This window comes from Eubalaena glacialis, chromosome 7 (assembly GCF_028564815.1).
Source record: "Eubalaena glacialis isolate mEubGla1 chromosome 7, mEubGla1.1.hap2.+ XY, whole genome shotgun sequence".
Lineage (NCBI taxonomy): Eukaryota > Metazoa > Chordata > Mammalia > Artiodactyla > Balaenidae > Eubalaena > Eubalaena glacialis.
In genome coordinates, this window is record NC_083722.1 from 22,190,926 (window position 1) to 22,263,014 (window position 72,089).

Sequence of the window (72,089 nt, forward strand, 5' to 3'; positions counted from 1 at the left end):
CTGAAAATTATAGAAACATTGAACAAAGGGCAAATGTTATAACAGATCTTGATTGGGGTTTTGCTTGCAGTGTAAGACATCCTAGACACCCTAAAAGGCAGTTAAAAATCTTTTCAGAGAGCAGAAGTCCAGGAAGACTAACTGTATTGCAGCAGTATCTTCTACTGATCAGCCATTTCTGTTTGGGTCTGCGTTTTTGTGGTTTTTTTAATTAATTAATTAATTTTTGGCTGCGTTGGTCTTCGTTGCTGCGCGCGGGCTTTCTCTAGTTGTGGCGAGCGGGGGCTACTCTTCGTTGCCCTTGCGGTGCGCAGGCTTCTCATTGCGGTGGCTTCTCTGGTTGCGGAGCACGGGCTCTAGGCACACGGGCTTCAGTAGTTGTGGCACCTGGGCTCAGTAGTTGTGGCTCACAGGCTCTAGAGCGCAGGCTCAGCAGTTGTGGAGCACGGGCTTAGTTGCTTCGCGGCATGTGGGAGCTAACGGGTCCCCTGCATTGGCAGGCAGATTCTTAACCACTGTGCCACCAGGGAAGTCCCTGGGTCTGCTTTTTAAAGAGTTTTTAAAGAATAGTTTTACTGTCAAAATTGAAAGTCTTTTCACATGTTAATTGGTTGGTAAGTAACATGTTAATTCTGATTTTGAACCGCTGTGTTCACCTTGGCTGAATTATTCTATTAGATTCTCCTTTTACTCTTAAACAGCAGTGCCCTTAAAAATTAAATAAGGGAGCTGTATATCAAAATTTAAATGCACATGCCCTTTGACAAATAAATTTCAGTGTGTGTAGTATTTTTATCTAGAAATATACTCATAAAACCATGTAAAGATATTCAATGGTGTTCTCTACTTAACAAAGAAAAAATATAGTAGGAATAGTTAAGTAAATTAACCCGTACAATGGAATACTAGTTAGCTGTTAAAAGATAAAGTGGTATGGAAAGATCTCCAAGCTTTCTTAACTGAAAAAGATAAGGTGCAAAATTATATTGTGATGCCAGAGGTGGTTTAAAATACATACTTGTTAAACAGATGTTTAATGAGTGCTACTATGTGGCTGTTAGTGTCCTGGGAAGATATACACAAAATATTAACAATGGTTAACTCTGGGGAGTGGGATACTTTTCATTTTGTAGTTTCTATGCAACTTGTGTTTTAATTGTACATATATGATCTGTATATTTAAGCTTTTAAAATTTGTGCTGCTTGCTGTATTGTAATCTTTATTCATCTGTTCCCCCAGCAGCCTGTGAGGACTCTAGAGACAGAAACTCACTTTTGTCTTCATCATCTAGTTGGTTTTTAATTGAAATGATTGCAAAAATGAGGGGCAGGCTGGAAACATCCCCATGGCCTGGTGGGGACTCAGCAACTGAGCAGGGCGGGCGGTGGCTGCGGGGGTCCGCCAGGCGTACCAGTGAGACATGCGGCCGCATTCCTAGAGAGGCATGGAGCCGGCCGGGCTGAGGTTAGGCTGCTGCACGGCGGGAGGGGAAGTCTGACCCCGAGTCCCGACGGCAGGAAGCGGCACACGCCCGGGCCCTGCGGGGACAGGCGGCTGGCTCTTCCCGACTGTGGAGAGCCGGGCCTCCGCCCTCCGGTGGGGCTTTTCACTGGGTCGGCCACGTCTTCGTTGTGCATGTTCCTTGAACTTTTGGTCCGTTAACCAGCAATTAGACACTCACCGAGTGCCCGCTATATGCCAAGCGCTAGGAGCTGGGGGGCAATCGCAGTAAGATGCGTTCTGGGCCCGCCGCAGGTCCCGGCTACCAACATCCCAGTACGTCTACGTGCCTCCGGCAAGACGTCCGCCAGTATTTGTTGAATACCAGGTAAGCCCGGGCTCGCTGAGGTCATGCAAAGATAAACCCCTGTCCTCAAGGGGCAGGGGTGGTGGTGGTGATGCGGGGTGTGATCTGTAATGCGGGTTGGAGAGGGAAACGGGTTGGTGAGGCAGGTTTGGGCTCACTTTTCCATGGGAACACCCTCCACCTGAGTGGCTCAGAGGACAGAAGACTGTACATTAGGTTTGGGGGTGGCATTTGCACGGGGCCTTGGGAATATACCGTTAGAAGACTGGTCATGGCCATAAAGTACAAGGTTGGTGGAACAAATCTGAGTATCAGCTGGCAGTGATACGAGGCATTTGGGAAGACGATGGCTTTCTTGGAGGTAGGGTCTATGTCTTTTATTATGGGGTTAGCGTTATGCTTGGAAAATGACGTGCTCGATAAATGTTTATCGAGTGACAAACACACAAGTCAAACTCAGTTAAGATCAGATCCTGGGGAGTTTGAATTTAGTTCAACTAGGAGCAGTTGAAACCCGCTTTTTGGTGGGACGGGTGTGTCGAATATGTTTTGAATTGTGCTTTAGGAAATATCGATCCAGTGATGGAGTGTGTGGTGCGGCAGGAATACCACACAGAAAATGATTGTAATAGCGAATGGAAATCGTAAAGCAGGAGTAAAAAGGAAGGAATGGCTGCAAGAGGCGTTGTGGAGGAAGAACTGACTGGACTCAGGGTGATTATATATAATATATGTAAGCTGGTTTTGAGCCTGAATGCATGGAAGGTGGTGGTGATGCCAGTAGAGACTGAAAAATACAAAGTGAGTGCAGCTTTGAGGGGACTCTGATTTCAGTTTGGGATGTGTTGAAATTACAGTGCAGGAGAGGCCCAAGATGTGAGTTTGGAATATGAAAGGCAAGTCAGAGCCAGACAGAGATTTAAGTGTTCTTAGAATAGAGACATATTGAATTTTGATTAATTGAGATCACAAAAGGAACAGGTGAGAAGAGAAACAGAAGTTGAAGTATTTCTACTGTTTGTTATCTATTGTTACATAAAAAAATAAAGCCCCAAACTTAGTGGCTTAAAACAACCTCAGCTTATTCTTATGATTCCATGGATTGACTGGGCAGTATTACTGGAGTTACTCATGTGGCTGCTGGTCAGTCAGCTGGGGACTAGGCCCAGCTGGGCTCCAGCTGGGGCTCCGTGGTTCTCTTGCACGTGACCTCTGCATGGCTAGCTTGGGCTTTCTCACAGCATGGAAGTCTCATGGCTGTGTGTCTGGCACTACAAGAGCACTTCCTCTTACATTGTCATTTCTGCCATATTCTATTGGTTAAAACAAGTCACAGGTCAGCACAGACTCAAGGGAAGGAAAAGTAGACTCTACCTCATTATGAGAAAAGTGACAAAATCTCATCATAACAGGTTTTAGGGGATGGAGGCTTTGGAAACAGTCTACCTCACCTACATTTAAGGTGGAGTATTCTGTGAGAAATATGCAGAGATAGATGAACTTTAAGAGTATATTAATCTGTCCATAAAGGCAGCCGTCTGGCTCCTCCATGGGTCAAATTATCCCTTCCCTCTATCTAAAGTATAAGCTGCTCAAGCATTCTTATTGTTAACCCTTCTTCCCTGGTATCCCTACCTTACATCCCTTACCTCTGGGCTCAACTTCCTTAGGATTCAAGGTAGACTTCTGATTAATTTCACTGATATTGGCAAGCAGGCTCAGTTTTTGAGCATCACTTAGAGTAGGGACAAAAATATAAGTATGTTACATAGAGTTTTGAAGCTCTTATAATTTTTATGTTACTGATCAATTCTTATGCTTCAGATGTACATTTGGAAAAACATTTCTGGAGCATAGACCTCAGCTAAGTGAACCTTTTTCTAGCCTTTAAGGTCAACATGGATGAAGCTTCGCCAGGCCCCGCTCCTGAGAATGGAGACAGCCTTGTGAAAGTGAAGGAGGAAGATCCCACATGGGAGCAGATGTGCAGCTCACAGGAGAGCAGCTCCCACACTCTGGAGCTTTGCCGCCTGCGCTTCCGGCAGTTCTGCTACCAGGAGGTAACCGGGCCCCGGGAGGCTCTGGCCCAGCTCCAAGAACTTTGCCATCAATGGCTGCGGCCGGAGACCCACACCAAGGAGCAGATCCTGGAGCTGCTGGTGCTGGAGCAGTTCCTGACCATCCTGCCCGAGGAGCTCCAGGCCTGGGTGCAGGCGTATCCTCTGGAGAGCGGGGAGGATGCAGTGACAGTGCTGGAGAATCTAGAGAAAGACACAGGAGACTCGGGACAGCAGGTGGGAAGAGAATGTGCGTGGTGGCCTGGGAGAAGTAATGGCGAACATTAGTCTGTTAAGTTTTAACTTTTTACTTTGAAGTAATTTACAACTTATAGAAGTTTTGGGAGAGTAGTACAGAGAACTACTGTGTACTCTTCACCCAGATTCACCAGTTGTTAACATTTGTTACAGGATGTGCCCCTCTCGTGTGTGAGCACGTGCTCCCTCTCTCACTCTCTGTATACGTACATATATGTGTGTACACACACACACACACACAGGCTCACACATTTTTTTTCTTGAACCATTTGAGATTGGAGTTAGTTGGGGATACCATACCCCTTTATCTCTAAACACTTCAGTGTGTATTTCTGAAGAAGAAAGATATTCTCTTGTATAACCAGAATACATATTATCAAGTTTTGGGAAATTAAAATTTTTATGATACTATCACCTCAACAGTAGTACTTGTTTAGATACATCCATGATAGCCCAGTAGTATTCTTTATGACAATTTTGCCCCAATCCAGGATACAGTCCAGCATCACACATTACATTTAGTTGCCGTCTCTTCAGTCTTCTTAGATCTGGAAAGGTTGTTCAGTCTTCCTTTGTCATAACAATGACATTTTTGAAGAGTACAGACCAGTTATTTTTTGGAATGCCCCTCAATTTGAGTTTGCCTTGTATTTTCTCATGATAAGACCCAGGTTGTGCATTTTGGCTAGAATACCACGGAAGTGACATTGTGGTCTCCTCAGTGCATCACATCAGGAAGCACATGGTGATGGATTGTCCCACTACTGATGAGGTTAAGGTGGTATCTGTCAGATTTCTCTACTATAAAAGTTACCATTTTCCCCTTTGTAATTAATAAGAAATTTGTGGGAGGCATTTTGAGACAGTGTACATATCCTATTTCTCATTGAACTTCCAGCCACTAGTTAAGCATCCATCTGGGTTTTTGTTTTGTTTTTCTAGGCAGGGATCTTTGCCTGTCTTGTGTCTCTTCTTTGCCACTATATCCCCAGCATGTAGAACAGAGCCTGGCTTTTAGTAGGCACTCAGTCCATATTCGCCAAATGAGTGAATGTCTCTGTCTTGCTACTCTGTCTTACTTGCTGCTGCTTAAGGATTAAATGGGGCTTGTCTGGTGTTCCCTTGAGGATATCCCTAACTGTTGTTCGGTCCAGTTCCCACCAGGATGCCTTTTCTTTTCTTTTCTTTTTTAACATCTTTATTGGAGTATAATTGCTTTTCAATGTTGGGTTAGTTGCTGCTGTATAACAAAGTGAATCAGCTATATGTATACATATATCCCCACATCTCCTCTCTCTTGCATCTCCCTCCCACCCCAGGATGCCTTTTCAAAGTGAACCTTTTGTCCCCAGGTTTCTGTCTACACTCAGGGACAGGACATGCACCTACCGGTGACAGAATATCAAGGAACCTCTTTGGAGTGTCAGAGGCCCCAGCTACTGCCTGGGGTAACCACCTTGAAGTGTGAGCCCCCAGAGCCCCACCAAGAGGTCGCCCAAGAAGTGAGTGGTGAGTGCCGGAGGGTGAGTTTAGTAAGGACACTGGGAGCAGGCCTCTGGCAGGTGCATGGCCTTCTAAGTAAAAGCTTGTTTATCTGTGGGGTTTTTTTTGTTTGTTTGTTTTTTTGTTAGCCCTATACCTAAGCAAACTTTTAAAAACATTTGGAATTGGAAAATGTTAGAAGTCTAAGATCTCATCCAACACCCTTAATAGTTAGGAAAACCAAAACTCAGAGTTTAAGTGACTTGACCAGGGTCAACAGAGGCAGAGTTAAGTCACGTGACCTTCTGACCAAGATTCTCTCTTTACTATATATCTCTATTCCACATTTCTAATTCTACATTTGTGAATATTTTAAATATTTACTTGGTAGCTTTCCATAAATTTGTCTTTTTCCCATGGTAACATTTTCTTCAGTAGCCTCCCTGCCTCTAATCTTTCAGTAATTTACATACAGCTTTAGGTTTAAACAGGTTCTCTCCTTCCTGCACTTGGAGTGTACCCTCCTGTGTGCACGGCTCTCTCACTTTCCGTATCCATCCCAGCTACTGGTTACATTTCAGCTGTGTGCAGTAGGATAGGCCATGCAAAGAAGGCAAAGTCTGCGGCCTGCAGTTTGCAGATGGCTTGAGAACACACAGAAGCATACAGATCGTTCAAAAAGGAGACCTCAGAACTCCGTAGTGCAATGTTTTTTAACCTTTGTGGTGAGGGATGCTATCATTTTCCCCCAGAATTTATTGAAAAGGATTAACTCTCTTCCCTGGAAAAGGCGTACAAAATGACGCACACAACTTCATGATTTACCACATTGGTTTACAGTCACCACATTGGTGATCTGTGAATATTGATATTTTGATATTAAGTACAGAAATAAATGGTTCATATAATAAATGATATGAGAACATTCAAGGGAGATAAAAGAAAATGTATGAGGCTCAGATTACTTGTGATATTTACCCATTGGAGCATAAATAGAACTTGATATTTCCCTACTTACTTGACTGATAGTTCTGTCTTATTTCTTTGCTTATTAAAAACCACCATGACATGAAGCCCAAATGTTCTACGTGAAGAAGTTTAGAGGTGGTAGGGAGCCTTACGGCCCTGGGGTCGGGAGAGCTTTCCTGGAGGCATGAGCCTGCATTGAGCCTTGATAGATGAGAGGATTTGCAGTGGAGCAGGCATAGGGTGAGCATTCCCATCTACCTGTGAGATGATGAACATGCATCTGCTGAAATCAGTTTCATCGCATTTTGACTGTGGAGGGGGAGGGGTAATGAAGAATGGAGGTACTTGTCAGAATGGTGATGGTAATTGACAGAAAGATAACAGCGGTCATAGGATATAAGATTCTTTTGTGTGAGCATGAGCTGGCTCACAGAACTGGACTCCAGCAGCATCTGCTGGGCAGAGGGGGGGCTTCTTCGGTTCTCTAGGTCCCCGTGCGATGCGCCACTGCTGTGGTGTGTGTAATCAGGGTGCTCTGTGGTCCTTTAGGAAGCACACCCTGTCATTCTCAAGGGCTTTTTATACCCTCTTAGGCCCTCCCAAATATTCTGGAGACTCTGGCTAAGGGCCTGCCTGCCTACTAATCATAACCCAAGCACATTTCTCCAGGATACCTGCGACCAAATGAACTGAAGGTCAATTTCCCAGGCTACCTGCATTCCCTCCTCTCCTGCTAGTATTTTCAATGGGGTAATAAGTCAACCAGCATGACAGGAGGGTGGGGTTTGTTTAGGGGAAAGAGTGGGTGGGGGGAATGGGAAGGTCAGTTGGGGCCATTTTTGGGGTGTTTAAATTCAAACCAGGAGGTTTGGACTTTATCATTAAAAAGTTGGGTGCCATTGAAGCCTTTTTTTAAAGTCAAAAATATGATTTATAGTGACTTTGTTATTTGTGTGTATATAGTATTTCATTCTCACCTGTCATGGAACACTAGATTTAAAATGAAAACTATTGAGTACTTTATTTTTGCCAGTCTCTTAATGCTCAAATGTGATTGATTCTTAGGGTCAGACACATTGTTAAATTTTCGATATGTTGATGGAGAAGTAGAAAAGGCCTTGAGATCATTTTATTCATTGCAGCTTAAGCCCATTTTCTCGTGTTCTGTCTTTGGCAGAGACATAGAGCAACAGATCAGTGTGGTATTTGTAGTGAACTTTAATATGTTTGAAAACATTCCTCCGACTTCTTCCCAGGCTTAACCCTAATGCTTTTCCACCTCAGGAGGATTATAAGAGGCAAACACAGAGTCTGATCTGACCTTTGCTCTCTCAAATTTCCCATTGCTGTTGATCTCTTTCCTCACTGCATTATACCTTTGCCCCCTTCCATTCTCTCTTGCCATCTTGCCCCTCCTCAGCTTAGCCCTTTCTCTGACAGCAGACCTGCTTTACACTGTGCTTTTTAAGCTGTTGGTTGTTTGGCATATATGCATTGTGGGGAGGTAAGGTAGTAACAGTGAATCAGGGGCAAGGCTATTTTATTTTCCTAGCAAGGCTTATTTGCTCTAGATATGAAACAACAGCAACAAAAGTATTCCACAGTGATCCACTGTGTCTGGAGCAAGGAAGAGGGGTACTATGTTCTATGTTACATTTTGGGTTAGAATTATCCCCTGTGCTCTTCATTTAGTAATTTTGGGCTCCTTATATTGTTGCCATCTTGAAAAATAATGATACATTACCTTGTGTGGGGTCTTACAATTTACAGAGGGCTTTTACAGAGAGTTTTTATGTTACCTCAATCTTCATTAACCTTGTAAAGTAGACTGTGTTCTCCCCATTGTACAGATAAGGAATTGGAAAGAATCTTTTTAAGTAACAGTGCAGTGCCTGGCACCTTGCAATCATTATGACTGTCTGAATTATTGTTACAGTTTCCAGTGTGGCAGATTCTCAAAAGTTCTCCTAGCTCACGGTTAGCATCTCTTCTATGTATGTATGTATGACTATTTTTGTGTGTGTGTGACTTTTTTTTACTGAGGTACAGTTGATTTACAATGTTGTGTTAGTTTCAGGTGTACATGTATGACTTTATTTTTTTAGAGCAGTTTTATGTTAAGCAAAATTGGAAGAAAGGTACAGAGATTTCTCATCTACCCCCTGCCTCCCCCCATACGTTGCCTCCCCCATTATCAACTCTATTTTTTGTATCTTTATTTTCTCTTTTCATCTTCCTCTTATCTGCTTTCCTGTTTCCCTTTTGCCTTATCTCTCTGTTCTCCACTTCTTTTCTTTCTTTGTTCTCTGGTTAATGTTTCCGTTATCACCAAGTTCTGCCTTCCCTCTCCTTATTTCCATCAATAATTTCTAATTTTTCTTTATGAATGTGAAAGTGCATCACTGTAGAGCACCTCATGAGTTCATATACACCACTTATTTTGTGAGTAGGGACCCTAAAGTTTTAGAATTTTAGAATTCTGACAGAATGAAAGCAGATATGATGTTCTAGCGTAAGATCTGTATCTTAGTTCCTGGATGTTTAACAAACATAAGAAGATTTGGGGTCTGGGTCCCCCACAAAGGGCTCTCTCCTAAAAGCCACTGTGTCTCATTCAGGACTCTTGTCTCCTCCTTCCACAGGGCCCGCTCCCCAGGGACCAGCCCCTCCCCAGGAAGAGAATCCCAGAGACCAGGCAGCAGTACCGGGGTCTAACTCAGCCAGGTCCCAGGTGAGCAGGCTGCCCGGGCTATGCGAACCTCAGTAGCAGCCCTCCTTCCCTCGACCACCTATCCCTTGCCCTTCTCTTGGCTCACACTGCTCACCCTGGGAGCCTTTCAGGTGGCACAGTCCCTCTGCCTTCACCTTGTCACAGAATATCACAGACCATTTGTGCCTCATCCAGGGAGCTCACATAGATTACACGCAGTGGCCTCATTCCATACCATATGCAGGAGGCACATCCAAATCTTAAGGTATGAGAATAAGGGGCAGAGTTAGGCCCTTGGTTTCAGAAAGTGCCTCTACTCATTTGATGCTCAGTGACTGATGTGTTATCTTTTGAGGGCGTCTCTGGTTTCTCTCCCCAGTCTGAGAAGCAGTACTCTTCCTCATATTACTTTATAGTCCCAGTGTTCTGCACATACCCAATTAATATTTGGTGATGATAATGGAAATTCTGTGTATCCAAGGCAAAACTTCACATCTTCTTCATGGAATAGACTCTTGTTTTTTTTTTCCCCCTTATTCTCTTAGTGGTCCAATCATTTTCCTAGTCATTTAGTTAAAAAATATTTACGTCTCCTATTTAAGTCCTCTGCTGCTGAGTCAGTTTCCTCAAGAACAGGGTCTTCATGGAGTCCTTTCCTCACTCTGTGACTTTTAATTCATTCTTAATCCTATCAGACCCAGTGCCTCCTGTTCTTAACAAATACTTCACCTTCCTGAAAAGAAATGTATAACAAGTAAAACTTACCTATATATATATTTAAATCAATATAAGTATCTAAAATGCTATATAATGGAGAAACAAAAAGCAATTTATTAAAAAAAAAAGTATTTCAAAAATGCAAATGTTTGGACATGATCACACCAAGAAATAACAAAGTAGTTAAACGTTTGCACTGACGTGTAATCATTAGGTTTGAATTAAGGAGGAATAAGAAGATCAAAAGGCTAGGAAAATGAAAGGGCAGAGATGTGGGTGGACAGTAGAATGAAACTAGCATTGAGTCAAATAATGAAAGACCAGCCAGAGAAAGAGAAAAATAACATTAATTGAAGTAGAGCTAAGATGAAGTTATGACTTGTATTGTGTCCCGAAAAGATATATTGAAGTCCTAACCCCAGGTACCTATGACTGTGATCTGATTTGGAAATAGATTCTTTGAAGATGTAATCAAGTTAAGATGAGGTCCTACTGGAGGAGGGTGGGCCCAGCATCCAACGGTCGATGTCCTTATAAGAAGGCCATGTGAAGACAGGGAGACACACAGGGAGAAGGCCATGTGACGGCAGAGGCAGAGACTGGAGTGATGCATCTACCAGCCAAGGAACACACAGGATTGCTGACAACCCCCAGAAGCTGGGAGAGAGGCAGGACAGTCGTCCCTTAGACCTTCGGAGAGAGCAGGGCCCTGCTGGTTGGCTTGGTACGACTGGTCTGCAGTGTGGTATTCAACACCCTTCACACCTGGACCCCTTATCCTTACCACAGTGAAGACTGAGAGGCCATTTTTTGCCTTTTTAGACATCAGTGAAGACTGAGGAAGCAGCAGCCCAGGCCCTTGTCCCAGAGGAGTGGCCACATCTGAGTCTGGCCCAGAGGAACCTCTATGGAAACTTGGCTCAGGAGAAGGTTACAAACATCAGTCTGATGGGTAAGGACAGGCCTCTGGCTGGTCCCCAGCTGTGCTCACCTTTCCCATCATTAACCCTGACTCCGCCCTTGTGAACCCACATTTCCTACATGCCCTCACCCTTCCTTCCCCTTCTTCGGGCCTCTGCCTCCACACTTCTCTCAGCCCCTGCCAGTTTGAATCCCTCCCAATCCCCTTGTCTTCTTCTGTTGCTAATCACTACTGATTCTTGCTGTTATCTTCTCTGATCATGATTCCCTCAACATCTCCTCCTCTGCTCCCTTTTTTCTTCCCTTTTCAAGGGTCCCATATAATTTGTCATCTTCAGACATCCCTTAATATCTGAAAGTTCCACAAACACCCTGCCTGATCTCTTCTTTACCTCAGAGGAAGTTCTCTTCACTCTCTGTGAACACTACTGTCTATGTGTAATTTTCTTTAAATATGCTTTGCCCTGTTAGATACTCTCTCCTGCAAATTGACCTTTCTTATTATCTTCCTATACTCTGCCACATTTTTAGGACTATTGTGACTGCACTCCTGGTACACCTGTTGATTTTTTGTTTGTTTTAATTTGGAACATCCTATTCCTTACCCTAGAGATTGTTTTTTCTAGATTCAGGCAACAAATGACATTTAAATCATTAACATATTATTTTAGCTGAAGAAGTTGTAACTAAAGATGGATTGTTTAACACAAAGCAAGAAACTTCTGAAGAAATGGAACGAGGTGCTGAGGTCTCAGGAATACCCAACAGGTGAGTGTCCATGGTCCTAAGTAGAACAAATCCTACAGATGTAAGAAGAAATTGAAATGAAACCAGAGAAACAAGTTGGTAAAAGCCTGCTTCCCTGGAATAATACAGAAAGAGTAACACTCACTTCTGTGATCATAGGGGGTCCCACGCCAAGGAGGTGACCTGCCAGTATATCATAATTATACAAAACTTTCAGTTGGTACACAGTTGCCTCCAAGAATCCTCTGACTCAGTTTACCTTGCCTGATCACTCTTCCCGTGGCTCCCTTATGTTGTGGGGCTACAGATACTGAAGCCAGAAAGAGAAGAAGATAGAGAAGCAGAGGATTTAGACAAGAGAGTGAGGGCTGCAGGTAAGGTTTGTTGCCATGATGGTTAAGAAAGAAATATCATCAGACCTGGAAGAGGACTTAGGGAAGACAGGTAGGGTATCTTTGACCTCCATTAGGAGAATCCTGAGCAAGAATTAAAAGGAGAGTAGCTGATGACGAAGGGACAAATTAAGGATAGTAGTGGGTGTTTAATGAGTGGTGGTCGTGGAATGAATGTCTAGCATAGGTGCTCCTAAAGCAGAAAGAGAGGGACCGGATCATGAGCAAAGGTTGGGTTCTGGTGAGGCCATTAACTCCTTGGAGACGTGAGAAGAGAAGAAAAAGGAAACAGCGTGCGATAATTACACTGAAGAGTAGGGCAGGGGATGAGGATTCTCCTTATTGACATTTGTTCATCTTAGGGAAACAGGGAGCTAAATCTCAGTTAAAAGAGAAATGTCCTGAAGCCTAAGAAGAGAAGTAAGATCTTTCATAAAGCTGGTGAAGTCCGAGCCAAGCTGCACTAAAGTAAGAGAAAGAACACTCTCACTTAGCTCAGAGTTATAACTGGAGAATAGGAACCTGCTGTTGTGTCTGTCAGGTATGTTTACATCAGGTAACTGAAACCATCACTCACAGTGCCTCCGAGAATCAAGATAGCTTACTGTTTCACGTGACAAGAAGTCTGAAGGGGTAGGATGTTCTAGGTTTGGTGCTCCATCATGATGTCAAAGACTGAGTGTACCCGCCCCCACGCCCCCAGCAACCTCCCCACTCATTCAGCAAGCATTTTATCACTCATATTTAGTCATGTATAATACAGAGACCCTACCTTCAATAAGTCACATGAGGGTACAGTAGATGAGAAAACACAGAACACAATGCAGTATGATGACGTGCCCTCTAGCTATGATAGAGCATGCAGGAGAGGACCCAACAGAGATCTGGAAACTGGAGAAGACCTCCCAGAAGAGGTAACATTTGAAACAAGCCCTGATGAGTAAGCAGGAATTTACCAGCTAAAGAGGAGGTGGATCAGAGAGAGGCAGAGAAAGAAAAGGCAAATGCCTAGAGAGGGTAGGAGAAGAACTAGGAGAGAAGAGTCACAGGAGCCACAGAAGATCATTTTATTATTTTATTTATTTATTATTTACTTATTTAGCTGCGCTGGGTCTTAGCCGCGGCATGCAGGATCTTTTAGTTACAGCATGCGGGATCTAGTTCCCTGACCAGGGATCGAACCCGGGCCCCCTGCGCTGGGACCGCCGAGTCTTAACCGCTGGACCACTAGGGACGTCCCAGAGGATCATTTTAAAGAGCAAGTTTCTGCTTGAAAAATTCTGGGTCCTCTTTGGAGCAGGAAAAGAAGTCATGTTTGGAGATAGACTGGTAGATTTGAGAAGAGTGATGAAGAGTGATGAAACACCTGTTGTGGGGAACAGGGAAGAAAGGGACGAGAGGACATGAGAAGGATTTCTGGGCAGTGTTGAGTAACTAGCTGAGTTTTGGAGACCATCATATTTAGCAGTGTCAGTCTACCTAGTTGTTTGATTTCTCTGGCACTATTCACTCCTGGGTTAGGAACAGAGAAGACTAAGGATAGGGTTGATCTGGTGCTGAATTTTGCTGGTCCACCACTACAGAAGGACACTGGGGCAGGGTGATTGGTGATCCTGGCAAGAGAAGGACTAAGGTGATGATGGATCATGAGGTCTAGACAGAATAGGAAGGGAGGTGAACGCAGGAGGAAATGGAGGAGTCAGAGTGAGAAGGAAGAACAGGTATTGTGGGACAAGAGTGTGAGGAGACTAGAGTGAAAAGAAACTGGGGCTACAGAGTGAACTCTTAGAGTTTAGTTTTCACCAGCGGAAAGTTCAGTGTAGTGACAGGATTCAAGGAGGGTCCCTGAAGTTGAAGATGTCAGGGAACTCTAAGATGGATCTACTGAATGGATCATACATGCAGACATTAAAGACACCCAGGATGATAAATGCTCTAAGCAAACAAATAAATATATATGGTGTAAATTATATTACAACATACTCTTTTCACTACTGTTTCCTCCCTTATGTCTTCTTAAATTGGTCTAATTTAATGTACCAACAGGACATTTGTAAATGAAATGCACATTTCTAGAATTAAAGAAGTTTGTGTAAAATAATACTTTCCATCTTAGTAACTTTAGCCTAGTTCCTTGAAAACTGCATAAAAATCAGTCCAAGGGCAGTAAGTTTGAGTTTCTCTTTTGTTTCTCCCCAGAAACAGTGCGTCCACCAGATGAATGCAGAACTAGGGGAGGCTAAATTGTTCCATGTTCAGAAATTCTGTGAGAGGTGAGGGGGCTCAGTAAATAACAACCCATTTCCTTGTCCAAATTCAGAACCAATTGATAGAGACACAGGAGTAAAACAGATGATTCTGGAAACCTCTGCTTTATGACTGACAGAAGCTAGACTGATAAAGCCGCTCAGAGGCAGAGCTAAGTGGCCGCATAGTGACAGCAGACCCTCCCTCCCATAAGCCTTCATGATCCATCTTGGCAGAAAAAGGAACATGAAATGTCTGCAACTTGCTTCTAAAGAGGACAGCCCAGTTCTTTCTCCCAGGTTCAACAATTAGTTAAGTCATGAGGAGTGAGCGGGAAGTGGGAAGAAGCCAGAAATGTTCAGTCTGGCCAAAGCCCTCCCCATGGAAACATGAGGAGTGAGAAGAAAGTATTCCCCACAAAAGAATCCTTAGGCATCATGGATTTATCCTGTACCAGTGAATAAGACTGAGAATTTTTATAGCATACGTTCTTTTTTCTTTCCCAGAGATTGTGTACCCCAGGCCCCTTGTAGTACCCCTGTTCCTGCTGAAAGGACAGTTGCACATTGGAACACTCTGAAGGACCGTCACCCTGCTGACATGTGGACTCGGATGCACATCTCATCCCTGGAATACGCTGCAGGAGACATTACCCGAAAAGGGAGAAAAAAAGACAAAGCTCGAGTGAGTGAACTGCTCCAAGGCCTCACATTTTCTGGTGATTCAGATGTGGAAGAGGATGACGAGCCTGAGACTCAGCCTGCTCCAAAAAGACCAAAGGTCTCAAGCGTCCCAGAGAAGAACTGGACCAAAAGAGACATTAAACCCAACTTTCCAAGCTGGTCAGCACTGGATTCTGGACTTCTGAATCTCAAGAGTGAAAAGTTGAACCCAGTGGAGCTCTTTGAGTTATTTTTTGATGATGAAACATTCAACTTGATTGTCAGTGAAACCAATAATTATGCTTCTCAGAAAAATGTCAACTTGGAAGTCACAGTTCAGGAAATGAGGTGTGTGCTTGGTGTCCTGCTTTTGAGTGGCCTTGTGAGGCGTCCCAGAAGGGGAATGTATTGGGAAATGTCTGATGCCGATCAGAACCTGGTTAGAGATGCAATCAGAAGGGACAGATTTGAATTGATTTTCTCATACCTGCATTTTGCAGATAATAGCCACCTAGATCAAAATGATAAGTTTACAAAATTGAGGCCTCTCATAAAGCAAATGAATAAAAATTTTCTCCTGTATGCTCCCCTCGAAGAATACTATTGTTTTGATAAGACAATGTGTGAGTGCTTTGATAGTGACCAATTCCTGAATGGGAAACCTATTAGAATTGGCTATAAAGTCTGGTGTGGTACAACCACGCAGGGTTATCTGGTTTGGTTTGAGCCCTATCAAGAAGAGTCAACTATGATGGCAGGTAAAGATCTTGATCTTGGTTTAGGTGGAAATCTAGTGATGAATTTTGCTGATGTTCTTTTAGAGAGAGGTCAATATCCCTACCACCTGTGTTTTGATAGCTTCTTTACAAGTGTCAAATTGATGTCAGCCTTGAAGAAGAAAGGGGTGAGGGCAACAGGAACAATTCGTGAGAACAGGACTGAAAAATGTCCCCTGATGAGTGCAGAACATACGAAAAAAATGAAGAAGGGGTATTTCGATTTCCGAGTAGAAGAAAATGATGAGATAATTTTGTGTCGTTGGCATGGTGATGGTATTATCAGTCTGTGCTCCAACACTGTTGGCATAGAGCCAGTCAATGAGATACGTTGTTTTGCCGATGACAAGGAGATCCCTCAGATAAGTCAACCTTCCATAGTGAAACTGTATGATGAATGCAGGGAAGGCGTAGCTAAAATGGAACAGATTATTTCCAAATATAGGGTGAGAATAAGAGGCAAGAAATGGTACTCAGTTTTGGTGAGCTACATGATTGATGTAGCCATGAGCAATGCATGGCACCTGCACAGAGCCTGTAATCCAGGTGCCTCTCTAGAACTCGGGGATTTTCGGAGAGATGTTGCCCATTTCTACTTGGCGCATAATGCAAATATGTCAGATTAAGGCAGGTAAAACAGGTACAATGCAGACATTAGTAAGACACAGAAAAATCACAACTACACATCAGATTGTACCCAAAGCAAACCTGATGTATGTATACAATGAAATTATTAATTAAATGACTAATATTTCTTTTAAAAAATCTATGTAGAGTTTCAAAAACTGTTATAACAATGTTAAAAATGATCTGTAAAAATGTTGAAATCTATTGGTATCTTTTTCTATGTCTAATTTTGATATCAAACGTGGGAAATCCTTTATTAGTTGATTAATTTGTGCATTTAAAGAATGAAATCCTGCCTTCTTTTCTTTTTTTCCTGGTAGTTTTCTCTGGGGAATGCCAATTTTTTTTTCTTTTTTTGGCTGCGTTGGGTCTTCGTTGCTGCGCAGGGGCTTTCTCTAGTTGCGGCGAGTGGGAGCTACTCTTCATTATGGTGCGTGGGCTTCTCATTGTGGTGGCTTCTCGTTGTCGAGCACAGGCTGTAGGCACACGGGCTTCATTAGTTGTGGCACATGGGCTCAGTAGTTGTGGCTTGCGGGCTCTAGAGCACAGGCTCAGTAGTTGTGGCGCATGGGCTTAGTTGCTCCGCAGCATGTAGGATCTTCCCGGACCAGGGCTTGAAACTGTGTCCCCTGCATTGGCAGGTGGATTCTTAACCACTGCACCACCAGGGAAGCCCTGGGAATGCTTTTATAAAATGCAGGCAGAATTTAATGCAATCCCTATCAAATTACCCATTAACATTTTTCACAGAACTAGAATAAATAAACCTAAAATTTATATGGAATCATAAAAGACCCAGAATTGCCAAAGCAATGCTGAGGAATAAAAACAAAGCTGGAGGCATAACCCTCCCAGACTTCAGACAATATTACAAAGCTACAGTAATCAAAACAGTGTCATACTGGCGCAGAAACAGACACATGGATCAATGGAACAGAACAGAGAGCCCAGAAATAAACCTACACCTACAGTCAGTTGATCTTCAACAAAGGAGGCAAGAATATACAATGGAGAAAAGACAGTCTCTCCAGCAAGTGGTGTTGGGAAAGTTGGACAACCGCATGTAAATCCGTGAAGGTAGAACACACCCTCACACCATACACAAAAATAAACTCAAAATGGCTTAAAGACTTAAATATAAGGCATGACACCATAAAACTTCTAGAAGAGGACCTAGGCAGAACATTCTCTGACATAAATCGTAGCCATGTTTTCTTAGGTCAGTTTTCCAAGGCAATAGAAATAAAAGCAAAAATAAACAAATGGGACCTAATCAAACTTACAAGCTTTTGCACAGCAAAGGGAACAATAAGGTGAAAAGACAACTTATGGACAGGGAGAAAATATTTCCAAATGATGTGACTGACAAGGGCTTAATTTCCAAAATAGACAAACAGCTCATACAACTCAATAACAACAACAAAAAACCCAATCAAAAAATGAGAAGACCTAAATAGACATTTCTCCAAAGAAGACATACAGATGGTCAAAAAGCACATGAAAAGATGTTCAACATTGCTAATTATTAGAGAAATGCAAATCAAAACTACAATGAGGTATCACCTCACACCAGTCAGAATGGCCATCATTAAAAAGTCTACAGGGCTTCCCTGGTGGCGCAGTGGTTGAGAATCTGCCTGCCAATGCAGGGGACACGGGTTCAAGCCCTGGTCTGAGAAGATCCCACATGCCGCGAAGCAACTAGGCCCGTGAGCCACAATTACTGAGACTGCGTGTCTGGAGCCTGTGCTCCACAACAAGAGAGGCCGCGATAGTGAGAGGCCCGCGCACCGCAATGAAGAGTGGGCCCCGCTTGCCGCAACTGGAGAAAGCCCTTGCACAGAAACAAAGACCCAACACGGCCATAAATAAATAAACAAATAAATAAAATTTAAAAAAAAAAAAAAGCCGTATAACTGTATTTTTTTTTAAAAAAAAAGTCTACAAATAATAAATGTTGGAGAGGATGTGGGGAAAAGGGAGCCCTCCTGCACTGTTGGTGGGAATGTAAATTGGTGCAGCCACTGTGGAGAACAGTATGGAGATTCCTTAAAAAAACTAAAAATAGAGTTACCATATGATCTAGCAATCCCACTCTTGGGCATATATCTGGAGAAAAAACTAATTTGAAAAGATACATGCACCCAGTATTCATAGCAGCACTATTTATAATAGCCAAGACACAGAAGCAACCTAAATGTCTATTGACAGATGAATGGGTGAAGAAGATGTGGTACATATATACAATGAAATACTACTCAGCCATAAAAAAGAATGAAATAATGTCATTTGCAGCAACATGGATGGACCTAGAGATTATCATACTAAGTGAAGTAAGTCACACAGAAAAAGACAAATATGATATCACTTATAAGTGGAATCTAAAATAGGATACAAATGAACTTATTTACAGAACAGAAACAAACACATAGACATAGAAAACTTATGGTTACCAAAGGGGAGAGGGTGAGGGAGGGGTAAATTAGGAGTTTGGGATTAGCAGATACACACTACTATATATAAAGTAGGTAAACAAGGTCCTACTGTATAGCACAGGGAAGTATATTCAATATCTTGTAATAAGCTATATGGAAAATAAAAATAACCATAGAATGGCACTGAATCCATAGTTGAAAATCAAAACAGAGCCCATGATGTCAGGATGATCTAAACAAAATGTAGGTGTCAGAGGCTGAAGACCTGAGCATTGGTGTAACTGCATCCGATTGTGTGTAGGCAGGAATGCTGAAGGAGAGTTCTGTAAAGGGAAAACCGGGGCTGAAGCAGTCTCTTTGAATATTGAAATGAAAGGTGTGTCCTATTGTGACTGTGGACGTTGGCAGTAGAAGCCAAAAGAGTCGAGAAAACTGAGGCAATATGGAGCAAATCAGGGTAACAATAGAATCATTATGAGAAGAAAGGGAAGGATAGCAGTAAAGTTGACGTAAAGCCCATGTTGAAAACTACTAAGGAGATTAAATGAGTCCAGGATTCAAGTCATAAGGATAGATAACCAAAGGAGAAATACTTGAAAAAAGTGGATGATGTGAACTCTTTCGTGTTGTAGTCTAGTATTGATGAATTAGTCTAGAGGGTAAAGAGAAGATGGACCCCACCTCATTTCTGTGGGTCTTACCTTGCATTCCTTTCACACCTGAACATTTACTGTCCCAATTCTGGCTGAATGGCAGGTAATCAGGCTTGAATTCTTTCAAAAGGCGTGAAATTGTGCACGTGCTGAGGTGCAAGTGTAAGCCATGCATAACAGTAACAGATTCACTTACTTCACACACAGATGCTCAAATACGTTCATTATTTCCTTTAATTTATCTGTTATTCCTTGTGAAATACCAATACATCACTAAGGTGGGTTAGTTTCTGCTTTCAAGCAATGGAATGTCTGGTATCTATAAATACCCACTTACAAGAGTATTAATAGAATGCAGGTTTAAATTAAATGATAAATGAATAGTACAGATACTGATTGCTAATGTGGGCAGGAATTATTTACAGAATAAACTCTTATTTCACTTTCTTTTCTATCTTGATCTTTAGAGCCCTCTGGCCATCCCCTACTTGGCAGTTATCAAAGGCTGCACTTAATATCTCCCCCTTCTAAATGTGTTCTTCTCTTCTCTAGGGTTCCATAATTAAATAAATGACTTCAATACCTGCCCCCCAGGTAACGTAGATGTCATCTGTGATCCCTTCCTTCTACCACCCATCTCTAATCTCTCTTGAATCTGTTGTACGTCTCCACCCCCTGCCATTACTATCATTTAGATCACAGTTCTGTGATGTTGCCTGGCTGCCCACCACAGCCTCCCTCCACGCCCCCCCACCATTCCCTTCTCCAAATCACATCCACAGTGAGAGTTCTAAAGAGCAAGTCAGCACTGGCCATGCAGAAGGCAGAGACAGTATCTTATAAGGCAGCATAAATAATATTTATAAAGCAGCATAAATGTGGGTCTTGGCATCAGAAAGTCTTTGAATTCCAACTGTATGACCTTGGGCAGATTACCTCTCTGAGCCTGGCCTACACTCTCACCATGACCCTCAATGCCACCCCACAGTTGAGAAGAAACAGTGAGCCCAAGGGATATGGTGAGTGACTCTAGTCCTAAGACTAGAGCAGAACTGGCCCAGGCGCTCTATACACACCAGTACCTGCTCAGGAAGTGATGGAGAAATAAGCGAGAAGGAACCTGGTTCCCTAAAGCCTGGAATAGAGCCCTGGAAATTGCCTCCCTCCAAAATTTACATGTGAGGACATAAACATATCTTGGTGAAGTCACTGCTACTGGGGGGAAACATATCTTGGTGAAGTCACTGCTACTGGGGGGAGGGAGGGGTTGGGTCTTTGTTACTTCCAGATCTCCCAGAGATGGCTCAGAGCCAAGGCCCAAGGAAATCCTGGTAGCAGAAGTGCTATCTGCAGATTTCCTGGTGTAAAGAACTCTTTCCTAGCAGGCTAGATTCCTGATTCTATGTGAAGCTGTTATTCTCCACCTTGATTCGTGTAGCCCTTTTTTGTTCTGGAGGGAACTGGCATGGCCACAACTGGGATTTCTCTTGCTTCTCCAGATAGTCCAGATAATTTAGTAGCAGGTTCACTCTGCCTGGAGCCTGGGATTCAGGAGGACTCCAATTTAGCATCTTATCTTCAGAGGTAGTCCTATTTTTTTAATGACACATATGTGTGTGTGTGTGTGTGTGTATACACACATAACTGTGCACACATATTAATATGGATTAATCCATATTAATTAAGGGGTTAATATACAGACTATAAAGAATTTCTGCCAATGAATAAGGAAAAGTTAAAAAGCCCAAAAAGAAGCTGGACAAAGGATATGAATAAGGAATTCACAAAGGAAGAAATGCAAATGGCCAATAAGCATATAAAAAATCATAATTCTATTAGTATTTGGAGATTAAAAATAAAAACAAGACACCATTACACACCTAAGAGATTGGCAACTATTTAAAAGTTTGATTAATATTGGCAAGGATATGGGATATAGGATGTAAACTGGCAAAGCCAATTTGGAGTTACTTTAGTATCTATTAAAATTTTAAATGCATAAATGATGTGATATTTTAATTTTATCATCCCACTGTCCTGGATAACTAGAATTCTTGACATGGGAGAAAAGTGTGGTAGGCAGGCTGTAAGATGTCCTCCAATGATCGCAGTTCCCAGTATTCAAAGCCTTATATAATCCCTCACCCCCTTTAAATAGCTTGCTTCTAACCAATAGAATACAGTAATGTTGAGGGGATGTAACCTCTGTGAATAGGCTAAAAATTTTTTTTTTAAAAACTGTGATTTCTGCTTGATAGCTGATGCTCTCCTCTGGGGATTTAGATGAAGCAAGCAATCATGTTTTAAACAAAACAAAATGACAACTTATGGACTGGGAGAAAAATATTTGCAAATGATGTGACCGATAAGGGCTTAATTTCCAAAATATACAAAGAGCTCATACAACTGAATAACACAACCACAACAAAAACCCAAACACCCCAATCAAAAAATGGGCCGAAGATCTGAATAGACATATCTCCAAAGAAGACAGATAGCCAAAAGGCACATGAAAAAATGCTCATCATCGCTAATTACCAGAGAAATGCAAATCAAAACTACAGTGAGGTACCACCTCACACCAGTCAGAATGGCCATCATTAAAAAGTCTACAAATAACAAATGCTGGAGAGGGTGTGGAGAAAAGGGAACCCTCCTACACTGTTAGTGGGAATGTAAATTGGAGCAGCCACTATGGAAAACAGTAGGGAGGTTCCTCGAAAAACTAGGGTTGCCATATGATCCAGCAATCCCACTCCTGGGCATATATCCAAACAAAACTATAATTCGAAAAGATACATGTACCCCTATGTTCATAGTAGCACTACTTACAAGAGCCAAAACATGGAAACAACTTAAATGTCCATCGACAGATGAATGGAAAAAGAAGATGTGGTGTATATATATACAATGGAATATTACTGAGCCATAAAAATGAAATAATGCCATTTGCAGCAACGTGGACCTAGAAATTATCATACTAAGTGTAGTAAGTCAGAAAGAGAAAAACAAATACCATATGATATCACTTATATATGGAATCTAAAATACAACACAAATAAACGTATCTACAAAACAGAAACAGACTCACAGATATACAGAACAGACTTGTGGTTGCGGGAGGAGGGATGGAGGGAAGGATTGGGAGTTTGGGATTAGCAGATGCAGACTATTATGTATAGGACAGATAAACAACAATGTCCTCAAAACTCTGCAACTCAGTCGTGGGGAAAACCTAATCTTGATTGGGAGACAAGATGGCAGAATAGAAGGACGTGAGCTCACCTCTTCTTACATAAACACCAAAATTACAACTAACTGCTGAACAACCATCAACAAAAAAATGCTGGAACCTACAAAAAAGATACCGTACATCCAAAGATAAAGAAGAAGCCACAACAAGACAGTAGGAGGGGTACAATCATGATAAAATCAAGTCCCATACATGCCAGGTAGGCAACCCACAAACTGGAAACTAATTATACCACAGAAGTTCTCCCATAGGAGTGAAACTTCTGAGCCTCACATCAGGCTCCCCAGCCTGGGGGTCTGGCAGTGGGAGGAGGAGCCGCCAGAGAATCTGGCTTTGAAGGCCAGTGGGGTTTGATCATAGGAATTCCACAGGACTGGGGGAAACAGAAAGTCCACTCTTAGAGGGCACACACAGGGTCTTCTGTGCACCAGGATCCAGGGGAAAAAGTGGTGACCTCATAAAAGACTGGGCCAGACTTAACCTGCTAGTATTGGAGGGTCTCCTGCAGAGGCAGGGGGTAGCTGTGGCTCACTGCAGGGACAGGGACACTGGTGGCAGCAGTTCTAGGGAGTACTCATTGGTATGAGCCCACCTGGAGGGCACCATCTTCTCAACAAGACCTGGCCCCACCCAACAGCCTGTAGGCTCCAGTGATGGGATGCCTCAGGCCAGACAACCAACAGGGCGAGAACACAGCCCCACCCATCAGCAGACGGGCTGCTTAAAGTCTTCCTGAGCAAACAGCTTCCTGATAAACACACTCCCTGTCAGGGCCCTGCCCACCAGAGATACAAGACCCAGCTCCACACACCAGTGGGCAGGAACCAGTCCCTCCCACCAGGAAGCCTGCACAAGCCTCTTAGACAGCCTCATCCACCAGGGAGCAGACAGCAGAAGCAAGAAAAACTACAACCCTGCATCCTGCAGAATGGAAATCACAATCACAGAAAGTTAAGACAAAATGAGATGGCAGAGGAATATGTCCCAGATGAAGGACCAAGATAAAAACCCAAGAAGAAAAGCTAAGTGAATTGGAGATAGGCAATCTACCTGAAAAAGAATTCAGAATAATGATAGTAAAGATGATCCAAGATCTCAAAACAGAATGGAGGCACAGATCAAGAAGATACAAGAAATGTTTAACAAAGACATATAAGAACTAAAGAATGAACAAACAGAGGTGAACAATACAATAACTGAAATGAAAAATACACTAGAAGGAATCAATAGCAGGATAACTGAAGCAGAAGAACAGATAAGTGAGATGGAAGAGAGAATGGTGGAAATCACTTCCGTGGAACAGAATAAAGAAAAAATAATGAAAAGAAATGAGGACAGTATGAGAGAACTCTGGGACAACATTAAATGCACCAACATTCGCATTACAGGGGTCCCAGAGGGAGAAGAGAGAGAGAAAGGATCTGAGAAAGTATTTGAAGAGATAATAGCTGAAAACTTCCTCAACATGGAAAGGGAAACAGTCACCCAAGTCCAGGAAGTGCAGAGAGTCCCAGGCAGGATAAATCCAAGGAGGAACATGCTGAGACACATAGTAATCAAATTGACAAAAATTAAAGACTAAGAAAAAATATTAAAAGCAACGAGGGAAAAGCAACAAATAACACACAAGGGAATTCCCATAAGGTTATCAGCTGATTTCTCAGCAGTAACTCTGCAGGCCAGAAGGGAATGGCACAATATATTTAAAGTGATGAAAGGGAAGAAGAACCTACAACCAAGAATACTGTACCCAGCAAGGCTCTCATTCAGATTTGACAGAGAAATCAAAAGATTTACAGACAAGCAAAAGCTAAGAGAATTCAGCACCAACAGACCAGATTTGCAGCAAATGCTAAAGGAACTTCTCTAGGCAGAAAAGAAAAGGCCACCACTAGAAACAAGAAAATTATGAATAGAAAAGCTCACTGGTAAAGGCAAACATACAGTAAAGGTGGAAATCATCTGCACACAAATATGATATCAAAACCAGCAACTGTGAGAAGAGGAGAGCACAAATGCAGGATGTTGGAAATGCATTTGAAATTAAAAGACCAGCAACTTAAAACAATCTTGTTTATATATAGTCTGCTATACCAAAACCTCATGGTAACCATGAACAAAAATCTACTATAGATACACACAAAAAAGAAAAAGGAATCCAAACACAACACTAAAGTTAGTCATCAAATCACAAGAGAACAAAAGAGGAAGGGGAAAAAAACCACCTATAAAAGCAAATCCAAAATAATTAACAAAACGGCAATACGAACATACATACTGATAATTACCTTAAATGCAAACGGATTAAATGCTCCAACCAAAAGAAACAGACTCACTGAATGGATAAAAAAACAAGACCCATATATATGTTCTCTATAAGAGACCCACTTCAGATCTAGCGACACATACAGACTGAAAGTGAGCAGATGGAAAAAGGAATTCCATACAAATGGAAATCAAAAGAAAGCTGGAGTAACAATACTCATATCAGACAAAACCGACTTTTTATTTTTTTGGCCGCACCATGCAGCATGCGGGACCTTAGTTCCCCAACCAGGGATTAAACCCGTGACCCCTGCAATGGAAGTGTGGAGTCTTAACCATTGGACCTCCAGGGAAGTCCCCAAAATAGACTTTAAAATAAAGACTGTTACAAGAGACAAAGAAGGACACTACATAATGATCAAGGGAGCAATCCAAGAAGAAGATGTAACAACTGTAAATATATATGCACCCAACATAGGAGCACCTCAATATATAAGGCGAATACCAACAGCCATAAAAGGAGAAATAGACAGAAACACAATAACAGTGGGGAGTTTAACACCCCACTTTCATCATGGACAGAACATCCAGACAGAAAATCAATAAGGAAACACAGGCCTTAAATAACACATTAGATCAGATGGACTTAATTGATATTTATAGAGCATTCCATCCAAAAGCAGCAGAATACACATTCTTCTCAAGTGCACCTAAACATTCTCCAGGATTGATCACATGCTGGGCCACAAAGAGAGCCTCAGTAAATTTAAGAAAATTGAAATCGTATCAAGCAACTTTTCTGACTGCAACGCCATGAGACTAGAAATCAACTATCGGAAAATAACTAAAAAACACAAACATGTGGGGGCTAAACAATATGCTACTAACCAACCAGTGGATCACTGAAGAAATCAAAGAGGAAATAAAAAAATACCTAGAGATAAATGAAAATGAAAGCATGATGATCCAAGACCTATGGGATGCAGCAAAAGCAGTTCTAAAAGGGAAATATATAGCAATACAATCTTACCTCAAGAAACAAGAAAAATCTCAAATAAATAACCTAACCTTACACCTAAAGGAACTAGAGAAAGAAGAACAAACAAAACCCAAAGTTAGTAGAAGGAAAGAAACCATAAAGCTCAGAGCAGAAATAAATGAAATAGAGATGAAGAAAACAACACAAAAGATCAATGAAGGAGGATTAACCAAGATGGCGGAGTAGAAGGATGTGCTCTCACTCCCTCTTGCGAGAACACCAGAATCACAACTAGCTGCTGGACAATCATCAACAGGAAGACACTGGACTTCACCAAAAAAGATACCCCATGTCCAAAGACAAAGGAGAAGCCACAATGAGATGGTAGGAGGGGCGCAATCAGAGTAAAATCAAATCCCATAACTGCTGGGTGGGTGACTCATAGACTGGCGAACACTTATACCACAGAAGTCCACCCACTGGAGTGAAGCTTCTGAGCCCCACGTCAGGCTTCCCAAACTGGGGGTCCGGCAACGGGAGGAGGAATTCCTAGAGAATCAGACTTTGAAGCCTAGTGGGAATTGATTGCATGACTTCGACAGGACTGGGGGAAACAGAGACCCCACTTTTGGAGGGCGCACACAAAATAGTGTGCGCATCGGGACCCAGGGGAAGGAGCAGTGACCCTGGGGGAGACTGAACCAGACCTACCTGCTAGTGTTGGAAGATCTCCTGCAGAGGCAGGGGCTGGCTCTGTTTCACCATGGGGACAAGGACACTGGCAGCAGAAGTTCTGGGAAGTACTCCTTGGCGTGAGCCCTCCCAGAGTCTGCCATTAGCCTCACCAAAGAGCCCAGGTAGGCTCCAGTGTTGGGTTGCCTCAGGCCAAACAACCAACAGGGTGGGAACCCAGCCCCACCCATCAACAGTCAAGTGGATTAAAGTTTTACTGAGCTCTGACCACCACAGCAACAGTCAGCTCTACCCACCACCAGAGCCTCCCATCAAGCCTCTTAGATAGCCTCAACCACCAGAGGGCAGATAGCAGAAGCAAGAAAAACTACAATCCTGCAGCCTGTGGAACAAAAACCACATTTACAGAAAGATAGACAAGATAAAAAGGCAGAGGGCTATATACCAGATGAAGGAACATGAAAAAACCCCAGAAAAACAACTAAATGAAGTGGAGATAGGCAACCTTCCAGAAAAAGAATTCAGAATAATGATAGTGAAGATGATCCAGGACCTCGGAATAAGAATGGAGGCAAAGATTGAGAAGATGCAAGAAATGATTAACAAAGACCTAGAAGAATTAAAGAACAAACAAACAGAGATGACCAATACAATAACTGAAATGAAAACTACACTAGAAGGAATCAATAGCAGAATAACTGAGGCAGAAGAACGGATAAGTGACCTGGAAGACAGAATGGTAGAATTCACTGCTATGGAACAGACTAAAGAAAAAAGAATGAAAAGAAATGAAGACAGCCTAAGAGACCTCTGGGACAACATTAAACGCAACAACATTCACATTATAGGGGTCCCAGAAGGAGAAGAGAGAGAGAAAGGACCAGAGAAAATATTTGAAGAGATTACAGTCGAAAGCTTCCCTAACATGGGAAAGGAAATAGCCACCCAAGTCCAGGAAGCACAGAGAGTCCCATACAGGATAAACCCAAGGAGAAACACGTCGAGACACATAGTAATCAAATTGGCAAAAATTAAAGACAAAGAAAAATTATTGAAAGCAGCAAGGGAAAAACAACAAATAACATACAAGGGAACTCCCATAAGGTTAACAGCTGATTTCTCAGCAGAAACTCTACAAGCCAGAAGGGAGTGGCATGATATACTTAAAGTGATGAAAGGGAAGAACCTACAACCAAGATTACTCTACCCAGCAAGGATCTCATTCAGATTTGATGGAGAAATCAAAAGCTTTACAGACAAGCAAAAGCTAAGAGAATTCAGCACCACCAAACCAGCTCTACAACAAATGCTAAAGGAACTTCTCTAAGTGGGAAACACAAGAGAAGAAAAGGACCTACAAAAACAAACCCAAAACAATTAAGAAAATGGTCATAGGAACATACATATCGATAATTACCTTAAACGTGAATGGATTAAATGCTCCAATCAAAAGACACAGGCTTGCTGAATGGATACAAAAACAAGACCCATATATATGCTGTCTACAAGAGACCCACTTTAGACCTAGGGACACATACAGACTGAAAGTGAGGGGATGGAAAAAGATATTCCATGCAAATGGAAATCAAAAGAAAGCTGGAGTAGCTATACTCATATCAGATAAAATAGACTTTCAAATAAAGAATGTTACAAGAGACAAGGAAGGACACTACATAATGATCAAGGGATCAATCCAAGAAGAAGATATAACAATTATAAATATATATGCAATCAACATAGGAGCACCTCAATACATAAGGCAACTGCTAACAGCTATAAAAGAGGAAATCGATGGTAACACAATAATAGTGGGAGACTTTAACACCTCACTTACACCAATGGACAGATCATCCAAAATGAAAATAAATAAGGAAACAGAAGCTTTAAATGACACAATAGACCAGATAGATTTAATTGATATTTATAGGACATTCCATCCAAAAACAGCAGATTACACGTTCTTCTCAAGTGCGCATGGAACATTCTCCAGGATAGATCACATCGTGGGTCACAAATCAAGCCTCAGTAAATTTAAGAAAATTGAAATCATATCAAGCATCTTTTCTGACCACAACGCTATGAGATTAGAAATGCATTACAGGGAAAAAAACATAAAAAAACACAAACACATGGAGGTTAAACAATACGTTACTAAATAACCAAGAGATCACTGAAGAAATCAAAGAGGAAATCAAAAAATACCTAGAGACAAATGACAATGAAAACACGACGACCCAAAGCCTATGGGATGCAGCAAAAGCAGTTCTAAGAGGGAAGTTTATAGCTATACAAGCCTACCTAAAGAAACAAGAAAAATCTCAAGTAAACAATCTAACCTTACACCTAAAGAAACTAGAGAAAGAAGAACAAACAAAACCCAAAGTTAGCAGAAGGAAAGAAATCATAAAGATCAGAGCGGAAATAAATGAAATAGAAACAAAGAAAACAATAGCAAAGATCAATAAAACTAAAAGCTGGTTCTTTGAGAAGATAAACAAAATTGATAAGCCATTAGCCAGACTCATCAAGAAAAAGAGGGAGAGGACTCAAATCAATAAAATCAGAAATGAAAAAGGAGAAGTTACAACAGACACCACAGAAATACAAAGCATCCTAAGAGACTACTACAAGCAACTCTATGCCAATAAAATGCACAACATGGAAGAAATGGACAAATTCTTAGAAAGGTATAAACTTCCAAGACTGAACCAGGAAGAAACAGAAAATATGAACAGAGCAATCAGAAGTAATGAAATTGAAACTGTGATTAAAAATCTTCCAACAAACAAAAGTCCAGGACCAGATGGCTTCACAGGTGAATTCTATCAAACATTTAGAGAAGAGTTAACGCCCATCCTTCTCAAACTCTTCCAAAAAATTGCAGAGGAAGGAACACTCCCAAACTCATTCTATGAGGCCACCATCACCCTGAAACCAAAACCAGACAAAGATACTACAAAAAAAGAAAATTACAGACCAATATCACTGATGAATATAGATGCAAAAATCCTCAACAAAATACTAGCAAACAGAATCCAACAACACATTAAAAGGATCATACACCACGATCAAGTGGGATTTATCCCAGGGATGCAAGGATTCTTCAATATACGCAAATCAATCAATGTGATACACCATATTAACAAATTGAAGAAGAAAAACCATATGATCATCTCAATAGATGCAGAAAAAGCTTTTGACAAAATTCAACACCCATTTATGATAAAAACTCTCCAGAAAGTGGGCATAGAGAGAACCTACCTCAACATAATAAAGGCCATATATGACAAACCCACAGCAAACATCATTCTCAATGGTGAAAAACTGAAAGCATTTCCTCTAAGATCAGGAACAAGACAAGGATGTCCACTCTCACCACTATTATTCAACATAGTTCTGGAAGTCCTAGCCATGGCAATCAGAGAAGAAATAGAAATAAAAGGAATACAAATTGGAAAAGAAGAAGTAAAACTGTCACTGTTTGCAGATGACATGATACTATACATAGAGAATCCTAAAACTGCCACCAGGAAACTGCTAGAGCTAATTAATGAATTTGGTAAAGTTGCAGGATACAAAATTAATGCACAGAAATCTCTTGCATTCCTATACACTAATGATGAAAAATCTGAAAGAGAAATTATGGAAACACTCCCATTTACCATTGCAACAAAAAGAATAAAATACCTAGGAATAAACCTACCTAGGGAGACAAAAGACCTGTATGCAGAAAACTATAAGACACTGATGAAAGAAATTAAAGTTGATACCAACAGATGGAGAGATATACCATGTTCTTGGATTGGAAGAATCAACACTGTGAAAATGGCTATACTACCCAAAGCAATCTACAGATTCAATGCAATCCCTATCAAATTACCAATGGCATTTTTTACAGAACTAGAACAAATCATCTTAAAATTTGTATGGAGACACAAAAGACCCCGAATAGCCAAAGCAGTCTTGAGGGAAAAAAACGGAGCTGGAGGAATCAGACTCCCTGACTTCAGACTATACTACAAAGCTACAGTAATCAAGACAATATGGTACTGGCACAAAAACAGAAACATAGATCAATGGAACAAGATAGAAAGCCCAGAGATAAACCCATGCACCTATGGTCAACTAATCTATGACAAAGGAGGCAAAGATATACAATGGAGAAAAGACAGTCTCTTCAATAAGTGGTGCTGGGAAAACTGGACAGCTACATGTAAAAGAATGAAATTAGAATACTCCCTAACACCATACACAAAAATAAACTCAAAATGGATTAGAGACCTAAATGTAAGACTGGACACTATAAAACTCTTAGAGGAAAACATAGGAAGAACACTCTTTGACATAAATCACAGCAAGATCTTTTTTGATCCACCTCCTAGAGTAATGGAAATAAAAACAAAAATAAACAAATGGGACCTAATGAAACTTCAAAGTTTTTGCACAGCAAAGGAAACCATAAACAAGACGAAAAGACAACCCTCAGAATGGGAGAAAATATTTGCAAACGAATCAACGGACAAAGGATTAATCTCCAAAATATATAAACAGCTCATGCAGCTCAATATTAAAGAAACAAACACCCCAATCCAAAAATGGGCAGAAGACCTAAATAGACATTTCTCCAAAGAAGACATACAGATGGCCACGAAGCACATGAAAAGATGCTCAACATCACTAATTATTAGAGAAATGCAAATCAAAACTACAATGAGGTATCACCTCACACCAGTTAGAATGGGCATCATCAGAAAATCTACAAACAACAAATGCTGGAGAGGGTGTGGAGAAAAGGGAACCCTCTTGCACTTTTGGTGGGAATGTAAATTGATACAGCCACTATGGAGAACAGTATGGAGGTTCCTTAAAAAACTAAAAATAGATTTACCATATGATCTAGCAATCCCACTACTGGGCATATACCCAGAGAAAACCATAACTCAAAAAGACACATGCACCCCAATGTTCATTGCAGCACTATTTACAATAGCCAGGTCATGGAAGCAACCTAAATGCCCATCGACAGACGAATGGTTAAAGAAGTTGTGGTACATATATACAATGGAATATTACTCAGCCATAAAAAGGAACGAAATTGAGTCGTTTGCTGAGACGTGGATAGATCTAGAGACTGTCATACAGAGTGAAGTAAGTCAGAAAGAGAAAAACAAATATCGTATATTAACGCATGTATGTGGAACCTAGAAAAATGGTACAGATGAGCCGGTTTGCAGGGCAGAAGTTGAGACACAGATGTAGAGAACAGACATATGGACACCAAGGGGGGAAAACTGCGGTGGGGTGGGGATGGTGGTGTGCTGAATTGGGCGATTGGGATTGACATGTATACACTGATGTGTATAAAATTGATGACTAATAAGAACCTGCAGTATAAAACAAACAAACAAACAAAACAACTAACACTAAACTTTCATTGGGTTATTTGTATGGAAATATGTTAATATAAATGTTTCAGACGTTAAATGAAATTTCTAAAAATCTTATATGTTCTGGTATAATGTTATAAGTCACAATTCTAGTTATTACCTTAATATGTATATCTCAGAAATAACTACATTTCCTTGTCAATTGCATTATTATGAACTTTCATCAAATCTTTAACCATGGTCATTTTTAAGTCTTTTGGCATTTACAGACAGTTCTGGGTGTACTGTGATGCTTTTGCAAATATGTTCCTATAAAAGGGTTTCATCTTCAAGGAATTCATGGAAAAGACTCTGACAAGTACAGGTTTCTGGTAACTGACTGTACTGCTGAACTGAATGAATAAGCATTTTCAGAACTCCAATGAAAAACTGATGAACTCATAAAAGTGCTAACAAAAGATCAAGATGAAAAAAAAATTAATTACATGGGACTGAGTGAACTGATGAGGATGATTATAATTTTTGTGACTTTCTGTTTGAATTAAAAAAAAAAAATCCCACAAGGACTCAGAGGCAAAGAATATACAAATCAATTTTCACTGCAAAGTAAAGGAGCTGTTACAGTGGAGGATTACTGGACTGAATGTCAATATTATGACATAGCATGAGTGTGTTTCATGTTTGGTAATTGCAATTATTGTTGCTTTTGTTGTGGTCATCCATTTACAATGCTTGGTGTCAGTCTATTTATCTCTTGTAAAAATAAAATACAGTGTGTGTGTGTGGAAAAAAAAAATCAATGAAACTAAAAGCTGGTTCTTCGAAAAGATAAACAAAATTGATAAAGCTTTAGCCAGACTCAACAAGAAAAAGAGAGAGAGGGCTCAAATCAATAAAATTAGAAATGAAAAAGGAGAAGTTACAACAACGGACACCACAGAAATACAAAGGATCACAAGAGACTACTACAAGCAACTGTATGCTGATAAAATGGACAACGTAGAAGAAATGAACAATTTTTTAGAAAGGTACAATCTCCCAAGACTGAACCAGGAAAAAACAGAAAATATGAACAGAAGAAATAGAAAATATGAACAGACCAAACACAAGTACTGAAGTTGAAAATATGATTTAAAAACTCCTAACAGGGGTTTCCCTGGTGGCGCAGTGGTTGGGGTTCCACCTGCCAATGCAGGGGACATGGGTTCGAGCCCTTGTCCAGGAAGATCCCACATGCCATGGAGCAACTAAGCCTGTGCACCACAACTACCGAGCCTGCGCTCTAGAGCCCACGAGCCAGAACTGCTGAGCCCACATACTACAACTACTGAAGCCTGCACACCTAGACCCCATGCTCCACAAGAGAAGCCACCACAACTAGAAGACTGTGCACCGCAAGGAAGAGTAGCCCCCACTCACCACAACTAGAGAAAGCCCGCGCACAGCAAGGAAGACCCAATGCAGCCAAAAATAAATTAAAAAAAAAACACCTCCTTTTGTTTAAAAAACAGAAGTCCAGGACCAGATGTCTTCACAGGTGAATCCTATCAAACATTTAAAGAAGAGTTAACACCTATCCTTCTGAAACTATTCCAAAAAATTGCAGAGGAAGGAACACTCCCAAACTCATTCTATGAGGCCACCATCACCCTGATATCAAAACCAGAAAAGGACACCACAGGAAGGAAGGAAGGAAGGAAGGAAGGAAGGAAGGAAGGAAGGAAGGAAGGAAGGAAGGAAGAAAAGAAAAGTACAGGCTAATATCACTGATGAACATAGATGCAAAAATCCTCAACAAAATACTAGCAAACTGAATCCAACAATACATCAAATGGATCATATGCCATGATCAACTGGGATATATCCCAGGGATGCAAGGATTTTTCAGTATCTGCAAATCAATCAGTGTGATACACCACATCAACAAATTGAAGAATAAAAACTATATGATCATTTCAATAAATGCAGAAAAAGCTTTTGACAAAATTCAACACCCAATTATGATAAAAAACTCTCCAGAAAGTGGGCATACAGTGAACATACCTCAACATAATTAAGGCCATATATGACAAACCTACAGCTACATCATACTCAACAGTGAAAAGCTGAAAGCATTTCCTTTAAGATCAGGAACAAGACAAGGATGTCTACTCTCAACACTATTATGCAACATAGTTTTGGCAGTCCTAGCCATGGCAATCAGAGAAGAAAAATAAATAAAGGGAATTCCAATTTGGAAAAGAATAAGTAAAACTGTCACTATTTGGGACTTCCCTGGTGGTCCCGTGGTTAAGAATCTGCCTTCCAATGCAGGAGACGCAGGTTCAATCCCTGATCAGGGAACTAAGATCTCACATGCTGCGGGGCAACTAAGCCCATGTGCTGTAGAGCCCACGTGCCACAATTAGTGAGTCCGTGCACTGCAACTACTGAGCCCGCACGCTCTGAAGCCCGCATGCCACAACTAGAGAGAAGCCCGCATGCTGCAACTAGAGAGCCCATGCACCACAACTACTGAGCCTGTGCACCACAACCAGAGAGAAGCCTGTGCACCACAACTAGAGAAGCCCATGTGCCACAACAATAGATCCCGCATACCGCAACAAAGATCCCGCATGCTGCAACAAAGATCCCACATGCCACAACTAGACCCGATGCAGCCAAATAATAATAAAATTAAAAAGAAAAAACAAAAACTGTCACTGTTTGCAGATGACATGATACTATACATGGAAAATCCTAAAGATGCTACCAGAAAACTGCTAGAGCTCATCAATGAATTCAGTAAAGTTGCAGGATACAAAATTAATACACAGAAATCTGTTGCATTTCTATACACTAACAATGAAAGTTCAGAAAAAGAAATTAAAGAAACAATCCCACTTGCCATCGCATCAAAAAGAATAAAATACCTAGGAATAAACCTACCTAAGGAGGCAAAAGACCTGTACTCCGAAAACTATAAGACGCTGATGAAAGAAATGGAAGATGACACAAATAGATGGAAAGATATACCATGTTCTTGGATTGGAAGAATCAGTATTATCAAAATGACTTTACTATCCAAGGCAATCTACAGATTCAGTGCAATCCCTATCAAATTACCAATGGCATTTCTCACAAAACTAGAACAAAAAAATCTTAAAATTTCTATGGAGACACAAAAGACCCTGAATAGCCAAAGCAATATTGAGAAAGAAAAACGAAGCTGGAGGAAGCAAGCTGCTGGACTTCAGACTATACTAAAAAGCTACAGTAATCAAAACAGTATGGTACTGGCATGAAAACAGAAATATAGATCACTGGAACAGGATAGAAAGCCCAGAAATAAACCCATGCACCTATGGTCAATTAATCTATGACAAAGGAGGCAAGACGATACAATGGAGAAATGTCAGCCTCTTCAATAAATGGCTCTGGGAAAACTGGACAGCTATATGTAAAAAAATAAAATTAGAACATTCTTAAACACCATACAAAAAAATAAACTCAAAATGGGTTAAAGCCCTAAATGTAAGACTGGATACTGTAAAACTCTTAGAGGAAAACATAAGCAGAGCACTCTTTCACATAAATCACAGCAATATCTTTTTTGATCCATCTCCTAGAGTAATGGAAATAAAAACAAAAATAAACAAATGGGACCTAATTAAACTCAAAAGCTTGTGTATAGCAAGGGAAATCATAAACAAAATGAAAAGACAACCCACAGAATGGGAGAAAATATTTGCAAACAATGTGACAGACAAGGGATTAATTTCCAAAATTTACAAACAGCTCATGTGGCTCAGTATGAAAAAATAAACAACAACCCAATCAAAAAATGGCAGAAGACCTAAATGGACATTTCTCCAAAGAAGACATACAGATGGCCAAGAGGTACATGAAAAGATGCTCAACATCGCTAATTATTAGAGAAATGCAAATCAAAACTGCAATGAGGGAATTCCCTGGTGGTCCAGTGGTTAGGACTCCACGCTTTCACTGCTGAGGGCCCAGGTTCAATCCCTGGTTGGGGAACTAAGATCCTGCAGGCTACACGGCAAAACAAAACAAAATAAACAAAAAACTACAATGAGAGGGACTTCCCTGTGGTCCAGTGGCTGGGACTCCGTACTCCCAATGCAGGGGGCCTGGGTTCGATCCCTGGTCAGGGAACTAGATCCCACATGCTGCAACTAAGAGTTTGCATGCTGCAGCTAAAGATCCCACATGCCAAAACTGAAAAAGATCCCATATACCGCAACTAAGACCCAGCATAGCCAAATAAATAAATAAATATTTAAAAAAAAAAAGAAAGAAACTACAATGAGAGGGAATTCCCTGGTGGTCCAGTGGTTAGGACTCCGTGCTTCCACTGCTGGGGGCCCGGGTTCCATCCCTGGTTGGGGAACTAAGATCCTGCAAGCTGCACAGCATGGCCAGAAAAAAAACCCAAAAAACTACAATGAGATATCGCCTCACACCAGTCAGAATGGCCATCATCAAAAAGTCTACAAACAATAAATGCTGGAGAGGGTGTGGAGAAAAGGGAACCCTCCTATGCTGTTGGTGGGAATGTAAATTGGTACAGCTACTGTGGAGAACAGTATAGAGGTTCCTTAAGAAACTAAAAATAGAACTATCATACGATCCTGCAATCCCAATCCTGGGCATATATCTGGAGAAAAACATGGTTCAAAAGGATACATGCACCCCAGTGTTCATTGCAGCACTATTTACAATAGCCAGGTCATGGAAGCAACCTGAATGTCCATCAACAGATGAATGGATAAACAAGATATGGTACATATATACAATGGAATATTACTCAGCCATTAAAGAGAATGAAATAATGCCATTTGCAGCAACATGGTTAGACTTGTAGATTATCATACTAATTGAAGTAAGTCAGAGAAAGACAAACATCATATGATATCACTGATATGCAGAATCTAAAAAAAAATTGATACAAATGAACTTATTTATAAAACGGAAATAGAGTCACAGACTTAGAGAATGAACTTATGGTTACCAGGGGGATGGGTGGGGGGAAAGGATAGATTGGGAGTTTGGAAATTTACATGTACACACTGCTATATTTAAAATAGATAACCAACAAGGACCTACCATATAGCACAAGGAACTCTGCTCAATACTCTGTAATAAACTAAATGGGAAAAGAATTTGAAAAAGAATAGATACATGTATATGTACAACTGAATAACTTTGCTGTACACTTAAAACCAACACACATTGTTAATCAACTATACTCCAATATAAAATAAAAATTTTTTTAAAAATCCATAGGAACTGAAATCTAAAAATAAATAAATAAATAAAAATAAAATAATAAACAACAACAACCCAAAAACAGTCTTATTTATAGCACAGGGAACTATATTCAATATCCTCTGATAAACCATAATGGAAAAGAATATGAAAAAGAATATATGTATATGTATAACTGAATCACTTTGCTGTACAGCAAAAATTAACACATTATAAATCAACTATACTTCAATAAAAATTTAAACGTATATAAAGGCAGCCATGTTAAAGAGGCCTACATGGCTCTCTTGTCAACAGCCAGCAAGTAACTGAGTAATTAAGGCCCTCAGTCCAAGAACCCTCAAGGAACAGAATCCTGTCAACAACCACGTGAACTTGGAAGCAGATCCTTCCCCAGTCAAGCCTTCTGATGAGACACTAGCCCTGTTTAACACCTTGATTTCAGTCTTGAGAGACTCTGAAGCAGAGGACCCAGTTGAGCCATACCTGGATTCCTGACACATGAAAACTATGAGATAATGTGTGTTGTTTTAAACTACTAAATTTTGAAATAGAAATAACTAATGCAAAAGGAGATACAAATGTAAGAGAAGTAAATACCCTATTGTCCTGAATTTGAATTGGAAGTATCAATAAAATATATATGCCCTAGGTCTTTCTACTAAAACGGCTTAGAAACAGTGGACATCCCCTGGCATCCAATTTGTGGTCTTGAAATTCTGTTTCCCCAAGAAGAAACCAAGGCTCCTTGGAGAAATGGCTGAATCCAGATCTGAGGCAGGAATTATATGACATAAGCCTGAAACATCTTGTCACCATAAAGCAAGGAAGTTCCTGACTATGAGGGTCTAATGTCAGAAGCCAACCTGAAGAACTTCCCACTTGAAGATGAGAAAATTTGAGCATCAGTAAAGATAATGACAGCAGTGGACTGAAACACTTTAAGGATGTTTACATCCATGAATTCATAATTACTCTTATTTTAAAAAACTGGATTGGTCACCACTAGAGAATGCTAGAGAACCAACTAACTATTCTGAAAACTGGTAAATAAAAGGAAACAATCAAGGATTTATCCTGCCTTTTCCATGTGAATTATAACACTTGGTAACCAAATAGATGATAAGAAAAAGTTTCTTTTAATAAACGTATTCTTCTAGGGAATTCCCTGACGGTCCGGTGGTTAGGACTCCGTGCTTTCCCTGCCAAGGTCCCAGGTTCGAACACTGGTCGGGGAACTGAAAAATCCCGCAAGCCGGGCTGCGTGGCCAAAAAAAAAAAAAAAAGTATTCTTCTAGTGAATAAAGAAGGAATGATATAACTAGAATATTGTGATTTTGCCACCAATTATGAATTAGTGGATAGAGACACTATTCATCAATGGCTGCTAACATCACAAAGAGAAACCAGACATTCCTTCCTGATGGAAGAAAGTGACACCATGATTAAGTGGTCTTGCCAGAAAGGCTGAACCTGAATATGTTCAAGCCTCCAGACTGAACTACCAATTCCCAGGAAACAGAAACAGAGAAAGATGTGAAAGTACACTACAGGGAAGCATTTGTCAAAATGCATACTGGGGGCAACTACAGGATAAACAACCCCCACCCCCAGCAAATACAATGCAATGGGAAGAAAGAAATGGAGCGGAAATCCAATTAAAAGAGACAAGAGGGACTTCCCTGGTGGCGCAGTGGTTAAGAATCCGCCTGCCAATGCAGGGGACACGGGTTCGAGCCCTGATGCGGGAAGATCCCACATGCCGCGGAGCAACTAAGCCCGTGCGCCACAACAAGAGAAGCCACCGCAATAAGCCCGCCCACCGCAACGAAGAGTAGCCCCGCTCGCCGCAGCTAGAGAAAGCCCGCTGGTAGCAACCAAGACCCAACGCAGCCAAAAACAAACAAAAAAATAGACAAGACCTATCAGCCAAACACATTTTGTAGACATAATGGGGATCCTGATTCAACTAAACATTTATATATATATATATATATATATGATATATGATATATATATTCAACTAAACATATGTATATATATATAAGAATTGGAATGTAAGCACTTACTGGATATGTAATGACATAAGGAATAACTATTAAGCTTTTATGAGATAAAGGTATTATGCCTATGTTTTCAAAAGTATTTGTTAGAGATACATACTGGAATATTTACAGGTAAAACAGTATATGTTTTTGCTTCAAAATAACAAGGGAAGGGAGTGGGGTGGATGGGGACATACGTGATACAAGACTGGTCAAGAGTTGCTAACTGTTGAAGGTGGATGAGCATGTAACGGTTCATTATATTATTCTTTCAGTCTGTCAACGTTTTAAATTCTTTGTAATTAAAAAAAAAAGCTTTTAAAAAATGTGCATATGCTATGGTTCTGCACTTAACACTTGTGCTCAAGGAGGCAAGTACACGACCTGGCACTGCAGTGTTGTTCCTAATAGTGAAAACAGGACACAACCTCAATGTCTATCAGTAGAACTGCTAAAGAAACGGTGCTCTCAATTCTAACTAGGGTAGCAGTTAAAACGGAATCCAGTACAGCCTTGACAGCACTGATGTAATACTTTGTAGCTTCTTACTGAAATGGGGTCAAGAGCACAACGGGGGCCTTCAAGCTGTGTGACTTTGAGCGAGTGACTTAACCTCTCCGTGCCTCAGTTTCACCCTCTTTAACATTGAATTGATAATAATCATATTGATTTTTTTTTTGGCCACGCCCCTCGGCTTGCGGGATTTTAGTTCCCCGACCCTCGGCAGTGAAAGTGCGGAGTCCTAACCACTGGACCGCCAGGGAATTCCCGTATACAGACCATTTTTTGACGATTAAATGAGTTAATTCCTGTTAAGCGATTAGAACAGTGCCAGGCTCGTGGTGAGCGCTACAGAAGTATCTATTAGTAGTAGTCGTGGTATATCTATTCCTGGAAGGCCGGCCTTGGTTCTTGGCGCACCCCGTACTGCGCACCCTCTTTCCTGGACTTTAGCCTGGAGCCCGATGCACCGCCCCCGCCCGCCCCGCTCGCCCGGGGACTCACCTGAGCCGGGCCGACCCGCGACCGAGACTCTTGAAACGCCGGTGGGACCTTGGGACCTGGGCCGAAGGAGCATCGCGGACCCGCTCTCCGCTCCGCTAGGCTGACACTTCCCGCTGTCTCTTTAGGCCGCTCGGAAGCTGTTTCATGTCGTCGGCCTACTCGCTTTGGGCCCATCCAGTGCAAAGAGGCCAATAGGAAACTGTCTCCCTTCCCCCGCTTCCCCCAAATCCTGGGACCTCCTGTTCCATACAAGCCTGGCTCTTCCCTTCCATTTCCTACCCCCCATCCTGCCCCCGACTTGCCCCACAAGTGGATTTCATTTGGTGATCAGAGGAGCAGCACCGCGAGACCCAGAGAAGGGGTCGCCTGCATTGCCTTACCCCTGAGAGTCCCACACACCCGTCTGGCCTTCTTGTCTTCCCACTTGGGCACAGAGAGGTGAAGTAACTCGTCCACAGCAACACTAGTGGACAGGGACAAACCACAGCAGCGCCCTGCTACCAAGACACTCATTCTCTCACCCCGCGGCTTTCCCCGCCCTTCCTTCCCATCAGGCCCTGGCTGCCTGCAGAGTCCCTGCACCTGGCCACTCTCCGTGAGGATCATTTGAGAAACCCCATGGGAAAGCTTTTTAGTCTATACCTTAAGGCCTTTTCATCAGCTGATCCCACTTCCTGGATTACCCTCCCGGGTAGCACTGAGCTGACTCCCTCATCTGCTCTGTATCTTAGCTCAAATGCCTCTTTCTTAACGAAGCCTCCCCTGACCACCCTAGATAATGAAACCTCACTGCTTTATCCTGCTCCACTTTCTTCTGTTTCCAAAGCACTGTATCACCTATATATTACACTATATCGTTTATTATACTTATTGTTTTTCTCAGGCAGGGTTCTCTGCTGTGTCCCAAATCCCTGCAACAGCGTCCGCTAGCCCATAGCGGTGCTCAGCGGATGCTGCCGACTGGCTGCATGCCCTGTTCACTGCCTGAACTTCCCTTCTTCTCTAGGTGCTCCACTGATCACAGGCACCGAAAATCCTTCATGACACTGTCAATGAGGCTGAATGCAGGGGAGTGGTATCAGCGACACTTTGGACTAGATTGGTGAAAGAGAAACTGAAAAAAACCTGCAACATTCCCAAATTCTCCCTTCAACTTTTCTCTTTGCTGCAGGCTTACCCTATCAGGCCCTCTCTTCTCCCCGTCTCTCCCTTCCTGTCTCTCATTCATTGGGAGGCCTCTCCTCCCCTTTGCTTTTCTCCTTTACTCCTTGGGCCTCTTTTGTGACTGCTTTCTCCTCTGTGAGCTTTTCTTTGCCTTTCTGGGTAGGTGAGAGAGGAAGGGGCTGTCTGAGCAGTGGGGTTAGAGTCTCAGAGAGACCAAACTGAAATTCAGTGTTGAAGGTGAGTGTGGTCTGTAGAAGCAGCCTAGATAAGGACACGGCAGCTGAGACTTTGTCCCTGTGTCCTGAGATGCTCAGGGAGCACAGGGAGGACTGCAGGTCTGCACTGTGCTCGTAAACATGCAACAGCTGCTTTCCCCTCACCCTGGGAGCCCACGTGAAGGGGAGGGAGGAGGCAGAGCGGAAGCTCTGTAGCAGGGGCTTTTTCCTAAAGCAAACGTTTATAGGAACTGCTTAGACTTCCCAGGTAAAGATTTGGCTTAATCTGCCTGTGCTAGAGCAGAGAACACTGCCTGGTTTCCCAAACCCACCTCAGCCCACCTGCCCATTGCACTTCTGGGGCATCTCACTCCTTTGAGGGTGGGGTGGGCAGTGGGGAGCACAGGTATAGGGGCAACATGCTGATGTAGAGGTTGCAGGTGTAAGAAGGATGGGAAGGAAATGGATTTGCTGGCATCTCTAGCTGATTAGAAGGACCATCAGGACTGTCTGGGGCCTTGATACTCAAAGTGTGTTCCATGAACCAGCAGCATCAGCATCACTGGGAGCGTAGTGAAAATGCAGATTCCTGGGCCACACTGTGGCCTTCTGAATTAGAATCTGTATTTTAACAAGATCTCGGGTGATTTGTAGATACTCTAAAATTCAGTAAGCACTATTCTAGGGACTTCCCTGGCGATCCAGTGGTTAAGACTCCATACTTCCACTGCAGGGTGCATGGGTTCGATTCCTGGTTGGGGAACTAAGATCCCACATGTCACGCAGTGCAGCCAAAAAAAAAAAAAAAAAAAATTCAATAAGCAGTATTCTAGGTAGTCTGCATTTAGCCACTGTTCTATTTACAAATGAAACAGTCAAGGAATTTTAGAGTTTTTTGGTTGTTGTTATGGTCCCTAAGCTATAAGGAAAACCAAATATATATACATATGCATATACATATATACACACATATATAGACTTCTTTAACTTTTTAAAAATAGACTTTGAAGACATATTTTAGTACAGTATACTTTTAGGTTGAACTTTTATTTCCCTTCTTTTGAAATTCTGATTCAGATTTTGACTGTGGAGAAAAGTATAATGACACTGTCAGCAGAGCCATTTAACATTCTATTTAGTTCAAACATGATACTTACAATTCCACCTACATTCATTAGATGGTATTAAGTTATTTCTTTATGTAAATCATAGTGCACGTTTATTGAGAGTTATGTTTTCAGTGCTTTACAAGTTTGTATTAATTTATTCTTATGTTCCCTATGAGAAAGGTACTCTTATCCCCTATTTTATAGACAGGGAGACTGTAGCATAGGGGCATTTAATTAAACTGCCCGAAGTCACACAGCTCACAGATGGAGAGGCAGGTATTGAACCTAGACAGTGTGGTGCCAGACTTGTGTGTTTAACCCTGACAGTAAATGGCCTGAGAACGCTGGACTCCCCAGTTAAGCAGCAAGCTGCCCGAGGTCAGAGGCTCCTTTTCTTGATAGAGTCTCAATGATGCTGCTCGCAATGGCCCTCCCAAGTTGCTGACTAGCCTTCAAAAGGCAGTGGCAGAAAAGGCTATGAATAAAACAGGCACACTGAAAAGGTTTTAAAGTATCATCTTATTCGTTATTTATAACAAAAATGGAAACCTTAATATGGTAATGACCTGCACTGGGAATTTGGAGTTAGATATCAAAATGGGACATGGATTTCTAAACCATCAAATCTATAGGTTTCACACCATGGGTAATGCTGCTTAATAAATGAGTTTGCCGCCCATTCTGATAAAAGCAACAAAGAAATCATCCATTAAATTCCTGGGGAGACTGTGGCAATGATTTCCTAGGGGAATGGGAATGATTCTTATTCCCCAAAATCTTAATTGTGTTTAAAATGTCACTTTTACAAAAAAAAGATTAATCTCTGAATATCTTTTGAATGTACCCAATCTTAAAAAAAAGTATACACAATTGCTAGTCATTTAGAGTTATTCAATGTTAAATATTACTCAATAACGGCCCCTCCATACCAATTTATCTCCAGGTAAGATTTGGTCCCTTTAAGAGAAATCATTAGAAATGAACCAAGGGATAGGGAAGAAGGAGGTTGTCAAGCAACTGCCAAGTCATCCACCCAGGAGACAGCAGCACCTGGTCTGCAGAAAAGCCACACATTCCAAAGCAAAATAAATTTCATAAGAGCAAAATAAGCCACTTGAAAATCCTACTTTCCAAGATCACCCCATTTGGGGCCCTGGTGGTCCATGGGATTAGTCCAGTTTGGCAACAGTATGGATTCTAAAATGCCTAATGAGGTTGCAATGATGACTGAAGGCTTTCCCACACTCATCACACTCATATGGTCTCTCTCCAGTGTGGCTTCTCTGATGCTTTATAAGGAGTGTTCGCCTACTAAAGCTTTTACTGCACTGACTGCATTGATAGGGTTTCTCACCAGTGTGGATTCGGAGATGCTGGAAAAGCCCCGCATTCTGACTGAAGGCTTTACCACACTCGTTACAGCGATAGCGCTTCTCTCCAGTGTGTATCCTCTGATGCTGAACAAGGTATGAGCTCAGGCGGAAGGCTTTCCCACACTCTTCACATTCATATGGTTTTTCCCCTGTGTGGATCCTTTTGTGTCTGATGAGGCCATTGCTGGCACTGAAGGCTTTCCCACAATACTTACATTGATAGGGTTTCTCTCCAGTGTGGCTCCGCTGATGTTCAACTAGGCCTGACCTCTGGCTGAAGGTCTTTCCACATTCTTCACATTCATATGGCTTCTCCCCAGTGTGGATTCTCTGGTGCTGAATGAGAACTGAACTCTGGGTAAAGCTTTTCCCACATTCGTTGCACCTGTGACGTCTCTCTCCAGTGGGGTGTCCCCTCTGCTTTTCTACCCTGCTCTCACGTTTACAAGTTTCTCTGTACTTAGAATCTAAAGGAACATCTCTTTGGAGTCTGCTATTCTCAAAATGTCCCATTTCTTTTAAGACTTCTTGTTTTGATGCCAAGTCCTGGTTTTCAAGTACAGTTTCACCATCTAGAATAATAAATAGATCAAACATCACCTCTTTCCTTTATGAAAGAGTATAACCACAGGATGGGGAACAGGAAGATCCATATCAAGCACACACATTCTAGGAATCCAAAACTGGCAGTGTAATGTAAAGAAGACCTAAATGGAGATATTGAGAGCAACAGAGTAAGGGGTCATCAGCACCTGCTGAAATGGCTGGAGGGGGTCACCCAGAGAAGGAGAGGCTTCCAGAGAGGATGTACGCAAGCAGGCACTGTGGAATGCTTACTAGGAAGCAGGAACTGTTCTAAGTGTTTTATGTATATTAATTTATTAAATCTTCAAATGACTCTCTGACTCCATACTATGATTATCTCCGTTTTTACAGTTGCATAAACTGAAGGCACAGGAAGGTTACTTGACCTGCCCAATGTCACATAGCTTCTAAGTAGCACTGCTTAAATTCCAACCCAGGCAATTTGGTGCCAGAGTCCACAGTCTTTACTACCCTATACTGAACCACCAGAGATCCCCTGAATGGACCTGTGAAAGTCCTTACCTTGTTCTCCAAATTTGTGGGGCCCAAAAGATTCACATTTGAGCTGTGTCACCATGGACTGAACCTGGAGAGCTGTTGATTCCTGCTTGGCCTTCAAATGCACTGCATCCCCTGAGAGCACGTCAGAATGTCCGTGTTCACAGTCTGGGGCCTGAAGGCAAGTAGGTATATTTGGGTTCATAAGAGGAGGACTACAGGAATCCAGGCTAATACTCAATGAAAGAGATCATATGGAACCATATGAGACATTTTGTAGAGCAATGGCACAGTGGAAGACCCAGAGTTTAAATCCACACCCAAAAGCAGAAGGGGGAGAACAAGAGTGGCCCAACGTGATATGGTGGTTTAAAATATGTTCATAAGTTCTTTGATGCTTCTTCCATTAATTCCTCTCCCCTTGAGTGACAGCTATACTTAAAATGGCTCATTTCTACTGAATAGAATGCATGGCAGAAGTGATGGTATATAATTTCTGAGACTAAGTAGTAAAAAGGATGTGGCTTCATCCTTATTCTCTCTTCCTCTATTTCTCTGTCGGTCTCTTGGGGAAGCCAACTGACATGTTGTGAGGACACTCAATGAGCCCTAAGGAGAAACCCACATGGTAAAGACCTCCCACCAACAGCCAGTGAAGAACCGAGGCCCCCTACCAACAACAATGGGAGTGAGCCATCTTGGAAGTGGGTCCACCAGCCGCAGTCAGGTCTTCAGAGGACTATAGTCTTGGTTGACATCTTCACAGCAACCTCATGAGAGATCCTCCTAAGTGGCTCCCAAAACCCTGACTCAGAAACTGGGAGATAATATTTGTTTTTTCAAGCCATTAAAGCTTAGGGAGGGGGGTAATTTGTTACCCAGCAACAGAGAACTAATACATGAGGCTATAGCCAAACAACCTGGGTCACCAAACTTCACCCTTCATTTAATATTCTGTGTCCAGGAGACTATCTTCCTCCTCTCACCTGGTTCTCTGGCTCACTTAGCTCTCGCTCCAGATCTTCAACTGCAGCCACCGCCTCCTCCCCACTCTCGGGATGGTGCTTCTGCACCCAGGCCTGGAGCTCCTCGGGCAGGATGGTCAGGAACTGCTCCAGCACCAGGAGCTCCAGGATTTGCTCCTTGGTATGTGTGTCTGGCCTCAGCCACTGATGACAGAGTTCCCGGAGCCGGCTCAGTGCTTCTCGGGGACCAGGAGTCTCTTGGTAACAAAAGTGCCTAAAAAGTTGGCGGGAGGCCTCCTGGCCAGAAAAGCTGCTCTCCTGAAGGTAGGTTCCTTGGTCCCAGATAGGGTCTTCCTCTACCTTCACAATCTTAAGTCCATCCTGTTCCCCTGTTGAAGCCATTCTGGGATTAACTTAGAAGGGCTCACTCCAGCCTGAGGCAGAGGGGTAACTGATTTAAGATCCCCTGATTTAACCTTCCTTAGGAGGATGTACCTGATGAGAAAAATTATGTCTTAATGGAAATTAAAAAGTAATGGGGAAAAAAAACAAAGTATAAGAACAATAAATATTATGCTATCATTTATGTTAATAAAAGGTATATATAGTATTTTACTTCTGTACGTTTAGAAATTGGAAAAAAAGGCATATGGCAGAATACATTACTGACCCCAATTCTTCACCCTTCCCTGTAGACATGTACTTTGTTGTGCCCTCCCACTGTGATTCTGGGCTCAGCCATGTGACTTGACTTGGCCAGTGTGATACTAGCAAGTGTGATACAAGCTAGACTTGAAAAGTACTTGTGTGATTGGGCTTGCTTGCCCTTGCCTGCTACAATTGCTAGGAGGATATGCTGGCTTTCAGATGATAAGAAACATGAAGGACAGAACCAAATCACCCCAGAGGGGCATATGAGACCATCCTAGGTCAGCTAACAGCCACCTAATCCCCAGACATGTAAGTGAACCTAGCTGAGATTTGCAGAGCTGCCTGGAGGACTCACAGCTGACTGCAGATATACAAGTAAGCCCTGTCCCTATCAGCTGAACCCCAGACTCATGTGCTAGATAAATGTTTATTGCTGTATGCTGCCAAAGATTTGTAATTGTTACACCACATTATTATAGCAATGAAAAACTAATACAGAGGGGTGGCCTCTGGGGAGGGAACTAGGTAACTCAGAATAAGAGAGGAAGGAAAATAATACCTTCAGTATTTTTTCTGATTGTTGAGCCATTTCAAATAAAGTACTTATTCCAAGAAAATAAACAAATAAATAAATTTTAGTGATTTAAAAGCCTCATAGTCAATATATGGTAGCTTTAGGGGAAGAACAGGACATATAAAACTAGCCATAATATCAAATGATGAGTGCTATATAGAGGCTTCAACAGAATATCTAGGGAGTGATGAGCAGGAAAAACATAATTCTGACAGGGTATGGAGCAGTGAAAGAATGTGGCTTAGGGGCAAGTACATTTGAATTAGGCCTAAAATAACGAACAGAAATTTGTCAGGCAGAGAAAGGGTGATGGGAGGAGATTCAACATCACAGGCCAAGCAAACAACAGAATCAAAGGTATTTAAGCTTACACTGCACAGTGAATCTAAGGACAGGCAGTGGGTCCTGGTGGCTGAACTACAGAATATAGGGTGTGGGGAGAAAATGCATGACAAGAGATGAGGTTGGAAAGATGCATTTCATTGGAATAGAGAACAACCCTGAACTCTAGGCTAAGATGTTTAGACTTTACGATATGGAAAACTGAGGGTCATCAAGGTTTTTATTTCACAGTCATAGAGTTAGACCTGTATTTTAAAGGAATATTGAGTAAGATTCAGGAGGGAAATGGTAAGAATATGCTGTAGGATTGTGGCAGTTTAAGTTGGGAGGTTTAATGGTGGTTACACTGATACAATGTTTACTTTAGCGGTGGAATTTAAGTTTTATATATGACTTTAGTCTGTTTTAATAGAATCATTAAGGTCTGAGAGAACTGAGAAAAGTTTCTCAGTTATACTTTATTGGGGGAAAATGTATTTATTCCATTCATTCAAATATCATGTGCCTACCAGATGCCTGGCATAGGTCAAAGTGGTGAAAGGGAACAGAACTGGTCCTTGCCTTTATGGGATTTGCAGTGGGAGAGACAGACTTTAGTACAATATTCATATCAACTTATGTTGTAGTGTTAAGAATAGAGAGCGTTACAAAGATTGTGGGTCTTATTCTTTGTCCATGTCCAGCATCAACTCTATTTTTTTACTCCTTACTGCAGCATCTGGGTATCAGGTTTGTTGAGTCTTCAGTCCAGGAAGACTGTAAGCCTGAGAATTCTTATGAATTTACATCGGATTCCACTATTATTAAAAATATGGCAAAAATTGTTCTGTGACTATAGGTTCTGCACCTGAATGCTATTGAGAAACCATGGTGATCAGGTTTTTCTCTTGAGCACCACAGGCAACCCCTCACAGACCCAAAGCCCCAGGTGGGGCAGCCTCTGCATTTGCTGTGCTGCTCTCCCCACAGTTGGTGGACTTAGGATTTACCTCCTGATCTTGTGCCACCATGAACTCTGTCTTTATCCCTGTTTTCTGGATAAATAAATGAATTCTCCCTATCTATGTCCCTTTTCCTTTCATCAAGCCATGGCAAGGGCAGGGAAGGGAGAAGGCAGAGAAAATGCACTCTTCCTATTCTCCCCTATGCCACCTCTGCTCCCAGGATCTGTATGTGTTACCCTATGTTCCCAGCTAGTCCTCCCTTGTCTCCTGTCTCCTCTCCCAGCCATGTCCCAACCTGCTACAGATCCCAGACACCTCTCGTACTTGATATACAACTGATAAACTGAATGGACTGAGTTCTTTAAAATCATCTTTAGAGAAGCACTGCAAGGTAGAGACTAATGTTCAAATCATATGGCCTTTCTAAAATGGGACTGACCAAAGCACCCCTCTCACAGAACTGTGATAATTATATAAGGTAATGCATATGAAAAGCTTAGCATGGTACCTGGCCCACAGCAATTGCTAAACATTAAAAAATTACCAGGTATTATTAGCAAAGCAGTATTAATAAGTTGAATATCCTCTTTTTATAGAGGAAATAGACCCAACAAAATAAACCATTGAATTCACAGGCCAAATGCAGTAGACAGTTGAAAATCTTGGAAGAAATATTTTCTGATGCTAGAGGCTTCAGTGGACTTCCATACTCATGAAAGGGGGTAGGAAAAAAAAAAAGACTGTAGGCTACTGACTCAGGCTATGGCTTTATCAGAAACTACGGACCCAGTGGCCAAGGGACAGGACCAGTCTCATCTGCAGTAACTAAGCCCTGAAGCTGCTGGCCCCATACTAGGTCTGCCCGCCCTAAGAACTTCTTGGGGCAGCAACACTCAAACACTGGGTGTAAGTCCCAGAAAGGGTCTTAAATATAATGCTGAATGAAGAGAGAGAAATCTAAGACAGAAAGCTGCCCACACAAAATAAACCTACAAACTAAATTCTAAAACGCATGAATAACTCTAACCCTAAGAAAAATAATCAACAAATCAGAATAGAAATTCACTTGATATGAAATTTATTTTATAGTCCAAGGAATTTTTTAAATAAGTGATTTTGAGAAATACATGAGATAATGAAACCAAAACAGGCAAAAAAATGCAACATCGGGTAGATATAAAAAAGGACTAATGAGAAATCTTAGGATTTAAGAAAAAACTTTGACATTTAAAATGCATTAGAGGATAAACAACAGAACGGACACAGCTGAAGAACAACAGTGATTTTTAAGACAATACTGAAGGCTTTACTCTGAATGCAGCAGGAGATGAAAAATATGAAACAGCAGTTAAGAAGAGAGAATATTTCATATATATATCTTCTTAACTGCTATTTCATATATATACACATATATAATACATAAATATATATACATACTGTATATCTAAAATGTTAAGAAAATACAACATTAATATACAGGAGCTTCAGAAGATGAGAATGTAGTGAATGACTGAGAAATAATAGTTGAGAAAAAAAATTAAGAATTTTCCAGAAATGAAGGCCTGACTTCTCAGATCAAGAGTGCACACCTAGACATAATATAGTGAAACTGCAGCCTATTGAGGATAAAGAGACAATCTTAAAAGCTACCAGAGGAAAAGAGACAGATTACCTACAAAGGAAACACAGCAAAGTGCTCATTAATGGAGTCCAGAAGGCAATCAGAGTGGCGAAATGACTGTTGACACACAGAATTTACCCCCAGCCAAAAATAAATAAATAGAGCAAAATGAAGCCATTTACAACCCACGAACCCTTCCTAAGAGAGTAACTAAAGGATGTAGTTCAGCAAACAAAAGTGAACTCAGAGAGAAGGTATGAAACAGAGGAAACAACATAAGTCCAAAAACTGACAAAATATGGCAATAAATTTAAATGATTATGGAAAAAAAAACCTCCTGTAAAGTAATATATTCATTCACATGTAAAATGATGTACATAAAAGGTTATTTACTGTAGCACTGTTTGTGAGGCAAAAGGTTGGAAACAACCTAAATGTCCACCAATATGGGACAGGTTAAATAAATTAGAGGAATCCATATATTGGACTACTACTATGCAGTTTTTAAAAATAGAGAAACTCTTTATGTACAGATATGAAAGGACTGACTATTTTTCACTAAATGCAAGATACATTTAGTGAAAAAAGCAAGGTTAAGAACCACTGTGAAAATATTATCAGTTGTATTTAAAAAAGGAAAAAAAATATATATATATTGGATACCCAAGCAACATTACCTATCTCTGGGGATGGGAAATGAGTGGTTGGGAGCAGGCATGATGTGGAATTTTTCAATGGATAACCCTTATTACATTTTTTTACATGAGAATGTTTTACTACGCAAAAGGGGAAGAATATAAAACTAAAATTCTTTATAATAACAAGATGTGGTAGATGGTCAATTCAGTAGAAAGAGTGTATTAAGGCCCTTGTTGTCAGGAGAACAGAAATACTGAACAACAGACCTCATTAAAAAAAATTCTAAAAGTAAATACACATCTTATAATTTAAGGGTGAATCAGCAAGGAATTGGAGCAAATGGAACTCTCATACATTAATATGATAGTTTAATGGGTACAACCACTTTGGAAAATTCTTTAGAACTATCTCTTAAAGCTTGAGAATAAAAAAAGTTCTGCAGCTGTGGTATCAAGTAGCCCAGAACTGACCTAAATGGGAAGGAAATCCAAAAAAGAGGGGATATATGTATATGTACAGCTGATTCACTTTGCTGCACAGGAGAAACTAACACAACATTGTAAAGCAACTATACTCCAATAAAAATTAATTAAAAAAAAAAAAAGTAGCCCTGAACTGGTCTGTTCAATCAATCAACAATTCACTTCAGAGAACATGTTTTTGTAAGTCCATCAATTAGTGGTAACCCATAGCTTTTGAAAATCAGCCAATCCGTAATGACTCGTTCCAATAAACACAGCTCTGAGAGCCAACTAATCAACAACAGTTTGTCCCATGAAACCAAGCCCCCAGAGATGACGTCAGCCCACCGAACTCCATGCTTCTCAAAACGCCCGTGTAAGAGCAGCAATCTCTTCTGTACCTAGTGAGGACTGTTCCTAGTCAGGATATCTCTCCAGCTGTCTTTTCATTTCAGATATTGAGTGATGGTCTCATCATTCTTTGACAAGCTGAACATATGTGTACGCCATGACCTAGTAATTCCACTCCCGGATATATACCCCAAGGAAACAAGTGCTTACGTCCACTAAAAGCTAAAACTACAGGAATGTTCAGAGCAGCTTTACTCAAAATAGCTCCAAATTAGAAACAACCCAAATGTCCATCAACTGCAGGATAAACAAACAGTGGAACTGTGGTAGGCAGAATTCTAAGATCGCCACATGATCTCCGTCCTCTATGACTGTCATCATGTCACTTAAGATTGTTAGTTTACATGATAAAAGGTGTAATTAAGATGTAATTAAGGTACCAATCAGTTGACCTTAGGAGACCTCTAGGTGGGCCTAACCTACTACATAACTCCTTTAACAGCAGAGTTTTCTCTGGCTGGTAGCAGAAGACGAAGTCAGAGATTTGAAGCATGAGAAGGATTAGATACACAATTGCTGACTTGCTGATGGAGGGAGCCACCAGTAAAGGAATGCAGGCAGCCTCAAGAAGCTGAGACCAGTCCCACAGTGGCAGCCAGCAAGGAAAGGGAGACCTTGGTCCCACCAGGGACTTCAGTTCTACAATTGAAAGAAATTAAATTCTATAAATGGTTTAAGACTCTTGTATTTTTAAAACACAGTCAATAAATTTAGTGCCATTTACATTAACCAAAGTTTTCCTATTTGATTTCCTCTGCTGTCCTGCTTCCTGGCTGTGTTCCAGAGAGAACCAGTCTCTGTGTTGCTAGAGCTTTCATTCTAATGGGAAGACACTGAGTTATCAAATAAATGGAGGACCTCTTAAGATAGGATGGTGAGAGGTGAGCCCTTAAGAACAAAAAGGAGTGAGCCCTGCAGAGTAGAGGTGCGGGACAGGGGGGAGAACTGTTCAAAAGCCCTGAGGCAGGGCATGGTGTGGTCAAAACAATGAAAGGAGGCAGAGTGCCTACAGCCATGTGAAAGGAGTGGCAAAAATTAGGCTGGTAAGACAAGCCAGATCATGCAGGGCACAGGAGTTTATTTTTTAATTCTAATTACACTGGAAAGCCACTGAAGGCTTTTAGGAAGGTAAGTGACAAGACCGGGTTTACTTGTTAAGAAGCTCTGCTACTGGATGGTAGGTGAGCTGAGGGAATGAAGGCGGAGGCAAGAGAGTGGAGGCAGAAAACGCAAAAGTTGAAAGCGTGGTGGTGGAGGCTATTGCATTGGATCCAAAAGACTGCCACTTAGGTATAATGTCAATGTATTCATCAAATTAATTTAACTTTGAAAAATACAACTGAAAGGCAAAACAGCTTAACTTTTGTTTGAAAAAAGTGCTTCAGTCTTTGGACAGATATTTATGGAGCTGTGCTAAGAGCTGGGTATACACAGGAGTTTATAACTCATGGAGATAAAATTATAATAGAATGAAATAAAAGCCATAATCTCGAAGATGTGTATAAGGTACACTCCTGGAGGAAGTAGGACAACTCATCCTAAATTCCGTGCATTACCTGTAACCCGCAAAGGAATTCACTTCAAAAATATTTACTAAGTGCCTATTACGTGTCAGGCAGCAAACACATGATAAAAGAGTGATACAATTGCAGAATTTGATGTGTCCTCATCTCCCTTAACTGAACTAAAAAAATTAAAACATGACGTGGCGTAAAGAGCGTAAAAGAGCGTTTTCCTTTCTTTCCTTTTTTTTTTTCCCGGCAGCGCCCCGCGGCTTGCGGGATCTTAGTTCCATGACCAGGGATCGAACCCGCGACCCCTGCGATGGAAGCGCGGAGTCCTAAACACCGGACTGCCAGGGAATTCCCGCGCGTTTTTCTTATTAGCTTCAGCATACGAGCACATCAGCACAACGAAGAGATAATGAAAATCATAAACCACCTGTGTTGCAAAATAAATTCCAAAGGAAAACTGATCACAAAGGCAAGGAAAAGAGGAACAACTTAAATACCACAAGGAAACAGGCAAATCCGGAAATGAAGATACTCTACGGGACGACTGGCAAGTCCTTCAACCAGGCAATAGGATGGGAAGAAGGGAGGGGAAGGATAGGACTGTTTTAAATTAAGAGACTTAACTACATGCAACGAATGGTCTTTAATTGGATCCTAGTTGGTACAAACCAACTGCAAAAAACATTTGTAGGACAACGAGGGGAAATTTGAATATGAAGCAGGTGTCAGGCAATACTAGGGAATGCGCTTAGGTTTAGTTGGGTGTGTTGATATTGGGGTTATGATTTGTGTATGTAAAATGTCCTTAATTTTCAGAGATGCACATACGAAACTATTTAGGGGTGACAAGTCATGATGCTTGTAATTTATTTCGAAGCATTTAAAGAAAAAATAGATGCGATAAATACTGTGTAATGTTAACACTTGTTAAATAAAAGTGATGGGTATATACGGAGTCGGGCTTTTGACAGGGAGCGAGACTCCCAGTCGGACGCTCCTCCTCCACCTCCCCACCTCCGCTCAAGACCACAAGCCCCGCCTGGGCAGGGGCGGGACCTCCTTCTACTCCACTGGGGCTTCAGCCCTGTGTCGAGGCGACGGCGAGGCCACGCCCGCGCAGACGTCCCCTCCCTGTCTACCCCAAGTCACCGACTTTAATCTTCCCGGGGCGGGAGGGTCGGGACGAGGGGCCTGGGACTCACCTCCGGGGTCCCGGGAGCTTCGGATCCGTGGCGCGGGCAGCAGCGCCCGTACAACCGACAAACCACAAAGGCCGGAAGTGCGTCATCGTTCCGAGCCCCGTCGCTGAAGCCGAGCAGCCCTTTCCGCGATCTTGTTCTCTCTAGGAGCTCCGGAGGTTGATGCACTTTATGACTGCCTCATTGCAAGGGTCGGAACCAGAAATCCAGCCCGAGGCGGGGAAACCCAGCGAGATTTCTGTACGGAGTGGCTCCCGGCATCTGGGAATCAGATGGTCATAGCAATGAAAAATGTTAGGGCCGAAAGGGACTTCATAGTTCCTCCAGTCTGGTACTTAACCGCCCATTGCTTCCTGAGGCGCTCTCCTAGCTTTGGTCCCTTTGACACCACAAAGGAGAGATGGTAGTTGTTGTTGGGGTTTTTTGTTTGTTCATTTTTAACTCTCAACCTCTGTTTTCTAGAATCGCAGTCTAGAAGGAGACACGGGCACAGAAACAAGTAACTACATACAGCTGATTTGTATGTGAAATGAAATAAAAATGAAGTAAATGTTTGTAAATCGATTAGGATAGTCCCTGGACCATAGTAAATGCCGTGTAAGTATTTAGAAGATAAATGTATGTATTAGGCCAAAGAGGAAAACTAATGGAGCAGATCAGGAAACTGTAGGAGTTTGCCCTCGTATTTAATACAAGGGGAATAGAACAAGAGAAAGGAATTTCCAGAGATGGAATAAAAGAATAAAATCAGGAATGGGGTGAGATACTTTGGTCATCCAGAAAATTGGGCAAATCACTATGGCTGGAGAACGGAATATACAGCAGGGGGCACCTGCAGTTACTGTTCCTGGATCCCTAACCAGAGAGTTTGGGCAGATATGATCAGATTTGCCCCTAGAAATGTTACCATGGCAGCAGTGTGGAGGGTAGACTGGAAGGATTTGAGATTACAGGCAGGTAGACCAGTTAGGAGACAACTGCAAGAATCCAGGGTAGATATAGTGAGGGCCTGAATCAAGGCAGTAGCCACAGTAGTGGAGAGAAGGGGATAGATAATATATGTTAAGAGGTTGAATTTATTTTTTTATCCATTCATTTAACAAATTCTCTTTGAATGCATTCTTTGTGCCAAGGGTTTCCTCTAAGGACTGGATATAATAATAATGAACACAGATCTTGACCCTCAAGAAGCTTAAAAGAGAAATATAGACAGTGCGAGATCTAATATATATAATTTGGGTGAAACATAGATATGAAAATGGAGATTTGGAATGGAAAAATCACATATTACAAATTTTAAAGTCTTAAAAGCATCGCAAACATGAAAGTCAGAAAAATAATAAAATATTTTTATTAATTAACTGCCTGATGCACTTCTATAATAATTTTTTCCTAAATTGTTGGCTTTATATTCTTGGACTGTCTTTTAATGTTAATTTTGTAATTTAAATTTTTCTAGAAAGAATGAAAAGATAATGTAGCAAAATCTATCCTCTAGCATAACTCATCAAAAACTTTTTAGGGCTTCCCTGGTGGCTCAGTGGTTGAGAATCCGCCTGCCAATGCAGGGGACACGGGTTCGAGCCCTGGCCCGGGAAGATCCCACATGCCGCGGAGCAACTAAGCCCGCGAGCCACAACTACTGAAGCCCGGGCGCCTAGAGCCTGTGCTCCACAACAAGAGAAGCCACCACAATGAGAAGCCCGCGCACCGCAACGAAGAGTAGCCCCCGCTCGCCACAACTAGAGAAAAGCCCACATGCAGCAACAAAGACCCAATGCAGCCAAAACTTAATTAATTAATTAATTTAAAAAAAAACATTTTAAATTATTGATATTTGAGTAAACCTCTATCAAGTTTCTTTCAATTATGAGCTACAAGATTTTAGGATGTTTTAAGTTTTTTGTATGAGGACTAATCTGAGAATCTCATATCGATGACACATTAACTAGATTGTTTTGATGTCCTCATTGTCAGTAGCAGACATCGTCAGTGTCAGTATTTTATGTCAAATGTGCAAGAAATTTAAATCTTTTCACTGTGTTCAGTGATACACTGCTCTTCATTAATTAGATTATTGAACAATCCAAGAGCCGATTTATTATTTTATTCAATATTTAGCTTTCCTCTTATTGAATTACTGTTTTCATGTAATCTGAAATTTGTTTTGTTATAACTTGCTTCTTTATATCAGAACAAAAATCTGTTTATTTCATTCAATATCTTTATTGCTTTTGTTTCTCACATTACATCTTTTTAATTTGAATTTTCTCTGTTCTTTAATAAATTATCTTTATTTCAAAATTTATCATTTGTTCCTTAAATCATACCAAAATGTCTTTCCAAATTGTAGATAAAATGACTTATTTCTAACCTCGATAGAGGTTTGGATTACACAGGGGCATGCATTTATGAAAACTCAAAGAATGTACAATTAAGGTAATACATTTTATTATACATAATTTTACCTCAGAAGAAAAGAGCTATGAACAAATATTGAAATCTAGCTAATGACATGCACACTGAAGTATTATATTTAGGGGGAAGTATACTGCTTGATGTTTGCAATTTACTTTGATATATTAAGAAAATATATTAAGAAAAATAAATAGATATGGGAATAGAGATGTGAAAAAGCAAATATAGTAAGATGATAATTGTAGAATCTCAGTTGTGGACAAATAATATCATATGCACTGTAAAATTTTTCAAACTTTCTGAATGTTTGAAGGTGTTCACAATAGAATGTTAGGGGAAAGGAGCAAAGGTTCACAGCAAGTGAAGAAGAAATGCAGATCTGCTACTGCAAACGGTGGAGGCAGGGATCAAACAGTTCAGAGAAGTGTGCATGCCAGACTGGACACAGCACGTAAAGCTAGAAAGCCCATAAGCTGACTACATTCTGTGGGGGTGATGAAGAATCCTCTATTAACCAAACTGATAAGATTATGCTGATGAAAGATGTACCAGCATCACTGAGGTCTGTGGTGAGTGTCTGCTGGAGACCAGGGCTGACAGTAGGAATATTAGTTTTCTAGACATGGTACCACAAACTAGGTGGCTTAACCTACAGAAGCGTATTGTCTCACAGTTGTGGAGGTCCCAGATCAAGGAGCTAGCAGGGTTGGTTTCTTCTGGATTCTTCTGGTGAGGGAAGAATCTGTTCCAAGTATATCTCCTAGCTTGTGGTGGTTTGCTGGCAATCTTGGGCATTCCTTGGCTTGTTGATCTCTGCCTTCATCTTCTCCTGGTGTTCTTCCTGTGTGCTTGTCTCTGTGTCCAAATTTCCCTCTTTTAGTCATATTGGATTAGGGGCCAAACGTACCCCAGTATGACCTCATCTTAACTAATTACATCTGCAGTGACTCTATCTCCAAATAAGGTCACATACATTCAGGGCAATGATGAATGTCATGGCTAGTTTGTAGGGGCCTGGAAAGAAAAAGTTTGAAAAATCAAAAACGAGGTCTGAGGAAGAGGCATCTGGATGGACTTTTGAGAGTGAGCAGAAAGTCTGAAGATCATTGTACTACAAGTTAAAGCCCTTCATAGAACATACATCATGGAAGAGGCAGTAAACAACTTTATGAGTTTGAGTTTTCCCGTACACAGACATGGTATCTCCATGGTATATATCTCCATGGAAACATATATGTTTCCATTAGAGTACTGTATGTATTTCTTTGCTCCTGTAATTGCTGTCTTTTAAAAATTACATTTTTTAACTTGTGCTGGTGATGGGAAATGCAATTGTGAATATGAATTTTTAAAAATTCTACAAGCTTGCTAAACTCTTTTATTACTCATCATAATTTGAGTGTTCAATTATCTTGGACTTTCTCCTTAAACAATTCAGCATGTTCCTTAAAAAAGTCATGCACTGTAAAAAAGAACAAAGAGTGTCATCCAGTTATACAAAGGGTTAAGTCACAAAGGGTTAAGTCACAACCCACTGCAGTTGCCCACAGAATGAAGATTCTGGGCTTTGGATAAAGGAGCCCCTAGATAGTTAAGATGCAAATCTAAGGAAGAACTTCAATGACCCCCAGATTCTTGCATCTTCCTGTGCATAGAAAAGCAGTAAATCATTAACTTGAGATACGTGTTCTTTGTGATTAGCAGTGATCTTTTACCAAAATGTATGTTGACTACTTGTATTTCCCAGGGGGAAAGAAAATCATATATACTGGCTCCTCCTCTACCTTCCCTACTACTGAGAGGCTGGTTCCCCAGGCCCTAGTCCTCAGGTCCCTAAATAAAACTTAACTCACACCTTTTACATTATGTGTTTTTCTCTCAGTCAACAATATTTATAATTAATGTTTTAATTAGGTAATACGATCAGCTCTAAAATTTACCATATATTTAAAACACTTAGAGTGACACTCTTCTTCTCACCCTTGTCCTCCTTTTCACTGAGTTTCTAACCATTGTTGACTGGGAAAAAGATGCACAACATGAGAGTTATGAGTTAAGTTTTATTATTTGGGGCAAAATGGCCAGGAGACAGCATTTCAGATAGCTCTGAGAAACTGCTCCAAAGAGGTAGGGGGGAAGGTCAATATATATGTGATTTTGGTGAAGGGGGTGTACATGCACTCAAGCACATACTTTTTGCAGAAGGTTGCTGCTAGTCATGAGGAGCAGACGTCACCATGAAGGATTTTAGTGCTTTTCTAGATACGAGGAGATGCAAGAATTGGGCTCATAAAATCTTCTCCTGAAAATATTTAACTGTCTGAAGACTTGTTCCGCCAGTTTTCCCCAGAGCACAGAGTGCCTCATTCCTGATCTCCACCCTGAACTCCTTTCAGGGGGTGTTGAAGGTCATAATTTAATCCTTGTAGAGGTAGATGGCTAGTGCCAGTTTGTAGTTGACACCATTCACCTCTTACAGGTAACCACTATTATTAATTTTCTTATGTGTTTTTCCAAAGTTTCTTTCTGACTACACAATCGATGAAAAATTAATCAGATGATCTAAGAAAGAAATGGGAAATTTTATTCGAGCCAAAGTGAGAATTATAACCTGGGAACAGCCTCTCAGAAAGCTCCAAAAACTGTTCTCCCATTATAGGTCAAAGCAGTCATGTAAGTTTTTGAGACAGAGGGCTGTACATTAAATGACGTATTATTGACAGTTTATGCAATCTAGCCAGTAGTGGGTCATGAGTCATTGCGGTCCCTTACAAGGTTAAGAAGGAATGCTATCTTTTAAGGAGTTGTCTTGGTGCTGGGAGAATGTTGCTCTATATGGTTGATGAGTAATGCAGGTACACAACGCACGGTGGAGGGGAGAGAGGAGGCCAAAGGGCAGAGAAAATTTTTTATGTTAAAATTTTTCTTGTCTTGCCATAAAGTATGAATTTTATTTCACACTTCAATTCACAAATGTAGCAAACTATAGACAGAGACCTGCACCTTTGTTACAACTGAAAAAGTCATTTACTAAAAGCCTCTTCAGTAGCCAGAGGGGAGGGGAGCTGACGGGGCAGGGAGCTAGTAAACGACTGAGTGTCTGTCTGGGAGGTGGAGGTGGCTACAGAGGCCTGGAAGGGCCTCTTGCCCGCCCTGCAGTGGTTTGCTAGTTTGGACACGTGGTGAGTGTGGGTGAGCGGGGGATGCCCGCTGGGCACCCACATGCCAGTGCGGGTTTAGGTCTCCTTTCCAGGCTCTCCTCTGGCACACCCACCGTTCTTCTGTGTTACCTGTGTGTGTAGAGAAGCCCCTCCCTCACCAGTCCCCTGCAGTCCCTGGAGGAGACCCTGGGAGAGGCTGTGCGGAACCGACCGAAGGGCGCTCTGCTGTGGTGTAGGGCTCCCAACCTAGGGCCCACTCCCGTATCTCTTGCCTAGGGCTGTTTCTGGGAGCCTGGGTCTGTGCCTCAGGGCATCTGAAGACAGGATTCTTGGGTTGCTTTCACAGACGAGCCTTGAAAATGGGAGCCGTTACATTTTTGCTCCGCCTGGAGACCAGGTCAGTACCAGGGTCTTTAAATTACTCTGTGGTACTGGACAAGAGCCTGGATTTTGGAGTCAGACTGCCTTGTTCAACTCCTGCCTTATTCCTGCCACTTATTTGCTGTGTGACTTTTGGCCATCATCTTAACCTCTCCGTGCCTCACTTTACTGCTTTGTAAAATAAGGCTAATGATATCACCTAATTTGATGGGTTGTTGTGACGATTAGAGTTAATATGTATAAGGCCCAGGCATAGAGGAGGCACGATTTAAAGATTTGCTATTATTATTGTTATTTCTAACTATGATGGTGAAATCAAGCAGGACCCTATGGGGCCCTCCTTGGTATAAATCCTTTCCGTGTTTCCCATTTGTAGTTTGTGGGAACTAGGCTTCATTCAGCCTCCTACACCATCCCTGAGTTCCAAAAGGCAGATTCAAGGAGTTGCTAATCAAGGAAGTAAGGGAATGCAGAAACAAAGGAGGAGCAGCCGAAACTGTAGTTAGCGAATAAAGCTGGGCCCTGGTTCCTTCTCCAGGAATATACACAACAATATTTTTGAGTACTTCTGTGGAAACTAAGGCTCCCCTCAGGTGGAAGATGGTAACTTCAGGCTGAGCACAAGATTCCTGGAGCACTGCCCTGTTACCTCACCACCAACCAATCAGAAGAAAGTCACACATCCTGCAGCCCTCACCCCAAATTTTGCCTATAAAAAACTTCTCCCTGAAAACCATCCGCGATTTGGGGGTTTTCGAGCATGATCCACCTGTACTCCTTGCTCAGCCCTGCAATAAATCTTTCTCTGCTCCAAACTCCGACGTTTCGGTTTGTTTGGCCTCCCTGTGCGTCCGACACACAAACGCATTCGATAACAATTTTGGTGATCAGCCCAGGAGTCCGTGCCCGTGGCATATCGACCCCAACCTGGAGCAGCCCCTTCCCGAGTCCCCAGCCGCTGCCGGAGCTCATTTTGCTCCAGGAAACTGAGGAATTCTCCCTGACAGGCACTGGCTTTCCCTGCATGAGGCTGTTTGGAGCCGAGAAACATCTTGAGCTACGGTCCACTTTCAGTGTCGCTTAGGGGTAAGTCGCTCTAGCTTGCACAGGCTAGGAATTTCCCTCCACTCCATCTGGGCTCATGCCCTGTGGGAAGTGAGCCACCCTGGTCCCGTTCTCTTTTAAGAGCTGGGCCAACCTGTCTGGACAAACTTGTGTTCACTAACAATGGCATATTATCTTTAATGAGTGGTCTTGGTGACTGGCTTTTCTCACCGTTTCTTTAAATTTTAGTGTCATTTGTCAGTTCTTTTTGTAATGGATGATTTCTATATTTTAGGAGGGAAAAATAAGATAGCTGAAGAAGAACGTGTTCTAAAGCTGACTCAACTGGTTTGTTTTCCGTATTGTGATGCTCAAACTTCCCGGCACTTTAAGTCTTGGGGATGCCTTTTCCCTGGCTGCCTGGATTCCTGAGGAGCAAGAGAGGTTTGTAACAGTGAAGAAGGCCCAGAACCCCTGGTGCTATTGTTGAACACAAGTTCACGAGCCTGACACACAGTGAGGCCAAACAAACCGAAATGTCAGAGTTTGGAACAGAAAAAGGTTCATTGCAGGGCCAAGCAAGAATGAGCAGCTTGTGCCCCCAAACCCGGAACTCCCCCATGGTTTTCAGGGAAGAGTTTAAGAGGCAAAATTTGAGGTGAGGGCTGCAGGGTGTGTGACTTTCTTCTGATTGGTTGGTGGTGAGGTAACAGGGCAGTGCTCCAGGAATCTCTTGCTCAGCCTGAAGTTACCTTTCTCCACCTGGCTGGGGGTCTTATTTCCTCCAGAAGAACTCAGATATATTGTTCTGTACATCCCTTGAGGAGGAAACAGGACTCCGCTTTATCGCTGCACCACTGTTTTTGTCATTGTTGTTGTTTGTTTTTTAAACTTTTACTGGAGTGTAGTTGATTTACAATGTTGTGTTAGTTTCAGCTGTACAGCAAAGTGAATCAGTTATACTATTGTTTTTTGACTGTGCCTCCTCTGTTTCTGCATTCCCTCTCTTCCCTAATGAGAAACTGTTTGAATCTGCCCTTTGAAACTAGGGAAGGTCTTGGAGGCAAAAGCCTTTTTCCTACAAACAAGAAACTGGGGACACAGAAAGGCTTTTTTACCCAGGAGGGCCCCATAGGGTCCTGCTCGATTTCACTATCTTATCAGTTCACCCACAAATACTTCAGTGTTAATTTCTAACAAGTAAGGACTTTTATTTTAATATAACTATAGTATCATTATTACACTCAACAAAATTGACAGTAATTCCTTAATATCATTATGTTCAAGTTTTCCCAATTGTCTCAAATTGGGAATTTGTCTCAAATTTTTACGGCTGTTTTTTTTTCCCCCGATTGGGTCCAAATATATTTTACCATTTACATTTGGTTGAGATGCCTATTCAATCTCTTTTAATCTATGACAGTTCCTCTTCCCTCCCCCTCCTCTTTTTTTTTTTTTTTTAACACCACTTATTTGTTGAAGAACTTGGGTCTTCTGTGCTATGAAATGTCTTACATTCTGGGTTTGGCTGATTGTTTCTTTTAATGAGTATCTTTAACTCATTAGTTCTCAAACTCAGCTGCACATTGGAATCATCTAGAAAAATTTTAAAGTTATTAATGCCTGAGTCCCACTCCCCCCCCACCTCCAGAGACTGACTTAATTGATTTTGGTTTGCAGTCAATGTATCAGGATATTTTAAAAGCTCTCTAATGATTCTAATGTATAGCAAAGTTTGAAAAGCTTTAATTTAATTTGCTTCTGAATTTCACCTATGTACTGGTATTTGGCTCTAGAGACTTGAGTAGACCTAGGCTCACCTATTTTGGCAATATTCATTCATGTAACAGTGCCCCAGATATCTTGTGGTGCCTCATTAAGAGGATGTATTTTCTGGTAGTTTTCATTTGTAACACTTGATGGGGTCTCTCAGTTTCCTAAATTCCATCTCTTTTCTGTCATCCTCTAAGCTGTAGAGGGTTGGATTAAGGAACAGAAACTCATGAAGGTATAGACTTGGAATTGTTTTTCCCCTGGTAACTTCTACCAACCTTACATTTTCTAGCTCCTCCATTCCATTGCGTAAAGAGGGACATACACCTCAGCCAAGTTGAATAACTTTGTAGTCACTGAAAATCTAGTCCCATCTAGCTCAGAGGAACCTCAGGGCTCCCTTCCCTTTTTAGGACAGGCCCAGGTCCCACGGCTTCTGGGAATGGTAATGACAGAGAGGGAGTAGTAACGTGTGAGGTATGGTATATGTGTGGGTCTCTCTCCCTTTCTCCTTTTCCTGGACCTTCCCAACTCACGGTGTGGGTTTGAGGGGAGGGAGAATTTTTCTTACCTGTCTTTGCTAAAGTTGGAGGGGATCAATCTATAATCCCATCCTCAAGTTTTATTCGATAAATACTTCCTATGTGCCAGGCAGTGTTCTAGGTGTTTTACAAATATTAACAAATATATAACTCCATAAAGTAGATCCTTTTAATCTCCCTTTTAGAGATAGGAAAGAGGGGGGCACTAAGTAGTTAATAAGTGACATGCCCACGGTCACAGAGCAAATCATTGGAGAGGTGGGATTTGAATCAAGGCTGTCTGTTGCTGTGCCCGTGTTCTAACTACAGTGTATGGTAGTTTACCCAGCCTGGTTCTGGCATCGATTACAGTTGGTGCCAGCTCTCCTGTGAGACACTGAGGCAGCCTCTGAGTGCCCATTTGTCACTTATCTCTGCAGCCTTCTGAGAGTTCACAGTGAGGGAAGGGCAGTGAATGTGTCTCTAGCTTCACTCCTCATGGGACACCACATGCAACTCCCCAAGCATGTATGCAGGGGACATAGACCCCCCCAACCCCTTTCTGCTTATCCTTCTGCTGCCCAGTGTCCAACTATGGGAAACTTGAGCCCCTCCGATGTCCACTTCTATTCCCTGGCAGAAGCTCTGCCCTTTACTCACTTGCCAGGTGACTTCCTCCACCAGTCCCTAAATTCCCCATAATTTTCAGCACTGAGACTTAAAGGCAGATTTTGTAATTCAGAACTTTACATTTTCATTCTTTACGGCAGCGGTTCTAAGCCAGGGGCCCTTTAGCTCCCAAGGTAAAATTTGGCAATGTCTAGAGATGTTTTTTGATTGTCATGACTGGAGATGGGTGGTGCTCCTGGCATCTAGTGAGTAGAGGCCAGGGTTGCTGCTGAACATCCTACTATATACAGGACCACTCCCCAGCCTCTCATAACATAGACTTAACCTCACCCAAAATGTCAACAGTGCTGAAGTGGAGAAACTGGGCTTTACAGAAATAACTACTCACCTAGCGCTTTTGCATTCATTCATCCTTTCACTTAAACAACAACCACAAACTTGCTCTGTGTTTACTATGTGTCAGGACCTGGGGAATACAAAAATGAGTAAGCTATAGACAGAATTGTTTTCAAGAAACTCACAGTCGAGCAGGGTAAGCAGATTTTAAAATCTGAGCACTCTCAATGTGCTCTTTCCATAAGCTATCATATTTATTTTTCAGGAAAGGTAGGAAGTGTCATGGGAGGAGACAGTTCATTCTGCCTAAAGGGGGTGAAAAAGGCTCTGCAGAGGAGGGGACATTGAAGCTGGGCTTCAGGGCTCAAGTGCTGTTTGCCCTGCAAAGATGTGGAAACGTGAAAGTAAATACTAAATGAAGAGTATAGTAAACAGCCTGTCAGGGCAGTGGCACCTCTTGCAGATTCCAAGAAATTTTGTGCCTATTAAAAACCAAATACCGGGACTTCCCTAGTGGTGCAGTGGTTAAGAATCTGCCTGCCAACGCAGAGGACATGAGTTCGATCCCTGGTCTGGGAAGATCCCACATGCCGCGGAGCAATTAAGCCCATGCGCCACAACTAGTGAGGCCCTGTGCCACAACTGCTGAAGCCTGTGTGCCTAGAGCCTGTGCTCCACAACAAGAGAAGCTACCGCAATGAGAAGCCCGCTTACTGCAATGAAGAGTGGCCCCCATTTGCCGCAACTAGAAAATAAATAAATAAATGCCTTTAAAAAATAAATAAATAAAAATAAAATAAAATAAAAACCACTGGAGGGCACAGGTTTGCCCTACCTGAGCCCCCACTGGCTGGCACATTGAGCAGTACACAAGCTGTGTGACCATATGTGATGCTCCCAGAGTTTGGTTACCAGTTTATGGGGACAGAGGATCTGCAGCAGGCATGAGTGGAAACAGGTGTTTTATCTGGGCGTGAAGGGGAGCATCAGTGGTTTTAGGCAGAGGAGAGGGACTTGATTAGGTATGTATTTTAGAAAGAGCTCTCTCAGGTCACAGCGTAGAAAGTAAGGAAGGAATGGAGGGGTTGAAAACACTTAGTAGGCTAGAGACAATAATGAGGGCTTGGGCCAAGGCAATAGCAGTAAGAATAGAGAAAAGGAAACAGATCTGAGAGACATTCCATAGGTAGGATAGATTGGACCAGGTGATCCAGTGCGGCAACTGAATGAGAAGAGCAAATCACAGATGATTCTAAGGAAACCCGGCAGCTGGTGCCGCTGTTTCTAGAGGATGCCATTCTGGGGAAGGAGTAGACTGGGGGGAAGAAAATCAGCTTGGTTTGGGCATATTGAATTGGATTCGTTTGCAAGATTTCCAGACAGAACTGTCTGGGAGGCAGCTCAGGATAGGGATCAGGAGTCTTCAGCCTAGAAATGAGAGCTAAAATCTTATAAGTGATTAAAGACAGTTCTGGGGAAGAAAGTGGAGAGAGAAAAGAAAGGGTCAAGAACAGAACTCCAGAGGACTTCCCTGGCGGTCCAGTGGTTAAGACTCTGCACTTCCACTGCAGGGGGTACGGGGTTCAATCCCTGGTTGGGGAACTAAGATCCCACATGCCACATGCCATGGCCAAAACTTTTTTTAAAATTAAAACCAATAAAACCAAAACCAAAAAAAAAAAAAACCCAAAACAGAACTCCATGGCCCACCCATACTTAAAAAGAGAAAGCCAAATGAATTATACTATTAGCTGACATTTATATAGTACTTACCAGGAGCCAGGCACTGTTGTAAGAACTTTATACATAAACTTACTTAATGCTCACAATATCCCTATTGGCTATTACCCAACAAGTAAGTAGTAAAGCCAGGATTATGAACCCAGGCAACCTGGCTTGATAGTCTGCACCTAACCAGACTGTGAATGGGGGCTGGAAAGAAACAGGAAGGAGGGAAGCAGGAGAGAATGGAGCCCCTGAATCCAGGAACAAGATCGTTTCTGGAAGTGACAGCCGCATCAACCTGGCTGCCTGAGAAGCAGCCGTGCGAAATGGTAGCTGGGGGAAAAACTTCTGTTTACATTCGCAGGAGCAATCTCAGTGGTCATTGTTGGTGGTTTGCTGCCCACAGTGTGTTGAAGGATAGTGGGAGGTGAGGACTAGAGTCAGGGACCAGAGGCTTCCTTCCAAGAAGTCTGGCTTTGAAGGGGAGGAAAGAGTGGCAGAGTGAAGTGCCAAGGACCAGGGGCAGCCACTTCTCTCTCCTGGGCAAGGGCTTGGTAATGTATTCTGCTTCTTTGGTGTTTCTGAGGGAAACTAAAGGTCCCTTCCAGCCCAAAGCACAGAGGGGTCTAGGGAAGCTATACTTTCAGCTGAATTTGAGTGTCACTTTTATGCCAGTTGTCTGGGCAACCGAGAGCCTCACTACCAGGTGTCCAGAGTTTAAAAATTCAGTCCCATTTCTTTTGATCCAGGGCCTGCCATTTTTTCTTTCTCCTTCCTGCAGTGCCTTGACAGCAGATAAGGAACTGGTATCCGTTTCTGAGTTAGTGTAGTGCATGTCTTGTCAAGCACATAGGATGGGCAGAGTAGGGTTACGGTAGGGTTACTGCGACAGAAGGAATCCAAATTTCTTTACCAGCCTAGGAATTCTAATATGAATGCCTGAAATAGCTTCTTTATCATTAAATCAATGTGAATATATGTCAACCATCAAATTACATTCTTTTATTAATGTTTCCCTGACACTAATTTTGCTACTTTTGAAGGAGAAAATTGTTCCTATGCAGGCAGTGTGAAAATCAGTTATCAAGTCAGGATAAAATAATAGATTCTCTAAAGCTCAGCATCATGGTTCTCACCTTTTAGTTCTCTTGGGCCTGACCAAGTGCTCTCTAAAGCTCCTGGCACTATCCTGCCCACAAACTTTCTCCCTCCCCCCAACTGTATCATAGACTACATCAAGACTTATACTTACTAAGTTCAAACTTCCTCTGGGTCAGTGGATTCACACCAGATATTTACAACAAGTATCACTTATGGTTTCAAAACTCCATTTTTAGTGTTGACCATCTTGGTCTTCTTATATATTGAATCCCAAACAAGCTGTGTGGTACCTCTTCCTCCATTATTCATGATGAGAACTTTAAGCATTAAGTTAACTCCTCAGGCTATCTACTTTTCTTTAAACACACTTTGTAAACCATCTTTTTTTTCTTCATGATAGTCAAAATTGCAGTCTTATGAATTCAAGTGGCAAAAGTTTTTTAGTCAGCATTATGCAAGAAGTATTTATTATGTATATTTCAAATGGAATTGCTTTTAAAAAAGTGTTTCAGGATGACTACTTTCCTGCAAACTTTTTTTGTTAGTGTATCACTACTCTTTATTACAGAAATATGCTTCTGCTTTTGCATCTACTCACACTTCTCACTTGGCTTCTGGCACCAGCAATCTCTTCCCTATTTACAGTATCATTCTAAGACTATTTACAATATCATTTACAATATTTACAATATCATTCTAAGACTCAGGAATTCATATAACAAGGTTTTCTGGCCACTTTTCACAATTAATGGTTTCACCATTGTGATATATTCTCCCTTGCTTATCCAAAATCCTTTGCAGATCTATCCAAGTCCCTGTTTTTATGCCAGTTTCCAAGCCTTGGTACTTCATAGTTTTCAGGGGACACAAATCTATAAATCGTAATGTAAATGATTTGTATTACAGTAGTAAACAATATAGTTATTTATTGTGTTTAAGCGAATCCTTAAACCAATAAAAATCTATTGTATGATTTCTGAACTTCCTGAACATAGTCATATTAGTCTGGGTTCTCCAGACAAACAGAACCTATAGGATGTACATATAAAGAGATTTATTAGAAGAAATTGACTCACATGATTATGGAGGTTGAGAAGTCCCAAGATCTGCGGTTGGCAAGCTGGAGACCCAGGGAAGCCGATGGCATAGTTCCAGTACAAAAGCCAGTAGGCTTGAGAACCAAGAAGAGCCAATGTTTCAGGTCAAGTCTGAAGGCAGGAAAAGACAAGTCTGAAGGCAGTTCAATGAAGTTAGGCAGAAGGAGTTCCCTCTTACTCCAGAGAGGATCAGCCTTTCTTGTTCTATTCAGGTCCTCACCTGATTGGATGAGGACCGTCCACATTAGGGAGAGTGATCTGCTTTAGCAGTCGACCAATTCAAATGTTAATCTCATCTCAAAACACCTTCACAGACACACCCAGAAAAATGTTTGACCAAATATCTGGGTATCCACCTCCTAGAGAAATGGAAATAAAAACAAAAATAAACAAATGGGACCTAATGAAACTTCAAAGCTTTTGCACAGCAAAGGAAACCATAAACAAGACGAAAAGACAACCCTCAGAATGGGAGAAAATATTTTCAAATGAAGCAACTGACAAAGGATTAATCTCCAAATTTTACAAGCAGCTCATGCAGCTCAATATCAAAAAAACAAACAACCCAATCCAAAAATGGGCAGAAGACCTAAATAGACATTTCTCCAAAGAAGATATACAGATTACCAACAAACACATAAAAGAATGCTCAACATCATTAATCATTAGAGAAATACAAATCAAAACTACAATGTGATATCATCTCACACCGGTCAGAATGGCCATCATCAAAATTTCTACAAACAATAAACGCTGGAGAGGGTGCGGAGAAAAAGGAACCCTCATACACTGTTGGTGGGAATGTAAATTGATACAGCCACTATGGAGAACAGTATGGAGGTTCCTTAAAAAACTAAAAATAGAACTACCATACGACCCAGCAATCCCACTACTGGGCATATACCCTGAGAAAACCATAATTCAAAAAGAGTCATGTAGCAAAATGCTCATTGCAGCTCTATTTACAATAGCCAGGACATGGAAGAAACCGAAGTGTCCATCAACAGATGAATGGATAAAGAAGATGTGGCACATATATACAATGGAATATTACTCAGCCATAAAAAGGAACGAAACTGAGTTATTTGTAGTGAGGTGTATGGACCTAGAGACTGTCATACAGAGTGAAGTAAGTCAGAAAGAGAAAAACAAATACTGTATACTAACACATATATATGGAATCTAAAAAAAAAAAAAGGTCATGAAGAACCTAGGGGCAAGATGGGAATAAAGATTCAGACCTACTAGAGAATGGACTTGAGGATACAGGGAGGGGGAAGGGTAAGCTGGGAGAAAGTGAGAGAGTGGCATGGACATATATACACTACCAAACGTAAAATAGATAGCTAGTGGGAAGCAGCCGCATAGCACAGGGAGATCAGCTTGGTGCTTTGTGACCACCTAGAGGGGTGAGATGATGAGGGTGGGAGGGAGGGAGATGCAAGAGGGAAGAGATCTGGGGACATATGTATATGTATAACTGATTCACTTTGTTATAAAGCAGAAACTAGCACACCATTGTAAAGCAATTATACTCCAATAAAAACGTTTAAAAAAATTACAGTAAAAGTTGTGATATTTTTCAATGAAAAAAAAAGTATCTGGGTATCCTGTGGCTCAGTCAAGTTGACACAAAATTAACCATCACAATACTGTAGTTTCAGGTATTAGCTAAGTATTACAACTCTTAACCATGCTCCCCCACTGTTGATCTCTAGTTCTTACAAGTGACAGTAGGAGCCTAGGAAATAATGTTTGTAGCCTCCTTACCCTGCTTTCAGATCGGGATAAAGAAGGGCTGGTATGAGGCTGAACGACAAGAGATAATGACTGGCTTACTACTGTATCCTCAGCACCTAGCAGAGTTCCTGATGAATGAATGATTCTGAAGATTGGTTGATTCTACTTGCTCTTTCACTGCAACATAAAATCCCCCCGGCACCTACTGCTTGAGAGCAAAGTGTTCACATACCTATTTCCAGAAATAACAGTCTTTCTGTTGTAACTATACCACATTGGCTGAGATACAGGATATAAAAAGATTCTCTGAGACTCAATAGCATATGCTACCTGCTGATGAATGTTTAGGAGTTAAGTCCCTAAAGGTAAGATTGAATCCAGCTGCCTAATGCCTTAGTTATTAAAAGTTTGTTTCTTGAGGCTGAGTAGACGGCCTCTTAAAAACGAAAGTCAGTGCAAATCTACGCTTACTGGTGTGGAGCTGATCCTTCTGTGCCTCCCGATCTCTTCCCAACCTCAGTTACTTTAAGGAAAAAAGGGTCCCCAGTACTCCAGCCATCTCTGCAGGATGGACTCCACATTACTCCCTGAGCTCCCAGTCAAGCAGACAATACTCTCCTGGTGGTTGGTGTTGTAACCCTTGAAGTGTCTGTATTAAACTTCTTTCTCCACATTTTTGTTTAAAAAAAAAAAGTGTCTAAATTCAACTGATGGAATTTAAGGAAATCTACAATGAAGAGAACAAAGTTAAAGTAACCTTGGGAGTGAGGGTGACTGGGAGGTGATATGGGGGCATGAAATGGTGAATGACACAGTGCCTCCATTGTTGGGTACTCTTCAGTAAAATGTCTGTTCATGAGTTTTGCCCATAGCTAATTGAATTGTTTGTTGTTTAACTGTTGCGATTAGGTGAGTTCTTTTTATATTCTAGATACAAGTCCTCTGTCAGATATATGGTATAAAAATATTTCCCCTGTCTGTAGTTTGTCTTTTAATCCTCTTAATAGAGTCTGTCACAGAGCAAAAGTTTTAAATTTTGATGAAGACCAAATTATTAATTTTTCCTTTAATGAATCATGCTTTTGATGTCAATTCTCAGAATCTTTGCCTAACTCTAGGTCCTGATGATTTCCTCTTATGTTTTCTTTGAAGTTTTAAGCTATGTCTTATGTTTTAGCCCCATGATCTGTTTTCAGCTGATTTTTGTATAAGATGTGTGGTTTAGGCTGAGTTGTTTTTCTTTTTGTTTTTTGCCTATGGATGTCCAATTGCACCAGCACCTTTTTCTGAAAAGGCTATCCTTCCTGCATTGAATTGCTTCTGTAAGTTTGTGAAGAATCAGTTGGGCATTTTTGTGTGGTCTACTTATGGGTTCTCCAACCTGTTCCATTGAACTATATATGTCTACAATACCACACTCTTGATCACTGCAGTAAGACTTAACATCAAGGATAGTGATTCCTCCCACTTTATTCTTTTCTAAAATTTAGTTATTCTAGGTTCTTTGCCTTTCCACATCAATTTTAGAACAAGCTTAT

General features: G+C 41.5%; 2 protein-coding genes across 4 annotated transcripts; one reads left to right on the plus strand and one right to left on the minus strand.

Moving 5' to 3' along the window:
* Window positions 1-1,781: 1,781 nt before the first annotated feature.
* PGBD1 (piggyBac transposable element derived 1) lies at window positions 1,782-16,613 on the plus strand. 3 transcript variants are annotated; one of them, XM_061195809.1, is made up of 7 exons: window positions 1,782-1,829; window positions 3,693-4,102; window positions 5,476-5,632; window positions 9,217-9,305; window positions 10,824-10,953; window positions 11,594-11,690; window positions 14,815-16,613. In XM_061195809.1, exons 2-7 carry the CDS (start codon window positions 3,707-3,709, stop codon window positions 16,370-16,372), a joined length of 2,427 nt encoding a protein of 808 aa, XP_061051792.1. In that variant the 5' UTR covers window positions 1,782-1,829; window positions 3,693-3,706; the 3' UTR covers window positions 16,373-16,613. The 3 variants fall into 3 exon arrangements, with proteins under 3 accessions (XP_061051792.1, XP_061051791.1, XP_061051793.1); XM_061195808.1 differs by lacking the exon at window positions 1,782-1,829 and adding an exon at window positions 2,434-2,522; XM_061195810.1 differs by lacking the exon at window positions 1,782-1,829 and having other exon boundaries at window positions 4,059-4,115.
* Window positions 16,614-43,471: 26,858 nt separating this feature from the next.
* On the minus strand, window positions 43,472-54,701 carry ZSCAN31 (zinc finger and SCAN domain containing 31). The gene is made up of 4 exons (XM_061195837.1): window positions 54,628-54,701; window positions 46,290-46,763; window positions 45,328-45,478; window positions 43,472-44,792 (listed from the first exon to the last, which is right to left on the minus strand). The coding sequence occupies exons 2-4, from the start codon at window positions 46,668-46,670 to the stop codon at window positions 44,017-44,019; spliced, it is 1,308 nt and encodes a 435-aa protein (XP_061051820.1). The 5' UTR covers window positions 46,671-46,763; window positions 54,628-54,701; the 3' UTR covers window positions 43,472-44,016.
* Between the last annotated feature and the right edge of the window lie 17,388 nt (window positions 54,702-72,089).

Excerpts from the sequence above, each read along its gene's own strand:
- PGBD1 (XM_061195809.1), top strand. The coding sequence starts at position 3,707 with ATGGATGAAGCTTCGCCAGGCCCCGCTCCTGAGAATGGAGACAGCCTT. Across the intron at positions 9,306-10,823 it reads CTAACTCAGCCAGGTCCCAG|ACATCAGTGAAGACTGAGGA; the intron begins GTGAGCAGGCTG and ends TTGCCTTTTTAG. Across the intron at positions 11,691-14,814 it reads GTCTCAGGAATACCCAACAG|AGATTGTGTACCCCAGGCCC; the intron begins GTGAGTGTCCAT and ends TTTCTTTCCCAG.
- ZSCAN31 (XM_061195837.1), bottom strand. The coding sequence starts at position 46,670 with ATGGCTTCAACAGGGGAACAGGATGGACTTAAGATTGTGAAGGTAGAG. Across the intron at positions 45,479-46,289 it reads TAAGTGAGCCAGAGAACCAG|GCCCCAGACTGTGAACACGG; the intron begins GTGAGAGGAGGA and ends ACTTGCCTTCAG. Across the intron at positions 44,793-45,327 it reads CCACAAATTTGGAGAACAAG|ATGGTGAAACTGTACTTGAA; the intron begins GTAAGGACTTTC and ends TTATTATTCTAG.